This window comes from Trachurus japonicus, chromosome 10, assembly GCF_045865225.1.
Source record: "Trachurus japonicus isolate A0001 chromosome 10, Traja_1.0".
NCBI lineage: Eukaryota > Metazoa > Chordata > Actinopteri > Carangiformes > Carangidae > Trachurus > Trachurus japonicus.
Genome location: NC_140916.1, coordinates 1,801,515 through 1,873,603, shown reverse-complemented (window position 1 = coordinate 1,873,603; position 72,089 = coordinate 1,801,515). Strand labels below are relative to the sequence as shown.

Sequence of the window (72,089 nt, the reverse complement as noted above, 5' to 3'; positions counted from 1 at the left end):
TCTAATTTTGTGACTCCGCATTTCTTTTGTACATTTTTTATTTGTCATGATAGGTCTTAAATTTCATCCATAATGGTCTTAAAAAGTCTTAAATTTGAGCTGGTGAAACCTGCTGTGAATCGATTTTTTCTCCCACCCCTATTGTTTCTGCTGCTGAAGACGGAGCCTGTGATGTGTCTGTGTCTGCAGGTTCCTGTCTGGTAAATGCACGGTCTACAAGCTGTTCGGCCTCTGCATGGTGCTGGTGCTGGTCTCTCTGCTCTGGCTGCAGCTCAGCTGTTCAGGCGAGATGTCCTCCATGCACGAGGACAGACGCGTGCCCCAGCAGCAGCAGCAGCAGCAGCATCTTGTCCAGCCGCCCTGCCCCCCCCACGACGGCCAGGCGTCTGCGGCCGACGACCCGTCCTGGGGTCCTCACAAGCTGGCCCTCATCATCCCCTTCAGAGAGCGCTTCGAGGAGCTGCTGGTGTTCGTCCCCTTCATGCACACGTTCCTCAACAAGAAGAAGATCCGACACAAGATCATCGTCATCAACCAGGTGGATCACTACAGGTGAGAGCCGCTCCAGCAACCACAGAAGAAGAAGTCACCCTCAGACTTCGGTTGTGTCCGAAATCACTCACTCATTCCCTCCTCCCTACTCCCTATATAGTGAATTCAATATAGTGGACTATATAGTGGACTCACTGGTCAAATAAAAAATCACTTTCGGACACTACTCCGCCGCACGGTTAATGACGTATTACGTCTCGTAATTAAAACGTCCCGACCGCGATTGTAATGGCCGGTGCAGGTACCATGGATACAACCATGGTAACGGCCGGTGTAGAGGAGTAAAGCAATATATTAAGCGGTAATATATATATTTAAGCATCAAAGATGTTCAATCAAACCCACATAGTTTGAAACAACATTCAAAACACCAGTGTCACAACTAAGCATAACGTCCGCTAGCTTAATGCTAACGTTAATGTAAAACACCATAGACGGGCTAACAGAAATTAGCCTCGCTATCCAGAGTCTGTGGTCAGTTTATAACACTTGTTAGGAAATTTGCTCTGACGTTTGTTGTGGGAGTCTGTGGAAGCCGCGACCGGACAACTCTGGCAGCTGGACACATTTATTGAGGCTGCTGCACTACTGCATTTATTTGGTAGCTACACTGGTCGTTCTGGGCCGGTCACCGGTGTGTTAACGGCGTCGATCCGTGACCGCAATGCATGATGGGATATCTTGCTCCGGTTAGTGACCATCGGATGTTCACTACATTTCGCGGTGAATTGTGGGATAGATTCAGTGCACTATATAGTGAACATTAATAATCACTAAACATTCGGACACCACTACAAAATGGCGTGGTCACTATATAGTGCATTATATAGTGAGTAGGGGGTGATTTCGGACACAGCCTTCAGTTCATTTAAAGGACAATTCCGGGCAAATTCAACTCAGGGCTGTATTTTCTTAACATTTTAGGTCTAAAAGAAGGAATCTGAAGATTTTCAGTTTAATTGCTCCTGTTTTGCGGTAGTTGTGTCTGTCCCCGCATCGCCACGGCAGCAATGAATGGGAGCGGATGCAAGTTCCGCTGCTTAGGCTGTTTACATCCCTCAAAGTCGCATTTTTTTCCACAGACAGCATCAGATGGCGACTCAAACATGCACTGACAAGTTTATTTACTTCAAGCAAGTCAAGAGTTGATATTCCTGTGTTTATGACACAAACCGGAGTTTCCGACTGCACGTGAACACACCGAGCGCGTCAACTTGGGTCTCGCGGGATACTTTGAATTAGATCTAGTTTTACAAACATGTCGGCTTGCTTTAAGTAAATAAACTCCTCGGTGCATGTTTGAGTATTTGAGAAAATACAGTTGAATTTGCCTGGAATTGTCCTTTAATTGGGAAAGTCTGAATAACATTCTTCATCTGTTCTGTTTCAGATTTAACCGAGCGTCTCTCATCAACGTGGGCTACATGGAGAGCGGGAACGACACCGACTACCTGGCGATGCACGACGTGGACCTGCTGCCGCTCAACGACGCTCTGGACTACGGTTTCCCCGAGGACGGGCCGTTCCACGTGGCCTCGCCCGAGCTGCACCCGCTCTACCACTACAAGACCTACGTAGGAGGGATCCTGCTGCTCACCAAGAGGCATTATTACATGGTACTACATTCTGCAGCGGGTAGCAGTCTGCAGTACATTAAGGTTGTAGGGACTCACCTTTTAGCACTAATTAGTTACAGTTGCACAAAAATCTTGATCATCCTGTAGAAGTATCTGCTGTTTATTACAGTAAGTTTAATTTTGGATCTGGTTGGCCACTTTTAAACTTGAAGGAGAAATATTATGCCCCTTTTCCAGAAATTAAAATAGTTCTCAGGTGTCTGTGAAAACCAATGACATCATAGTCGGACAACTGAGGGAACAGCTTGTAAAACCACATGGATTTCAACCTCGGGATCCTGAAAATTACAGATTTATTTGTCAGTTCTCGCGTTTTAGGGGCCAGAAGGCAAAACAAATACCCAAATATGTTAAAGAGCCTTCAAAAAGTGATATTTCCATAATTTGTCTTCTTTAAGAAAACCACATAGAACTTCACCTACGGTGGAGAAGAAGTCCAGTTCCCCCTTCTGTTCCCTTTTCTCAATTTACAGTAATGTAATGACCTGATTCGTCCACTAGATGGAGCTCTGTGACCTGCTGTGATCTGTAGCTGTGGAGGTGGCAGTGTGAATCCTTAGGAGACTGTCAGTAGAAACTGTGTAGCTGCTCTGTAGTCAGAAGATTTAACTTAACTCCCTGTTTTGTTTTTGTTAATTTTCAGTGTAACGGGATGTCAAACCGGTTCTGGGGTTGGGGCCGAGAAGACGACGAATTCTACAGACGACTGAGAAAAGCTGAGCTCCAGGTAAAAAGTCTGAGGTCACAGCAGAGAGACACTGGATCTACTGACCTCACTGTCTAAACAACAGCTTTAAGTTTCCTCCTGAAGTTTTCTTAAAAGATTCAATTTTAAGATTTTCTCATACACACACACAACCACCTGAAGTTAAGAGAGTTTAAACATCCGACTCCCTCCGTGTTTAACGTGATCGACGTCTTTCTCTCTGCAGCTGTTCAGGCCGAGTGGAATCACTACAGGATATAAAACCTTCCTCCACATCCACGACCCGGCCTGGAGGAAGAGAGACCAGAAGAGGGTGGCGTCTCAGAAACAGGTACAGACACTCACTCACCTGAGACCTGAGCTAACAGGCTGCTGCTACAGTTTCTAGTTTATATTTTCAAGAATATAGAAAACTGACAAATAAAAAAACACTACTCCACAAGGGTCTTAATCAAACCTGCAGCTTTAACAGGTGACGCATCAACTCAACTCAACTTTATTTATAAAGCACTTTAAAAACAGCCACAACTGGAACAAAGTGCTGTACATACATAAGAATAATAATAAGAATAGAACCAAACAACACACTGACTTGGCTGCAACACAACAACAATTACCTCGTCAGCATTAAATGTCAGAGAATCTCAGACCTTTGTGTGTGTGTGTGTTTACACCTCAGAGGTTGTGAACTATAAAAGCAGCCACTGATGAATGAATCAGAAAATAACAATAAAATGTTGGTCATTGTGAAGAAACATGAGCCGAGCTGCTGTTCATCTACAAACTCCAAAAACTTAAGAAGCAAAAGAGAAGAGAGTTACGTCTCAATCTTCTCATTTCATATTAAAAACACTGTCAAGACTTTTATCTTCATCCCTAAAGACTCCACAGCAGTCGCTCAGATTTCTATTAAAAACATTTTAAACACATTTAAAACCAAGATATTCCCCCATCCCCTCCCCTCACTCCCATGCCCCTTCACCCCACCCCATCCCATCATCCTCATCATCCTCCCTGTAGGAGCAGTTTAAGGTGGATCCGGAGGGGGGGCTGACTAACCTGCGCTACCAGGTGGAGTCCAGACAGGAGCTGAGCATCAGCGGCGCTCCCTGCACCGTCATCAACACCAAACTGGAGTGTGACCAGAACGAGACGCCCTGGTGTCTGCTGGCCTAGACCCAGCCGGGTTCCTACAGCCGGACCCGGGTCGGGGTTCGACCTCGCCTCTCCGAGCTGGGACGCTGTTTTACTTCACGCTTCTTATTTTACCGGCTGGAAAACCCCCCCCCCCTCTCTCTGTGAAACTAAACGTAGCTGCAAAGAGCGACCGGTGTGAATGGACTCATCGATTATTAAACTTTAAAACTGGAGGGGAACAGAACCGGCCGGAGCTCAACACTCCTCCTCATCAGGTACATCTCAATACGACCGTGAACCGACAACAGGTTTAACAAACAGTGACCAGTAAAACGTGTCTACAACGTTACCGTTTCCTCCCTGTTTCACCTGAACTGACCTGGAGTCTGTTTGGTGGCGGACGCCAGGGAGGATGGAGACTGTTACACTGAGCCGAACCGAACCGAACCAGGCTGAGCTCAGTCATAAACAGACGAGCATGACCAAACCTGAGCTGTCGAAACTCTTTATTTTATTTTAAATTTTTTGTTCTCTTTGGTACCTGCTGGCATGGTGTGATGCAAACTTAGTGTTTTTTTCTTTTTGTTGTTTTATTTACTCTGGGCTTGTGCAAATGGAGCAGAGATGGTCGAGCGACGGCTGCCTACGCCTCATGTTTCACCAGATATGGGATACGTCTGCTGTCACACTGTGACATCAAAGGGTTTCTTTAAGGTTTTTATCCATGAATCAGCGCCTAAGGATTCCTCAGAAACACAGTTAATAGGCAGACGTCTGACTACTAACCTCAAGAGTATCATTGTTGTATTTTCCCGCTGACACTGTTAGAACAAAGAGAACAAGCTCTGAAATTACTCAGATAGGTACTTTTTTAATTTTTCAGTATTTTCCTTTTTTTTTTTTAAATAGAGACACATTGAATTAGCCAAAGAAAAAAAGCTGAGGAGTGTTTTTTTTCTCATAACTACGAGTAAACTGGTCATAATTATGAGAAAATGTTTCCTCGTTTCTTTCCTTTGATGATCGCAGTGAGTTTCTTCAAAGTAAACTGAGCCGAACTAAGTGAAACCAGCTTGAACTGAACTGTAGCAGATTATGACAGTGAGATGTTAACATGAACTCATCAGAGTTTTCAAATGAAAATGACAAGTAAAGTTTCCAGAAATACAGATCAAGAAGTTCATTTTAGAATAAAATGACCTGTTATTAACCTGCAAACTTTGAAAATGTTTAAAATGGCGTTGAGAATGACACAAGCGTGAAGGTTCATCACGACCAAAACCTTCTGAAAAAGTTTAAGATGACTTAATTTTAACTATCATTGTAGTGCTGCTGCAGCTTTTGGGAATGGAAATGCATGTGTTTATTGCTGGGAAGCCAGTGAGGGATCTTGTCGTTCAGTATATTACAGCTGACAGTCAACATGAGAAGGTTTTCCTGAACTTTCTACACAAACTCGTCCTTCACAGTCGAGGCTCAGATCTGATCCAGTCTGGCTCCGTAGTCTAGTTCTCTGCTGTTGAAATGTGCTGACCGGCCTCCAGGTGGCGCTCTGGGGTTTTAAAAGGCGATGGTTTTAGATGAATAGTCTGTACATATACAGACCATGATGTCATTCTGATTTTATTTTCCAGAGACAGCGGTGTCATGTATTTGTACAATATTAAGTATTTATATAAATCTGACAATACAAAAAAAAATGACTCGACATTCTTCCTTCTTTTTTGTTGATGTTGAAATTTTTGTGGAACAATGTTCAAACCAGTGATAAAACGGACTGTTGTGACCTTGTTGCCTTCATTTACCTCAGGTTCTTCACTGGAATTTGAATGAATCATCATTTTTTACCATGTTAAGGCTTTTCACACCCAGGACGTAACGAATAAACGACATGAAATTCAAAACCATTCACAACGGCGGCGACACAAATATGCAACAGATGCGACAATTGTATTCCAAAGTTTCGTTTTGCGGTTGGTGGTTCTTCACCTCCACGCCGTGTCTTAAATCCGTTTTAACACAATTATTTGTTAATTATCCCTCATGTATTCAACACCTGCTATGCCACTCTTGTCAAACTTTACTAGTCTGGGGCCGTTGACTCGTTGTTTTGGTAGGAAACGGATCCAGGGCGAGAGAGACAGACCTTTCCGTCAAAATAAAAGCACCGAGCTAATAAAATGAGGTAAAACTCTTTAATTTAAGGAATATAATTTACAAGAACGTCCCCGAGCCATTAAGTTAACATTTTGCTTTTATTGTATTACAAGTTAATGTTTATTTTATAAGTTTTATGTTGGTGAATACTTTTATTTTGGTGAATTTGGTGATTTCGGTATCCGCTACAGACAGGAACCAGAATGCAGACTAATTGGGAGGTAACAGACACCAGGCTCTTCGCTTGTCTGAAGAGCCTGGTGATGCGAGGCTAAACTTTACTATATCAACACAGCAGCTCACTGTCTGATCAATATCTGATCACTGTCCTTCATTTTGTTGTCTTTGTAAAGTTTGTGTCCCTTGTCAAACAAGACAAGGTGGTGAACATAGGCTGTATATAAAAAGAAATGGTAAGAAGGTGGTGAGAGTAAAGATACTCTATTACTGTTTCTAAACCATCTTTGGGTAGAGACACAGGTTGTTTACATTGTTGTCATGGTGTTGTGACATACCTCCTTTTACACCGCTCCATGGATTGATTTTTCACCAGATTTGTTGAACACAGAGGAAAGGAGACGATTTGTATAGTTCCCCTTTAAAGGGATTGTTCAACATTTTGGCAAATTGGCCCATTGCCATAATCGCTATAGTCATAGCAGTAGGTTCGTTACCTTTAATTGTAGGTGTAAGCTATTTTTAGTACAGCGGAGCGCAGCAGCAGGCTGCTCAGAGCTACGCTATGGAGGCTAAGGGAATTTCTTGGTTTTCCTCATCAGACTCATCAAATACACAATCCAACAACTCCAAAAGGCTGTCGTGGACAAGTTGTGAGCTGCACAATCACCACGCTATGAGATAATAACGGAACGTTACGAGACGGAGCTGTTTTAGAGGTAAATTCATGCAAAACTGCTGATGCGTGTTGCGTTCAGGGACAGTTTTTCAGCAAGCAGACTCTGTATTTACCCTGTATTTACCTCGAAAACGGCTCTGTTTCGTAACGTTCCATTATTATCTCATAGCGTGGTGATTGTGCAGGTCACAACTTGTCCATGAAAGCGTTTTGTCCATGGAGCGTTTTGGAGTTTTGGAGTTTTGGGCTCCTCCGTTCTAAAAATAGCTTGCACCGACAATTAAAGGTAACGAACCTACTGCTATGACTATAGCGATTATGGCAATGGGCCAATTTGCCAAAATGTTGAACTATCCCTTTAACTGGCTAGTATTGTGAACCTTAGCACCGTGACTAGTTTAGAACTGTAGTCCGTGGCTACTGTTCAATGTTTCTGACATTTTCATTTTGATAAAAAAAAAACTACTTTATCTACTTGACGACTACATGACGTCATGCTAACAGACCTTAGCTAAAGCTAACAGGTTCAAAGGAAAAAGTTAACATCTTTACAGCTTGATCAGCCATGTAGAAGATGTGAGGGAAAACGCAACAGCGACTGTCTGACGCTAGCTTGCACTAACTGAACAGGTATGATAAGAAAAAAATATTAAAGGACAATTCCGGGCAAATTCAACCTGGGACCATTAGTTTCCTAATAATAGTTCCTGTTAGCTTAGCTTACATGTTTATTCTAAGTAAGTTTCATTTCATTTATTTAGATCTCCATTAGCTTTGGCTAAGGCCATCGCTATTCTTCCTGGAGTCTACTTTCACAGATTAACTATCCATTGCAGTAGATAATTACAGAAACACACACAATAACATCCATAACCACAACAACTCAACGATCTACAAGACAAAACAAAACAACAAAACAAAAACAATGCAAACAACATATGCATATTACTGGACCTTATTCATTTCCACAGTGTAGCTATTACCATGAAAGAATCAGATGTTCAAAAACATACGTTCCTCATAATTACATTAACTCACAGAAACAGTACCCAATACACAAGCAGACTTAAGATATTTCAAGTAAATCAGACAAACACTAATTGATTGTGTTGATGTGCCAGTGGTAGCGCTACAAAGAAACAGACTTTTGGGATAAAGTCTTACTGAGGTGTTTGAAGCCTATAACACCTTCTGCTAACGTTCGCTGTAATTCAGACACAGCGCTAACATTAGCCTCCACTCTGACTGTGTACAGCTCCCACAGTACTACACAGTTTATGTTCCAGTTGTTTACAGGGATGATTAACACAACCTCTCACCCCACAAAATGATAGTAAGCAGTGCTACTTTACCAGGAAGTCAATTAGCTGGATATGCTAACACCAACAGCTCAGGTTAGATCAGAGATTACTCTGTGAAGTCAGCTTTAGGAAGAAAATATAATTCAAACTGACTGTTAAAGCTGAAGTTAGTGTATATGTAGTAATGTTGTAACACTCCTCCACTGTATTTCTTCATATGCTCTGAACTTGTATGAACACGTCAACAAAACCTTGGACTGGAGGTGTCGACAGCCGTTTCCTGCTCGTTCTCAGTCACTGTGAACAACAACCAAAGTAAATTTAAGACATAAATACTTCACAAACACACAGGAAATGTTCTCAGCTAAGGATGAGATCACAGCCTTACATTCGCTTCCCTGTTGTGTGTGTGTCTACCTATACATCTTATATAGTTTTTCCTCTCACCTCCTCTTGTCTCCTCATTTACGTACATGTGGAGTTGTCGGTGTGACTTTTAACACACAGACAGAGTTCTTCAGCAGGAGGAATGCAGGTAAATGCAGGTGAATGCAGATAAATGAAGGTGTGCCGTTAGCCTGAGCGATGGATCAGAGGTTAGCGGAGCTATTAGCGGGTTAAAACAGCAGGCGTTTACAGCCAGTTAGCCTGTCATCCTACTCCTGCTAATGAGCCACTGTGGATCTGCTAATGAAAGCTCTCGGCTAATGAAAGCTCTCAGCCTTCATTACCCACACTCACATACTGCACTCAGAAAGAAAAAAAAGGACTTGACCTAACTGTTTATTCACAGTCTGTACTTTATTGTTGTTCAGTGTCAACTTTAAAACGATTGTGCCGAATTTGAATCCTTTATGAAATGTTTTGAAGAGTTTATTGGAGTAAAACAACAACTTTTTTCTGATAAGACACTATATAAATAATAGACTTTAACCCAAATGCCCAGGATGTATCAAGACGATTAGGGGTCAAACAGTTTATTGCGGTCTCATGAATTAGTCTGAACCATGGAGGTTCTACTGTTTGTATTAAAGCTCCATACAGTATAAAGGTAGATGTTTGTGTTAAAGCTCCATACAGTATAAAGGTAGATGTTTATGTTAAAGCTCCATACAGTATAAAGGTAGATGTTTGTATTAAAGCTCCATACAGTATAAAGGTAGATGTTTATGTTAAAGCTCCATACAGTATAAAGGTAGATGTTTGTATTAAAGCTCCAGACAGTATAAAGGTAGATGTGTGTGTTAAAGCTCCATACAGTATAAAGGTAGATGTCCATGTGTAGTGTGATTATAAAGCAGCTCTAGGTTCTATATTAATACTGTGAAAGTATCAAAGTCTCAGTCCACAGAGAAATGCACACAGCCTGTATTCAGAAACTGAGCCTTAAAACCAGCCGTCAGGACTTCCTGTCACTTTGTGATGTCACAACAAAGCCCCGCCCCCCCAACCACCTGGACCCACCATCCAACAACTTGCAGGATTTGGTTTCTCTGAGTGTTTTATTCTGAAATCTGCTACATTTTAAACAGTCCGCCAGTCAGAGGAGAGACGCAAAGCCTCTCTCTTCTGATTGGCTGACACCGACCTGTTGTTACTAGAGCTCCAAAGAGGAGATGGAAACTACACTGAGATGGTTTTTGGTTCTTCTTCATACTGATTTTAGTGAAGCGTCTCCACACTTTGAATGTGTGAGTTCAGACAGTCGGCCATGTTCAGTCAGTCTTACGTGTCTCTGTTCGCTCGTTTTGTGTTTTCCTCCTCGTTAAGCTTTTGTTTTGACTTTGTCGACATCTGTGGAGTCAGACGGAGACACACGTCTCACAGCTCATGAGTCACTGATTTGATAAAGGTTTGTTGGCTGTAGATTCGATTCCTGAGGATCATGTGTAGCTCAGAGAATGTCTGCCCTCTGAATTTTGATGCACGCTTTTCGTATAAAGTACAAACATATGTTGTTGGACGAGAAGCAGAATGACATTGAATCACATCAGTCGCTAATTTTTCAGACTCGTTTGTTCTTTTCTCACCTTAAAGTCGCAGTTTGTTCCTTCTTCTTCCTGTTTACCGGTGTTTTTCTGCTTCTGTTTTAACACATGTTGATCGGGTTGGATTGGCTAAGCCTCGGAAGGCCCCTCGGGTCTCCAGCAGATATAAAAACCAGCTCTGATGGTGGTACAGTTGTGGATTTTCTTTTTTCTTTTGGGGGGGAGCCAAAGACGGCGACAGAGACAAAGAGAGGATGGAGAGAATCTACACCTTCTCCCCCCTCAAAGCTGTTCCCCCCTGGGTGCAATTTTCACCTTTTGTTGGAGGTGACTGCGACAGGAAAAAAAAAAAAAAAAAACACGTCCCTGTTAACCACAAATAGACGACAGCAGCTCTCTTGCACTGCTGCTTTGTGCTAATTTTCCAATTCCCCCCTCAGTAATTATAATTCTTTATCTCCGCAGTAATATAAGATAATGGAAATTGTATAGTAATAACTGAGAGCGGTGCTGCACGGTTCACACGTATTTATAGATGCCGAGGGCTCGGGAGCAGATGTGGTGCCAACACTTAATTTTCAGTCTTTGTTAATGAATGTGGGGGGATTATGTTTCTATTATGGAGCAATTAGCAAAAAATAAAAGATAAACTGGTAGGAATGAGAGCAAAGTAATCATATTCATACACGGCTAATAAAACACTGAGGGACCAGACGGAGTCAAAACACAAACAAGTGTCATCTGGTGCTTTTTCTAATGTTGGAGTAGAAACAGATTTGAGGCGCAATGATGAAGCTGCAGCAGGTTGTTTCATGTGAGGAGGATGGACGTGTCGAGTTTTTTTTATATATATATTATAATCTGAGACTGGACAGATGTTTACACCTCTGCATTGTCATGTGTCGATCCAGATCAGTAGTTTAAAACTGGCTCTAGATGTCTACGATTCAAAACAATAACAAGAGTCAGCGTTGGTGGCATCAGTGTTGCACCATGGGAGTTGTTGTCTTCATGGCTTCTCCAGATGTGTTGGTGCTTCAGGAGGTTTCCAGTTGTAAAAACTGTGTTACACTAAACTAGAAATATACATTCTCATCCTTTTTAGCATAATTATGCGTTTGCGCTTTGTTCCACTTTAAAAATCTCATTCCACTGGGAATAAACATGAGGCCAAAACATGCATCAGTTACTTCAGTATAATCACTGTAATGTAAAGGTTTATACCTTGAGCTTCATCGGGACTGGAGACGAGTTCATAAAGCTCCAAAGCTGTGGTTTAGGAAAATAGTTAGAATAGAATAACTCGCAGTAAATCATTTTATTTATCCAGGAAGGATCCACAATCTCTTTTCCAAGGATGCCCTGGCCAGGAAGAGCAGCATTACAAAACAATCAATCGAAACAAGTGAGACCATCCATAGCAAGAGCAAGGTAGCAAAAAGACAATGATAATTCATACTATAAAAGAGACCCCAAAAGTGCAATTAAAACATTAAATGACACTGAACATGAAAAAAAAAAACTATTTCTGTGTGTAAAGTGTTGAAAATCACCAGGAAAGGCAAAAGAATATTTGAGATATGATAACAAATTTAATTTTGTCGTGTGTGTGTGTGTGTGTGTGTGTTTGTGTGTGTGTGTGTGTGTGAGGCCGTGTCGGCATCAGTCCACCTACAGATGGTCGGACTCTCACTCGTCTGTCACACTCTGATTGGCTGCTTCGCTGCTGCTGCTGGAAGCTTCTGAACCAAACCTGACAGACACTTCACAGGACCACACACACACACACACACACACACACAAACACACACAAACACACAGAGAAAGAGACTATACTGTATGGCGTGTATAGGAGGAGCAGTATAGCAGTTATAACATAAAGTACCACAGACGAGGTCTGTTCGTGACAAACAGACTGTTACACAGTAAAACACAGAATAAGGGGCGGTGTGTGGCGCAGTGGTTAAGGCCACCGCCCCATGTAGAGGCTACAGTCCTCAACGCAGGCGTCCCCGGTTCGAATCCCGCGTCGGGCAGACCCTTCCGGCATGTCACTCCCCCTTTCCTGTCTATCTATACTGTGTGCTATCAAATAAAGGCAAAAATGCCAAAAATATACTTTAAAAAAAACACACACACAGAATAAACTCACTGTTTTTCACAGAGAAGCTTAAAACTGATCTAAAACCTTCTGACCTTTCATTTTATCAAATTTAAACTGGTTTGAAGTTAAAGTTTAGTAAAGATCAAGTTTACCTGAACAGAAAACATCTCGTCTGCAGCAGCTGTAATTAACACTCTAAAGCACTAAAGTCATTTAATTGATTAATTTTTAATATTTCTGCTCAGTAATCCATAGCAAAACGAAATGAAAACAAACAAACAAAATCCAACCTCTATATATGTCCTTTTATGGTTTATATATCACCTTGTATTTACCTGGAGATTTAAGGACACTTGGTGACTTCAAGCTTTGTTACAAAACCAGTAGTGAGGTACTAGAAACCAGTTCAGGTCAAGTCCTTAGAAATGGACATTAACTGTATTTCTTACTTGAGAACCTTCAACACTTCTAAAACCACTGCGGCTGCAGTTGAGTGCTGGGCCACTGGAGGGCGCTGTGCTGTTGTTATGAGCTCTGAGCCCCAGAACTCACTGATCCACAGGTTTCACCCCGGCTGCTCGGATCAAACACACGACTGACGTTAATGCACAGAGGTTGAAAAAAAAAACAGACTCCATCCTTTCTGAATGATTCAGTTTCCACGTGTCAAAGACAAAACTCCCAGCGAACAAACATTTATTTATTCAACGTTATAAAAACCTGAAAGTTTCATAATCAGCCGCAGCAGCAGCAGCAGCAGCAGCTCTGAGTCTTTACAACAAGAAAAACCAGAAACAATCAGATTAATTAATCATAAATTATTAATTGTCTGCTGTGGGAAATTTGCTTGTAATTTGCGGTCGGGGTTAATGAAGAGGAAGTGGAGCCGTGTGAACGCTGCCAAGTGGAAAACAGCCCAACACTTGAACTCAGGTGCTTTGATGTACAGTAATTAAACTTTCCCTGAGTGAGTTCATGTGACAAGACTTTAAAAACTCCACTGAACTTTTTCAATATAAATATTTTAAACAAAGAAATAATGTTGTGATTATAGATTTTTACCCATCAATCAAATGAGCTAAACCTTTATTACTAACTGCAATATGAACATGCTAATTCATCTATATTGATAAATAATATACTTTATATAATATATAAAATTAATAATGTATATGACTGGATAATCACTTGTAACATAAAAGAAGATAAATGAAAATGGACCAAAAATAAACACAATCTTAAAAAATGGAATTGAATTAAAATTAATAATATAAATAATGGCAATAATAAAAATAAGTTTAATTAATACTGGATAGGTAAAAATGATTATAACATTGAGATGGTGATGATACATCTCATCTTCATCAACACAACATCTCATCAACTCTTTGAAGAAATTCCCTCAAATGTACCACAGACGTTTCACTGACAAAACTAGGTTTTAGCGGCCAGAGGTCAAAGGTCAAGGTCAAGTGACCTCATAGAACATATTTTTCACCTTGTGAATGCGACATCTCTGTAAACGCCACCAAGCAACTTCTTCAAATTAAGCACAAACGTTCATTTGGACTCGAGGACAAACTGGTTTAGATTTTAGGGGCAAAAGGTCAAAGCACTTTAAAGCCACGAGTCACAACTTCACACAGCCTGTAGCAAGACTAACAGGGATGTGACCTGGGACTAGTGTGACCTGGTGAAAGGATACGACCACGAAGAGGTGGCTCTCTCACACACACACACACATACACACACACACACTTCTGATTTTACCACAACTTTGTGAAAACCAGTGATGTCACATTGACTCTGACTTGTCACACGACGGTTCAGGTGTGTGCAGGTGAGGACGAAGCCGAGTGTGTCCATCACATCCTTCTGTTCCTGTCTGTTACTACGACGACCAGCTTCTCACTCACTTCTCAACCCGTGAAGTGGAAACACACTTTTTTTTTTTTGAACACTTTATAAAGTTTTTAAGTTTAAACCACATATAGAATAACAGAGACAATATACAACGACACAGAAAGAGCAGGACAAAAGAAAACAAACTGCCAGCCCACAGAGATATAAACATGTAAAAGTTACAGTTATGCATGTCAGCTCACACACTGAACCAAAAGTATACAAGTAGATTATAAAGTGCAGGACAGAGTCCAGAGAGTCCAAAGAGCCAGGTCCAAATGAAGACAAGGAGACTGGTAGCTAGGCTGTGCAAAGAAACCATATCGTTCAACCATTTCTTACAACAGGGAGAAGAAACTGATTTCCAATCTCTAAGAACAACTCGTTTTGCTACGACCAAACCAAACATGAGGGCTGGTTGTAATGATGAGGGAAGAGAGAGAGAGATGAGTTGGAACAGCCCAATAATATCAGATGACTGTCAGGGATCAACTGTTTACTAATATATAACGCTGGACAAATGTCTTCCCAAAAGTTCTGAAGCTTAGGGCAGGACCAGAAAACCCAGAATCCCGTCATCTGATTTGCATTTATCACAGGTAGCAACACTTTAGATTTTTGAACAGAACAGAACAGTCTGACCTGGTTCTGACAGAACCGGTGCAGCGTTTACTCACACCGGTCCAATCAGGAAGGACGCTCATCATGTTTACCTCCGTTAATGACTGTGTGTGAGAACTTGTAGAGTCTATATATTATCTCTGACACACACACACACACACGGTCTCAAGCACACACACCCCACCTCCCTATAAAATCCTGTGTCTCTGGCCGCCAGCGCTGAGTTATGACATTTTTGGCATAGCTGCGCTGCAGGTGAAAACACGTCGCTGTGAAATGCAGTTTTAACTAATGGTGCAGCTCCTGCAGCAATTTGTCCTCCACAACAACACATAAATTACCGTTTAGGGGGGGGTGACTGTTGGCTCGCGGCGCTGCGCCACGCTGACTGACAGTTTGGGCCGAGCAACGGCAGCGACTGACTGTCAAACCCCCGTCCCTCCCCCCCGGGTCTCCAGACTCTCCAACTCCCCCGGAGCTCCTGGGAGTTGAGGTGGAGGGGTGGGGGGTTTCCAGGGAGTCCCCTTTTAAAATTCATGTTTGATTTACAAGATTTTTCCCCCCAATTACAGAGTGAACAGAGTCTTTAGATTTCAGCCGGTGATGTGTCAGGCAGCTGTCTGATCACGTCTGCTGCTGCAAATCACAACCATCTGACCCACAGGAAATCACACACACACACACACACTGTAATTACACTATTTAAAAAACCTGCTTTTAATACGTTTTATTGATAAGAAGCAATGTTTAAAAGACTCTTAACATTTAAAGGGGAACTATGTAACTCTGGTGTCTCCTCCTCTGTGTCTCTAACCCTCCTCTCCTCCATGTGCATTAATTTGTTTCCAACGAAGCCGGTGAGAAATCAATCCATGGAGCGGTGGATAACGTTATTTATCATCTACCATGTTACCATGTGTATATCTGTGTAGTCTTATCTGTCATCAACAAGAGATTACAAGTTACGGGGCAAGTAGTAGTACAAGTTTTTTTGTGCTTGAATGAAAAACTTGCTCCACTATCAGATTATTCTACTTACTTCAAGTTAGAATATGCTTGAAAGAAGTAAAAAGTGTCTAAAAACAAGCTACTTTTTATGTGATGAGTCTTATTTTAAGTATAATGAGATAAGTTTTGACTAGAAATGATATTTTGACTAGAAATAGAGATACTAGAAATAAGACAAATATTCTTGGTAAGATATTTGAGTTTTTGCAGTGTAGGACTCTGGAAATGTTTAATCAAGGTAAACATGTAGCAGAGCTAAGCTAAAAAAATCCTGCATAATTCCTTTTTCAAGAGCATATTGAATATTTGATACAATAATAATATATTTATAGAAGTGCACTGATGCATGAGTATCCTGAGTAGTTCATAACATCAACAGCCAATCGTCTGCCTTGTAACAGCTGATATCGAGCCAATCATGCCGTTGCACAAAGTGAAACTTTTGCAGAACAGGTACGTTCAGAGGAGCAAGGTCTCCAAACTCTCTCATTTCTAATTGGTGATCGTGCACGTGCAGGTTTTAACGTCCTGGTGACTACTGAAAGTGAACCTGTGACTCTCTTCCAGTTCACCTAACTGGTCTCGTTTGTCCAGGCCATCACCAATATGGCTGCCAAGTGGTGAGTTGACACACCACCACCGCTGGCTGCAGAGCATGTTGCTTCTTCATTTTTGTTTGAGCCTGATTTAAATCTTAGTACAGAATATTAAAAAACTGACTGTTATGATTAAAGTTTTAAACTAATGACAGATACGGTCCAGACCAGTTTTTAGTGTTTTTATCTTTACCTCACTGGACGGTAAAACAATGAGCACGACTCAGTCAACCATCAAATAACCTGAAGCTCCTCAGTGTTTGTGTGTTTGTGTCATCGGCTCCGGTCGGTCGGTGTTTCCTCAGATCAGGAGGAGCTGACAGAAAAGGACGGCGAGGTGCGTTTAAAGACCCTGACAGCTCCCGACTGTCGGACGTCTCTAATGCGTCTGAGATGAAAGAAACTGACAGAAGTTGAACGTAACGTCTTCATGTGTGTGTGTGTGTGTGTGTGTGTGTGTCATCGTGTGTTTCCTTCAAAGGGAATGTCGTCCAACCAGGTTCATTCAAGACCTGGTGAGGCCAGAGCAGTAATTACAATAACAGATGTCAGTGATTTTTACACACAGACACACAAAGTTACACACAGTCTTTTTAAATTAATAATCACAGCTGATTTTAGTCTCTCACTACATTTCATTGTTTAAAAAAACCCGCTTTTAAAATTGTTGTCGGTCAGGTTCAGTTGTGTAACACACAACAACTGTATTATTGTTGAGGTTGAAGAGTCAAAACCAAAGACCCACAGTCAGTACGTTTACATGCACAGCTTCATCGAGCTATGCTCAAAATTCGATTTTGGCGTCTTATCAGACTTCTGTCCTTGTCCCAGTTTACAAGCAACAGAGAAAATCAAATAAGTAATGGTGTCCTCCTCCTCATGCAGCAATATGCATCATTTCAGCAGGTTAATACGGCCCCTGTCCTGTTGACTTTTCTGTCACTGAGTAATAAACTGAATATAAACAACTTAATAAGCTTAATAAATTCTCAACAGTCCCCGACCAGAGCCGCCGGTCTGGGCCGGACTCGGATACAAACAACGGTTCACAGGCTTCCTTTCTCTCTCTTTTTTTAAATAAAACGCAACCTCTCGCTGGCCACACTGTGTGAAATGCACTGATTTGGCGCTGACACCATTTTTTTTCTTTCCTTGGCCGGGTTCGGGCAGCTTCTCTGCTCCACTTTGTGCCATCTCTACTGTTGTGGAGCACACGCATTGTCCAGTTTCAGCCGGATTAAGGCGTATATACATGCTGATGCTGAAGAAAATCGTTTTCCAATTGAGTGTCTTAATCAGAGTTGGAGAACTCCGATATTAGTTGGACTAACGCGTTTACATGCACTTCAGTTGTCCAGTTGTAGTCGGATTAAGGCAATAAGTCGTTTTTTTTTTTCAAGTGTCATGTAAACTTAGTGAGTGACAGTCCTCTGTGTTTAAATCATGAAACTTTTATAAGTGCAGAGATGATAAATCCCTCCTCCTTTCTCTCCTTCTGTTCTTCTTTTTTTCATGTCCTCTCTTTCTTTTCCTTTCTCTTTATATATTCTTGTCCTCTGAACTCGACTCCATTTGACCCTGAACTCTTGTTTCCGTTTGTCTGAGCGCTGAATGAACTCTGACTCTTCCTGCAGCACAGACTGAAGTTTGTGCAGAGACGGTCAGGTCTCATCTCCAACGTGCAGCAGACCGTCGTCGGTGCAATCAAACATGCGACTCGATTACAAAGCGACACCTCGTATATTCATGCGAAACAATCAGCCGTCGGAGAGGCTGAGCCGCCGACTCAGCGGGACGTTTCCGTGGACGCTGATGGACGATGTGTCTCTACACGACCCCGGCCGCCACCCGGCCCCTCCGTGAAAATGGCCTCCACGTCTCGGTGCTAAAAAAGCACATTTCACTCTGAGGCTGGTGTCACTGGGGACATGTCCACGGACGTCTGAACGCACGCTGTTGTTTGGTGAAGTCAAAGTCCGACAGAAGAAGCAGTGAAATGATGTGAGAGGATGTTTCTGGGCTCTTGTTCTCAGATCATCTCCTCTTCCTCTTCCTCCTCATCTCCTCTTTCTCTTTCACTATAAACACTTTGTCTTTTTGTTAGTTTGGTTTGTCAGTTGTGACTTGTTCTTTGAAACACGACCAGGAGTTTCATGTTTTTTGTAGGACATTGAATTAGAATAAATCTTTCACTCTATTGACAGAAAAATAATCACCTGATAACTCTGAAATTTTTAATGATTTTCTGTCTCTTTCCAGCTTCTCAGATGTGAGTCTTTGATGCTTTTGTGTTGTGTGTGACCGTCAGTTGGATGTCTCTGGGTTTAAAGCTGTCTGCATTGGGGACATTTACATTTTTCGCTTTTTTACTGGTGTTTTATTGACGGAACAAATAATCAATGAATCAAGTTTTATCTTCATGTAGTCCAGGATTACTCTGACAGCCGTAGTTTTTGCCTGTACTGTGGTGTTAGCTGAAAGCTAGTGGCTATTTGACAGTTTTGCTATTGCTACATTGCGGTTACACTTGGCAGTTGTTTACTTACTGGTCTCACTAACAGCTCTTGTTATGTTCACAAGACAAGAGGTTAAAACATGTTCCTCTGAGCAGTCTGTTCTTCAGTGTAGAAGTTTCTGAGATGGGTTAACGACCACTGCATGCTAACGTTGGGTTTAAAGGGGAATAAATAGCAGAAAAACAAGAGTTAACATTGGTGTCATACCGTCACATGACTTTGTCTCACATAATTTTGGGCTCTAAACATTAACTTGAGACATAAAATGTAAAGAAAATAAAAACATCCTCTTCTTTTTCCTCACATAATATTAACACTAAATGGAAAACATTTCACAGTCACAGTTTAATTTAGTAAAATCAAGGCTCAGTTTTAGTTGTAAACACATATTAATTACATAATTACATGCTTTTTTACTTATTTTTAATAGGCTTTATTTGTAAATTCAGCCGTGTGCATTTGTAAAATAAAATAAAAATGTAGCATAGTTAAGATAGAAATCCTGCATAGTTCCTCTTTAAGATAATAATAATGACTAGAACAACTGACAGAATAGTTAGAGGAATAGTAAAGGAAAGTATAGGCAGTACAATTATATATACTGTACAGTCGTGTACATTCATACATTCTGTATTTTCGACAATGTGACTGTTGCAATCACAGACAAACGTCTCTTCAGCTTTGTCTTATCACGTCATCAAACCTGTTTTACTTTGTGCTTTTTTCTTTGAGTTCTTCTTCTCTGAGTCCTGATGTTCCCGTCAACTCACCGCTACATGGTTAAACACGTACGAGGACAAAAAGCAAACACGCCGTCAACATGGCGGGTGGGTAAACAAACAGCGGCGAGCAGGGAGGCGTTTAGCAGCTAATTGTCTTCACTTGGGAGATGATATGGCCTCAGTTAAAGCCTGTAAAGTCCCCAGGCCTGGGGGGGTGGAAACATACGCTGCTACAGGAAGAGCCCAGGGGCAGAGAGGAGGATTCATACCCCCGACACTCTAACACACACACACACACACACACACACACACCAATGTAGAAGTAGGAAGAAATGCATGAGTGTCCCTCAGCAGCACACACACCTGGAGACAAAGGGAGTGTCTATCACCAACACACACACCTGAGCAGCCCCCACCACCCCCCCTCATCACACCTGTCAACACTTTAGGTGTGGAATAAACATCCTCCGAGCTGGTCGAGCAGGTAAACCTGCAGATCAAAGAGAACGGAGGCCAAAGTCATGACGGACAAGATCAGAGCAGAGGAGGTCGAAACCAAACTAAACCAAACCAAACCTGCACTGATACAACAAATAACACGAATCCAAACCCACAAGACTGAGACTAAACAAACAGTTTAAAACTAGATCAGTGCTGAATAAACCAAATGATGGATGAGCTCAGACAAAACAAACACAACAGGTGGACAAGAGCCGAACTGAAAACCTAAAGTCAACAGACGAGATCTGACTGTAGATGATCCCAGGAGTCTGTCTTCATCTTTGGAAGGGATGAAAGTTATGAATTATTAATTTAGTGTTTGCATTTCACTTTCTGGATTTTCTAAAATTAACCTCAACCTTGAATATAATTTAAATAGCTATTAATCCTTCTATTGTCACATAGGATTTTCCATATACTAAGAGTTAGAGCTCAAATTCCCATCTGAAGTTATGAATAAAAGATCAAAGTGATAGTTAACATGGAGCCTCTTAAACTCTGTAAACACCAGAACAATAAGAGACTGAACCAAACAATGAGAAGAAAACTGATGCTGCTGCTGCTGCCAGTGATAAAACCACAACCACCGGATTAAACACATCGGTTTGGCTCAGGGTAAAGCCCATTCAGGTGTACCTGAATGCATCACGACACATTAAGTCTGTTAAGTAAACTACTAAACATTATGCTAATGTCAAAGTTTAACTACAAATCCGACCTGAAGCTTGACCAAACTAAAGTCGGAGAAACCAGAACTGATTCTGGATCTGGACCTTTAGGGTAAAATGAGTGATGAGAATCAGGAGGAGTTGTATAATTGGTCCAAACTTAATTAAGTTAGGTCGATGTGGGCGGTTGTTGTTACTTCCTGTCGTCTTTTCTTTCTCTCTGTTGTTGTTCCTGGTTTTGAACCTGATCACCTTCGCTGTCTGCCGCTCCCGCTTGTTAAATCTCTTCGTTTCAGCGCTCCATAAATAAAAGGCGTTCCCTCCTGTCGTCTTCACTTCCTCCCTGCAGCTGTCTGACAGCTCTGCCCACCTCCAACATTAAACCTGAGCGTGTGGTGGAGGGACGAGGGGGTGGGGGGGTGTTACGGCTACTTAGGTGGTAATATATCGTCCTGGATACCACAGGTGTCTTCCTAAAGTGGTCTGGATGAGATAAGGATCAACCCTCCTCCCCTTTCCCACCTCCCACACTCCAGACTCCCCTCCATACACACCCCCTCACCCCCTCCCCATGCTGAAATGAGTCGGTTACAAAACGACGCTGAGTCCTAGAAGAAGCCCAACAACCAGAGGTCAGAGGTCAGCCAGGAGAAACACTGAGACACGGTAACTGTTGTTGTATAAACTACAGCCGCAGAGGATCTAAACAGGTTCCCTGAGGAACTCCACACCCACCAGATCTGTAAAACAGCAAAGCAAGTAAATGATACAACATAACAAACACAAACTCTTATCATTTTTTAATGATAATGGTTTTTTCATTTTATTTTAACGTTAATTTGGTTTTAATGATGATGTGTGATCACCAACATTTTACCTTTAAAGGACAATTCCCGGCAAATTCAACTCGGGACTGTATTTTCCTACATTTTAGGCCTAAAAGAAGGAATCTGAAGATTTTCAGTTTAATTGCTCCTGTTTTGTGGTAGTTGTGTCTGTCCCCACATCGCCACGGCAGCAATGAATGGGAGCGGATGGAAGTTCCGCTGTTTAGGCTGTTTACATCCCTCAATGACGCAATTTTTTTCCACATAGCGTCAGATGGCTACTCAAACATGCACCGAGAAGTTTATTTACTTCAAGCAAGCCGACATGTTTGTAAAACTAGATCTAATTCAAAGTCTTTCGCAAGACCCAAGTTGACGCGCCCAGTGTGTTTACGTGCAGTCGGAAGCTCCCGTTTGTGTCATAAACACAGGAATATCAACTCTTGACTTGCTTGAACTAAACATGTTTTTCCACAGACAGTGTCAGATGGCTACTCAAACATGCACCGAGAAGTTTGTTTACTTTAAGTAAGTAAGGAAATACAGCCCAGAGTTGAATTTGCCCGGAATTGTCCTTTAACAGAAAAAGATGAAGCTTTTGCGATTCAGAAATTGCACTTTTAATTGTATTTTTTTTTATCAATTGTGCAGCCCTAGCCGTGAATTTATTGTAAACCATGTGTGTTTCAACAGTTCAGACCCTCGCGGCAGCTGCACCTTTGTTCTTCAGAGTGTGGAGCAGACCCCTCCAGGAAGGAAACGTGAAAATAATGATATATTTAAGCAGACAGTCGAAGTCTGGCAGTAAACTTACAGACAGACAGACAGTACAGCACGGTGGTATGTTTGCTTTTTTCTCTTCTCTGGAAATTACCTAACATGCGCGAGCGGCGGGAATCTGAAGCTGAAGGCCTTCATACCTGGAGAGGATAATAACAGGTGCTTCAGCCGCGAGATGAGTGGATGATTGTAGCAGAAGGCATTTTCTTTCACAGAGAAGTGGGCTGGGAGCGTTGGCGCTTGGATGTGTAAACTGGTCGTGACAAGTGGCCGTAAATTACTCTGTAAAACATTCATTAAAGCTCATCTGACACAAATAGTCACTGATGCCATCTATCAACATACCTGAGTGACAGTGATGGCGCTGAGTCGTTCTCCGTGATGGATGTGAAGGTTTCTGAACGACACACACAATGTTGAGAAGCCAGAGGAACATGTGAGTCCGCGATAATGTCAGAGATAAATGTTTTAAATGACTGTGTCATCACAAAACTTTTGCTTTTGAACCGCTGCGGTGCCGCGATGATTTAATGCAGGAGAGGCCGATATGGATTACTGAACAAGCGCTCAGGGGCGACAGCTTGTGTAGTGACATTTCCTCCAGGAAAGTCAGTCAGTCAGTCAAAAGACACAAACAGAGAGATGCAAAGCGACCACAGAGAGACCCAGATGTTCACAGAGAGATGCAAAACAACCACATAAAGGAACCACAGGCAATCGACCACATTTAAATTAGTGACGGTAAATAATAGAATACAATGGAATCATATAATTACATACAGCCGAACAGCAACTAACTACATTCTCCAGAAATGAGCACAGTGTTGAACAGACACTTCCTTGGCACAGCTCCAACATGAACCAAGCTGAACTAAACAGAACCAAACCAAACCAGATTGAACCGAACCGAACTGAACCAAACTGGACTGAACTGAACTGAACCTAACTGAGTTATAACGTCCATTAATGAGTAGTCATTGCAGCAGTTTGAGGTGATAAACCTTGTTTCCTTTTTATACCAAAATTAGTGCATATGAAGTTGTGAAAATAAGATAATCAACTCTAAACATGTTCATATCGACTTGCAGAGCGCACACACGAAAAAGAGTGAGCTGTGCTGTGTGTTTTTGAAACTTATTTCAAGGCTGTCGTTCATTCTTCCACCTCAGAACTTGGTTTTCTGTTGGACAGGTGTGTTTACTGTGTGTGTGTGAGTCAGAGTGAACTCACCGGTGTGTATCTGGCAGCTGTGGAACATCCTGGTTTTCCTTTTGGTTGTTGTCATTGTTGTTGATTGTCATTTTGTTTCATTTGACCTCATATCCCAGCAAAAATATACAGTATATAGAGAAAAAGACCTGTTGATACATAAACTAAGGCTAAATCTGAATATATTCATATAGATACAAAATAATATTACTATAGCGACCCAAATAAAAAAAGACAGCGCTCTTTCCCCCAGTGAATATATCTGGAAAAGTGAGGTCGTCCTATGTTCAGGGTCTGGACTACTGAAGATGAACCCACAGCGTTGAACAAATATGTTGATGAGCCCAAAACGAGGGTTATTTGCTTCTATAAGACAAACGTAGGTCGTAGGTCTTAATTCTAAATCCGCACCTTACTTCTTAAAACAAGTTTGTTTCTCAAACCGAGTTGGTGGTTTTATGTTTTTATGGTTTTCCAGTTTTCGTGTTATCTTCCTGTATTGTTGTTACTGTCCTTGTGATTTCTGCTACTTCTGCAAAACAAGTTTCCCTCTGTGGAATTATAAAGTTGAACTGAACTGAAGATGACTGCAAGAAATAAGTCGTAAATTTACAACGTTATTCTCGTAAATTTATGAATTTATTCTCATAAATTTATGAATTTATTCTCATACGTTTTACGACTTTATTCTCGGTATGTTACGACTTTGTTCTCTTAGGAAATGTACGACTCTAGTCTCGTAAATTTATGACTTCATTCTCGTAATGTTATGACTTTTTTCTCATAGGAAATGTACAACTTTATTCTCGTAAATGTACGACTTTATTCTCGTAAATGTACAACTTTATTCTCGTAAATGTACGACTTTATTCTCGTAAATTTTCAACTTTTTTTCTCAATGTGGCCCTAATACTCTGTCGTAGGAAGCAGTTGTCGGCCATTGCTCAGAAAAATAATCAAAATGTGAATCCCTGGTCCCTGTTGTTACAATTTGGAAAAGTAGCAAAAAAAATTGTGTTTAACACATCACTGGCAATCAAGCTGATTGATATTGATATTGATATTGATATTCATATTGATATTGATATTGATCCTGGTGCGAATCTGATTGTTTCACAGACAAAAAAAACACCTGAAGTGTGAAGAACGGTTCAGAGGAACACAATGTTCATGAGGCAGCAAGTTCCCTCTTTGTGTCACCTGAAGTTGTGTGTGTGTGTGTGTGTGTGTGTGATCCTTTTAGCAGAGGAAGCTTTATGCCAAATGCCAATCATGTATCTGTGTGGTATGTAAACACGACAGCACACACCTCATTTGTCCTGGACTGAGCCCAGCTGTGTGTGTGTGTGTGTGTGTGTGGGTGTGACTCGTCTCTAAAGGCCTGTCCGTCAGAAGACAGAGGAATTTTAATTACACAGCGAGTGAAGCTCCTGGTTTCATCAACAAACGAGTCCTGAATGAGTCAAACGGATCTGAATGTAAAACACACAAAACAATTGATCATTGGAAATAAATTGGAAACATAAATCACTCCTGTTCACCTGAGCTGCTCCCCGACCGAGCCACGGACCGATCTGATTGGCTGCCGCTTGAGACGAGGAACCAATCAGACGCTGCCGCTGCTGTGGGCGGGACAGAAATCAAATAATAACAACACAACAATCTGTCAGGCTGATTATCTATTAATTAATCAATCAATCAAAAAAAGACAAACTCCTTCTTCCTTATGAAGTTTAGACTGTTTTCTTTTTCTGTTTCAAACACAAAAACTCAACACACAGACACAGACACACACAGTCATTCATTTCCTAGCTGCAGGCTCTTCAGTTTAGTTAAGTCAACATGAGTTTGACTTAAAACTGGCCGATCAAACAGGCGATAGAGTTTCACTGCTGTCAGTGTAAAGAGTGCGCACAAACACACACACACACACAGACACACACACACACACTGTGGCTGTCTGAGTGCTTCAGGACGTCTTCTTCAGTAGTTTCAATACGAAGGGTTTTTTTAGAGGATTTACAGCTCAACAGAAGAAGAAAGTTGCCAAGTCACATGTTCTTCCATCAGATTGACCTTTAATATATAATCACTTAATTACATAACTATATTAACTGAAGGAGCGTTTCAGGTCCCGATGTCTTTGTCTTATCAAGTCCCACGCTTCACGTACGTATATCATTATTTATTGACATTTACAGTCAGGTCTTCTCTTCACAGGAAGCAGGAAGCGTCATTATAGAGTTATCGCTTCATTATCTTCATAATATAGAATAAATAATGTTTAATTTAAAGGGACATTGTGTAACTTCTCCTGTTATCTATTCACGAAAATCGATTATTTGGTTCAAAAGTCTGTTTTTCATTAATCAGTAATCCCCCCCATCAACAAACTGAAGTGTTCCTTTCAGCTCTGAATTTGCCGTTCATATCATTCATATCTACATGGAGCGGGTAAGCTCGGTGCTGGCTGCCATGGAATGGAGCGTTACACTGATGCTGCATTCACCTGCAGTCGGGCAGACGGCCGTCTGTAACAAACCAGATGTCATTTTAGTCACAGAAGTCCAGAGAAAGCCGGTAAAACGTGGGTCAGGTAAACAATACGACATCGCCATGACAACATATTGTCACGTGTATTATTTTGCCTCGTGCTGACGGACCACTTGTTTACATAGAGGCTTGTTGATGCCGTTACGTGCAGCGGCTGTCGTCCGTCTGCCGTCTGCCCAATTTCACGTGAATGCAGCATGAAAAATACAATTGAGTTGCTTGTGATATACTGTACAACTGCAACGCTAAAAATCATAAAATAGAGCAAAGTCAGAGTGGAAATTCTGTTAAAAAACACCAATAAAACAGTATAACACACAAAAAACAGTATAAAACACAAAAATTATATATTAAAAGCTAATTTAAAAAGGTGTGTTTTGAGCATGGTCTTGAATGTTGGGAGGTGTATTGACATTTACAGTAAGGTCGTCTCTTCACAGGAAGCAGGAAGCGTCATTATAAAGTTATTTCTTCATTATCTTCATAATATTGAATAAATAACGTTTCATTTAAGGCTCAAATTAACAATATTCTGATTGGAAATATAAAAATGTTGAGTTCACTGTCGCAGGAAACTGAGAAACTGAGAATCTGCAGAGACTTAAAGAGTTAAATCGTTGTCACAGTTGTGGCCAATTAATTAGATGTTGATCATGTGATTGATTAATTAGCGTTGGCTTGTCAGAGTCTTGTACTGAGGGTCAACAGGAACAAGTACGAGCCCCCCAGGCTGATTAGTGTTAGTTACCTCCACCATGTTCACTGCATTGTGTGTGTCTGTGTGTGTGTCTCTGTGTGTGTGTGTGTGTGTGTGCGCGCTTCACGCAGTCTGCATCACAGATGGACGAGCGACTTGATACCCTCCTTAACTCAAGACGTGTCAGGGAGAACAAAAAGAACGACAGAGCAGGAGAGAAAGTGTGTGTGAGTTTGTGTGTGTGTGTGTGTGTGTGTGTGTGTGTGTGTGTGTGTGTGTGTGTGTGTGTGTGTGTGTGTGTGAGTTTGTGTGTAAGTGTGCATGTGTGTGCGTCTAAGAGGGAGGTTTAACTCCTTTACGTCCTTATGAATATTGCAGCAGCAGCACCTTCGGGTGTCGCTGGGGACAGACATGACAACGTGTATGTGTTTTTGTGTGTCTGTGTGTGTGTGTGTGTGTGTGTAGTTGTGTCAGGGTTGTGTGTGTGTGAGGGTAGGGGGGGCAGAGCACCGCCCTCGGCCGTTGGAGGTGAGAAGAAGCTAATCCTGAATTAAATGATCTGGCACTTTACAAAATACACGACAATTACACAGATAATTATACCAAGCCTTCACACAGAGCCCACGGGTCACAATTAACACACACACACACACACACACACACACACACACACAGACACACACAGATACCAGGTGTGGCACAGACTACTGTTGAGGTGAAGTGTGTATGTGTGTGTGTACATTACACACTGTAAATGTGCAGGAGGTGAGAGGAAAGATGGCCGACAGTAGAAACTCTTCTGTTCTCTTGTTAATAAATTCATATTTTCATCGTGTTAATGAGAGGAAGTGTAAAGAACTGATAAAAAACAAGATGATGAAACATGTTTGTGAGTTGTGTGTTGTTGTGTGAGTGTTGTGTGTGTGTGTGTGTGTTGCTCTTTCAGCTCAGTGTTTGTTCTCCACCTGCTCCTGAGGGACAAAACACTTAAGTTACGATTTGAGTTAAATAGGAACTCTGCTACATTTGTACCTTCATGAAGCAGCTTCAGAGTAATAGTGCTGCTTAAAGTGATACTTCACCCTAAATCGAAAATTCACCTACATCATCTACTCACCGTCATACCAACAAATGGAACTTTCAGAGTTATATCTAAACACTTTAGGAGTTCCAGGGGGGGTCCGGCTGGCAACGGATTTTTATATAATGGCGGCGGATAGAGTTCACTTTTGAATCGTCCTAAACACACACTATGAAACATCCAGTTACCTCCGGGTCTGTACTGACCCAAGTGTCCTGAAGCCGCCACATGGAAAAGTTGTCAGGAAAAAAATAATTTAATCTCTGTTTTTAGCCTTGTAGCCATGTAGTAGTAGCTCCCATCGCAAGCAACTCAATCGTATTTTTCATGCTGCATTCACATGAAATTGGGCAGACAGCAGACGGACGACAGCCGCTGCATGTAACGGCATAAACAAGCCTCTATGTAAACAAGTGGTCCGTCAGCACGAGGCAAAACAATACACGTGACAATATGTTGTCATGGCGTATTGTTTACCTGACCCATGTTTTACCGGCTTTCTCTCGACTTCTGCGAGTAAAATGACATCTGGTTTGTTACAGACGGCCGTCTGCCCGACTGCAGGTGAATGCAGCATCAGTGTAACGCTCCATTCCATGGCAGCCAGCACCGAGCTTACCCGCTCCATGTAGATATGAATGATATGAACGGCTAATTCAGAGCTGAAAGAAACACTTCAGTTTGTTGATGGGGGGGATTACTGATTCATGAAAAACAGACTTTTGAACCAAATAATCAATTTTCGTGACTAGATAACAGGAGAAGTTACACAATGTCCCTTTAAGAAGAAACAAGTTGCTCTAAAACACCCTTAACTTTCATCCCTTTCAGTTCCTTAAATTATGAAGAATCACTTTGGGTCAGTTACAGTGAAGAAACAAAATAACTTAAAGGTCCGTCTGACTCTGTTTAATAGAGATACATTTTGTATCCCTCCGCCTCCTAAACTAGTCCCCAGTCACATCCCTGTTTGTCTTCATTTGCTAATCAGTTGAATTTGGAGGGATTTCCCTTGAGGAGTCGTGGAGGTTTTGTTTTATGACGTCACTGTGACCTTTAACTACCAAAATCTAATCATTCTTGAGTGAATGTTTTGCCGAATGAAGTGTTTCTGTTGAGGTTTAACTTGTTTTGTGCCGAGGAGCTGATCTATTGATGATGAATATAAACTGATCAGATGGATCGATCAGCAGCAGCTCCTGATCTTTGTTTGTTTGTTTGTGTTTTAGAGACTTTCAGAGCAGAGTTTTTAGTCACTAATGACGCCTCGGCTGATTCCCCCGAGCCGAAGGTTAACTAGCTCCCTGCAGCCCTTAAACACACCTAATGCACACCTACAGGGACTCAATAATGTGTGTGTGTGTGTGTGTGTGTGTCATCTGACGTCCATATAATGTGTGTGTGTATCTATACGGTCTGTATGGTGTTGTGTAACTGTAACTGTAACTCTCCACCATCTGTACCTGCAGCAGCTTGGCTTCCATCATTAACCCAAACCACCGTGATGTCATCAGGGGCCGACACACAACAGCTGCTCACACACACACACACACACACACACACACACACACACAGACACACACACACAGTCTGAAGTTGTAATTAAGTCATGTGATACTCGACTCAAACACCAACGGACAAGCAGCAGATTCACGTCTTTATGTTTTTGTTTTTACACCTGAATGTGACTCAGGTTTAATTCAGGAAACTAAACTAGATGAAACTTTATTGTTCTATAAATAAAGAAATACAAATTTAATGTAGATGCTTAAAGGGAAAAGGTGAAAAGTTATAATAAAAACAATAATGATGATAATAATAATTGTAATGTACGACGGAGTATTAGGGCCACATTGAGAAAAACAAAACAAAACACAGACTTCGAGAAAAACGTCATAACATTACGAGAATAAAGTCGTAAATTTACAAGAATATAATCGTAAATTTACAAGAATGAAGTCGTAAATTTATGACTTTATTCTCGAAGTTTGTGATTTTTTTATTTGTCAATGTGGCCCTAATACTCTGTCGTAGTAATGAGATTAATTTGAATATATATTTGTTTGAACATTGTTATTGTTTTATTGTTTTTAATTGTTTTATGTCTTATGTCCTATTCTTACTTATGTACAGCACTTTGTTTCAGCTGTGGCTGTTTTTAACGTGCTCTATATAAAAAAAGTTGAATTTGAGTTGATAGACAATAACAATGTTCAGTGTAATGTAGGTTGATCTGTACAGGTGCGATATCCGGGGGTTGAAGGGGGCGGAGCCAATCACCTGTCCACCTGACAGACAAACAAACTCACAGCGACCGGTAGTTTACAGTCGCCGATCACCGGATGTGAAGGTGTGAAGGTGTTTGGACTGTGGGAGGAAGCTGGAGAACCTGTGGAGAACTCACACAGACCCGGGGGTTCGAACCCAGAACCTGTGAGGCAACAGTGCAAACCCACTGTGACACCACGCCGCCCACATGTGCAGGGTAGAAATAGAAAATGAAAGTGATCATCCAGATGTTGAGGAGAAGAGGAAGTTTCTGGTGGTTGGACAACAGCAGAACCAGGACCAGCTGCAGAACCAGGACCAGCTGCAGATCCAGGACCAGCAGCAGAACCAGGACCAGCTGCAGAACCAGGACCAGCTGCAGATCCAGGACCAGCAGCAGATCCAGGACCAGCTGCAGAACCAGGACCAGGTTTTACAGACCGAACCAGGTTTCGGCCTCTGGCTTCATTCAACTCTGATCAAATTAAATATGAATCAACGTGGACGCGTGACGTCCGTCCGTCATAAAAGACGAAGTCGCAGCAGATCAAACCTGTTTCTGCTCGTTCTGAAAACAGACCATAATTAATCTATCGGATTATTGATCGTTTCCTGCGTGTGATTAAACTTCACCCGTGTCAGTGAAGAGACGACAGGAGTTTGAGTTTGACAGACGTTGGTTGATTAAAGCGCAGCTGCGGATTAAAGCGTCAGGATGATTGACAGGTCAGAAACCAGATAATGGAGGTGAATTCCCTCAACGGGCCGAACGCTGAACGCCGTCGCCGACCTGACGACTCGTCTCCAGGCAACGAGCGGGCCGGCTGACTGCTGTTTATTTAAGCTGTTAACACCCACTCTAAGAGTAAACCACAGACTGAACCCAGGTCTGTGTAAATCACACACACACACTGTTGGAGAGAGTGTAGTTTTATATTATTAGATTATTAGCCCCGCCTCCTAAAGATGACATCACTCAACTGAGACAAGGGGGTTTTGATGTTTTCAAACTTTATTTTTCAAGCATGAAAACTAAAATAAATTCTCTTTATTGTTTGATATTCAAATATATATCTAAATATATAATATATCTATCTATATAATATAAACTGTCATGTTGTTATGTACTTACGTATATTTCTAATTGCCATGTTTGTCGCAATCGTTTGTCTGTCAAAATCCAGAGGACTACAGATGGAAATTAGTGGCTCTGCTAAATCTGGTGCAGCCATCTTTTTATTTTTCTCAATAATTAATGTCACTGCACACTGTCCTTTTTAAATAAATAAATAAAATAAAATTCACTAATTCACGTCAGTGGAAGTCGAAGGTTTGAAACTTCTTCAAAACAGTTAAGAATGAACTGATTTTAATGTTAGTGGTCAAAGGTCAAAAGGTCAAGGTCACGGTGACCTCACAAAACTACCAATTTCTCAGTATGACACAGTCTAATCATCAATCAATCAATCAATCAATCAATCAATCAATCAATCAATCAGACTTCATCTGTAAAGCAACAGAAGCTTTTCAAAAGTGCTTTTCAAAATAAAAGCATAAAATTACTAAATCAACCCCAAACTCTGCCCCCTCACACACACACAACAAATAATGACCAAGTATGTAAAATAGACTGTATGATAAAATAAAAACAACAGAAATAAGAAAATAACAACAGGAACCACATAGCAAAGACAAAGAAAGAGTGATGAATATTAATAAAATACTGATATAAATGAGTTGTGGAGCCAGAAATTAAAAGTAGGATATTAAAAATGTACTCACCAAGACGACATAAAATAATGAAATGCTAAAAGAAAGAGAGCGTTTTGAAATAAAAACAGCAAAAGAATACAAGTGAGAAGATTTTCCAGAAATACAGATCACAGAATACAAAAAGCAAGAGGGTAAATATATAAATAAATAACATTCATAAAATAGTTTAGGTAGGTGCTGAGTTTGCAAAAATGTCTGTGATGACGTTTTATGTTCACCAGGTCAAAGGTCAACTTCACTGTGACATCGTGTGTGTGTGTGTGTGTGTGTGTGTGTGTGTGTGTGTGTGTGTCATTCAGGAGCAGAGTCGATACGAGAAGCTGCAGCAGAAACATGAAAACAAGTTGCTGATTGTTATTGGGATTAAACATGAGCACAAGACAAGTGTGACGCTGTGTGTGCATGTTCACTTGTGTGTGTGTGTGTGTGTGTGTGTGTGTGTGTTAACTGTGGTTGTGAGTTGTAGGCAGTTTTTTTTACATTTTTTGTGAGTGTGTATCACTTGTGATTCATTTGCAGTTTACTGGCTCTGTGAGAAGTGGAGGCGTCGCCTTCACTTCCACTCCGGGGCCGAACATGTTGCCGTGACATATTTCAGCGCCGAGCCGTGCCAAACACACGCCGACACACAAGGCGGCCATTGTTTGCTGCTCGGCGTCGTGTTTTCACAGCAGCGGCGTTGTTATTGTCGTCGTCCTTGTTGTTGTTGTTGTTGTTGTTGTTGTTGTTTGGTGAAGTTATTTGCGGGACGACGGTTCTTCACACACTCGTGTGTAACGAGACATATGCTGCTAAAAAAAACACTCAGACTGTGAACGAACGGACACCTGAAGGACACTTCAACCTGAAATTAAAGGATGAATCCGCTTTATTTTTGTCTCGGTATCTTTAATAAGACAGAAGATTGTTACATTAACAGACAGTTAAAAGCTGAAGAATCGTTTAGTTTATTGACTCTGAGGCTGATGTGCAGTCTGCTCCTCATCTGTCCAGATGTTTCTGTGGCTGCAGATAAAGTTCAGTGTGTGTTCAGCTCTGCAGCTTCTTCTTACGTCCACACCAAGGGGGCAGTTGTCAGTCTGAGAAGTGAAGCTCACTTCCGCGTTCAAAAAACTACAATCCCCCTCTTCTTCCTCTGGGGGCTGGTGTCAGAAAGCAGCATTCTCCATAGACCCCCATGTTAAAATCGCCGACTTTACATCCTCAATAAACATGATCAAAGCCTGGTGTCAGCACGTTTTTTGGTCTCAATCGATAGTTTCTACCCCCGCACACACTCTGAGGGGGGTGAATTTTTTTGAACTCTACTGTTTTACTGTTATTAGGTTAAAATTCTGGCCAATTAGGGCGCGGAAACGTTGAGTGACAGGTCCGAGCAGCTCCGTGGACTGCTGCTTCGAGGCCATATTTGAGTCACAAAAACGACTCCCCAAAACCAATGGGTGACGTCACGGATGCTACGTGCATTCTTTTTACAGTCTATGGTCCACACAGAAAAAAAAAAATTAAAACTCTTCTCTTTTGTTTCTTTCTTCCTCTCATTCACACGACTCTTTGGAAAAGATGACGCCCACAGCCACACTGATTTTCACCACTGTAGAAAACAATACGATAGTAAAATTGAAGTGTTACTAACCTTGTCATCGTTGCTGCAGCGTGAGTTTAATTCTGTATTTTAATTGTTTCTTGTTTAGAGGATTTATTATTTTTGCAACAGAGGAGACATGTTAACAATCAGACACAGAGACATTTGTTTCTATCTATAAAGTCCTAAAGGGAAATTCACCGTCATGATACATCACTTCCTTCTTCCACTGGTTCATCGTGATCCACTGGATATGTTCAGGTGCTCAGAATAATAATCAAACTTCTCTGTGCACATTCGTTAGCTTTACTGCTCTACAACACACTTTAAAGTTCAACACACTCGTTCCCATACGTCAGTTTAAAACCATGATGATACATTTTTCTGCTCCTGGATGTGATGCGTTGTTGTTAAAGGGATAGTTCAACATTTTGGCAAATTAATTGCCATAATCCCTATAGTTTTAGCAGTAGGTTCGTTACCTTTAATTGTCAGTGCAAGCTGTCTTTAGATTGGCGGGGCAGAGATACGACCTGCTCAGAGCTACGCTATGACATAATAACAGAACGTTACCAGACAGAGTTGTTTTATAAATGCAGCCGGAACTACATTCCAGACACGGCTCCTGGGCGGAGTGATTTCAAAAGTGCAAGTAGTTCTGAGTATTTGCTTCATGTGTCGTAATGTGACATAATTATTTCATATGTGCAGGTCACAACTTGTCCACTAGAGCGTTTTAGAGTTGTTGGATTGTGTATTTAGTTTGATGAGGGAAACGTGAAAATACCGTGCAGCTCGCGTCTCTGCTCCACCGATCTAAAAACAGCATGCACCGACAATTAAAGGGATAGTTCACCCAAAATTGAAATTTCACTCATTATCTACTCACCCTCATGTCGACTAAGGGCTGGGAGAAGTTTCAGAGTCCTCCGTGGCTTCTCTGAGTTACAGGGGGTCTCGGCGTAGCAGTGCATGTCCATATAACGGTTGAAAATGGATACCAACAGTCTTCATAACAAAAAGACACACCAAAAAACATCCAAATACCTCCATGTTGCGTCCAAATTTGACGAACCGGGAAGAGGAGCTTCGAGAAGCTTCCGCTACAAAACAAGCTTGAAATATAGACTTATTTAATTTTTTTCAGGACAATTTCGCGGCTTCAATACAAGACGGACATTACATACGAGCAGCATGGAGGTATTTGGATGTTTTTTTGGTGTGTCTTTTTGTTACGAAGACAGTTGGTATCCATTTGCAACCATTATATGGACATGCACTGCTACGCCGAGACCCCCTGTAACTCAGAGAAGCCACGGAGGACTCTGAAACTTCTCCCAGCCCTTAGTCCACATGAGGGTGAGTAGATAATGAGTGAAATTTCAATTTTGGGTGAACTATCCCTTTAAAGTTAATTTATAGTTCAATTAAATTTTTTTTATTTTTTATTTAAAAAGTTTAAGGATCAGGGACATTGCACATTAATAAAAACATTTAAACAAATGTAAACATGCCAGAATTAGCCAAAGGCTATTTTGCATCTGTTGTCCCTGGACTGGTGTTGAAAGTCACCCTAAAAGAAAATAATACAAAATTTTGGGTTATCAACATACAAATAATACATTCGATAATTAAAAAAGCTGAATAGTGGACAAAAGACAGAGAGCTCAGTGGAGGTCCATGCATACACACACAAACTGACATAAAACTGAACTCAAACAGCAGCCGCTACAGACAAAACAGAAGCAACATTAAGCAGCAACACCAACAGAAAAAAAAAAAAAAGTACACAAGACACAATCACATTATACACATTGGACACAATAGAAGCCATGCACAAAAAGCAACAATACTAGACAATTAATACACTGACAGACAGACAATTATACACATTTGACACATTAGAAGCCATGCACAAAAAGCAACAATACTAGACAATTAATACACTGACAGACAGCTTGACAAGAAATTTAATGTTCACAGCCTTGACCACTAATTAGCCACTTTTTTAAAAAGTGTTTAAAGGAGGCGTAATTTGAAATATTTCTAATATGAGTTGGAATAGAATTCCATTCGCGAGCAGCTCTAATAGAAAATGCAGACTGGCTGAAAGAACTTTTTCTAAATGCGATAACACAGTCTCCTCTAGTTGCACTCCGAGTAGATGTTGATACCATTTTTATAAACTGATTCAATGCTGGAGGCGCACGTCCATGTATGATTTTGTACATAAGACAAGAGTGTGAATATTTAATCAGGTTTTCCCAATTTAACAGCTTGTATTTCAGTAAAATGTTGAACTATCTCTTTAAATTCTTGTTTCTCTGTGTTTTTCTGGACATATCTGTGCAGACAAGTTCACTCTTCTCTTGTCATCGCTGAGTTTCATTCTGTTTCTTGCTCTGAGATCTCGGCTCGGTGCTGCGTTCACTGACCCGGCCAGAGCTCTATGCTCAGCGCCACCAATTTACCCCTTTTTTTTACCTTTACATCACCAAACTCAACTCTGGTTACAGTCGCCTAGCAACCTTGACAACACATAGGCCTACACTAACTTTGATCAAGGTTGTAGCCTACCGTTACCTCTTGAACTGAATTGAAAACAAAAACACCAATCGGCTCTGTCAGTGTTTGCTGATCAGGAATCTTGGGACGGGATCGGACATTTCTTTAATGGTGTCGGTCATATTTGTTAAAGAGTATTTATTTATTGTCCAAAAGGAAGGGTGCTCTTGCGCTTCAGCCGGTAAATCGGTGCTCTCAGACAGGACCAGTAGGTAGGAAGGTGCAATTGGGTCACTTCACGAGGACTAAACCCAAAAGAAACAACTGGAGCACTCGATATAATGCAGATGTTTAATACAGGTGCACAACACCTAACGTTTCGACGCAATGCGTCTTCATCAGAGGTAAGCCGAACATAGGGTGACACAGCTGCTTATATAGTCACTACCTGGAGTCCATTCATTTCATTGGCTTACGCCGTAACCCAATGATGTTCTTGCACTCACCAGATGGGCGATACTTGATCAAAGGGCAACTTAGGCCCACCCACCAAGAATAGGCTACACAAACAATATACAAAATAGCCTATAATACAAACAATTAATTAGAGCGAAAAAGAGAGAGAAAGAAAAACATATAAAGATGGGAGAAATAGTTAGTCATCACAGTCAGCAATATAATTCTAAAGGAAACATGATAAATTGAGCTCTTCGTTAAGTCCGTGCGGTTCAACGGTGTTGAGTGTGTAGATCCAGTGGGCTTCTCTTCTGAGGAGTTTCTTGATGATCATATTTATTGATCATATATATTTATTTATTCTTTTACCATCGTGGTGGAAAGTTGAACTGCAGCTTGAATTACAGATACTAAGCCCCGCCCCCTCTTTTTACATTTTGCACTTACATACAGATTTTGTTCATTTGCTACATAGAAAAACAAACGTCTGCAGGTATCTTGAGGTCACATGGACCAGTTTTCCTACTGTTCTCCAGACTCCAGTTCTGACTGACAATTTTCTACCTCGTTAGATTTTAGATTTCGGCGTGAATTTAAATTATTGACAGAATAAAATCAGATGAAAATAAAATAAAAAAATAAAAGCGAGTCGTCGTTCAGCGGTGACTTGGATCTGTGCGGCTGCTGCAGCGTCGCCGTCGTCTCGGTGCCAGAGTCAGACGTGTAGTTGGCCGTCACGTTCCACGCTAATGAGTCTCCATATCACCTAATTGTCTGACAAACTGTTCCTTTAATATCCGCCAGTGTGTTTGTACAAGTGTGTGTGTGTGTGTGTTTCCTTAATTTATGCAGGAGAATACAGGACGCCTTCTGCCGAGCTGCTCCTTCCTTCCACAATAACACACATCCTCCTCCTCCTTTTTCTTTCCCTTCAACCTTCTGTTCTCCTCCTCTCACTTTTCCTCCCCCTTCCCTCTCTCTTTTCTCCCCCTCTTTCTCCCACTTTCTCCCTCGTCTCTCCCGGACAACTGTGACTGTTTTAATTCTGACCGCTGATTAGCCCGAATCAATTAAGTCCTCCGTGCTGAGTCCAACAGCAGAGCAGCATGGGGTATTTAGAGTATTTAGGCTCCTATTCATCGAGCTCCAGCCTCTTAATCACCCTTTAATTACAGCCTACGACTACGGGGGCTGAAGTGGGACAATTAGGCAAAGCTGATCTCTCTCTGTGTGCAGAGAGCCCGGGGTCCAAACGAATCAGGCGGTCGCTGCTGCGTCGCCGCGTCCTGACGGCTGATTGCTCTCAGCAGCAGGGGTCAGAGGTCAGTTAATTATTGTGATTTAGCTTATTTACTGTGTAATATTTTATGTCCATGTAGATGAATGTGGATTACATGAATAAGAAGAGTGAAATAAAAGTTAAATATGGGGTCAAAAATCAAATATTTTTTAGAATTCCTGCACTGAATTTTCACAATAAAAGCCTTTTCCTACTTGAAACAACTACAGGAAATGTAAAGTTTTACTGACAGAGGTTTAGTGAATGAACAAATATCTTAAGACATATTTTAAGAACACAAAATAACTCTGTCCTCCTCCTGTCAATCATCCACGTGGTACGTTGCTCCATTTTAAAGTATAACATAATGTAAACAGTAATCTATGAATAAAAAAACAATTCTGATTAATTTTTACGAGTCATTTACAATAAAGTTTGTACAGATTGAATTACAAACAGTTTTATAATCACATGAATGGAACTGGATCAATCAACTGACCGATTGAAAATGTTGCAGCCACTGTCCTCAGATCAGCTGGAGGAAGAACTGTGGTTGGTGAACGAATCAAGCGCTCCTCACTCTCTCCCCTCGATAAGAATAAGAAAAACAAGATTTTAAATAGTAGTTTTAATATTATGTTGAATATGGGATGAAAAGTTAAATATATTCTCAGAATTCCTGCACTGATTTTTCACAATAAAAGCCTTTACAGCGCTACATTTCTTACCTGGCTCACAGACTTTTATTGTGAAACAACTGCAGGAAATGTAAAGTTTTACTGACAGGAGGTTTAGTGAATGAACAAATATCTAAAGACATATTTTAAGCACACAAAATAACTCTGTCCTCCTCCTGTCAATCATCCGTCTACCTGACAGGTGTGATGTCACCAAGATGCCGATGACGCAACTTTTGACAAATGTGAAATGCTTTGTCAAACTTTTACTTCATTATTGTTCTGGTACATTGCTCCATTTTTAAAATATAACATAATGTAAACAATAACCTACAAATAACAATTCTGATTAATGTTTACAAGTCATTTACAATAAAATTTGTACAGATTGAATTACGAACTGTTTTACTTGTCGAGGGATCAATCAAAAAATGTTGCAGCCACTGTCCTCAGATCAGCTGGAGGAAGAACTACCTGTACGAATCAAGCGCTCCTCACTCTTTCCCCTCAGTAAGAATAAGAAAAACAAGATTTTAAATAGTAGTTTTAATATTCAGTTTCAGTTCAGTTTATTTGAAAAGGGACAATGCACATTAAAGCAGAAGTAAGCGATCCGGTCATTTTGGCTAACTTCTTGTCAGCAGATGGAGTTAGCAGTCCCCGCCCTCGTCCCTACGTCACCACATTCACGCGCATCCCTTGGCTGCACACACAGAGAGGACCGCCCCTTTATGCCGTTCTCTCTCCTCATTGGATAAAGGTTGTAGGATACAAGGAAAGTTTTCTCCTCGGCTCAGAGCAGAGCAGAGTGACTGACAGACCCGTGTTTCAGACCAAACACTCTATTTAAGTGATTGCTGTCAGAAGATTTAACTATTTAAGACTTATATTAACACAAATATTCTGCTTACTTCTGCTTTAAGTTTATTTGAAAAGGGACAATGCACATTAATAAACATTGTATAAAAAACACGTGAAAGCACCGGAATTAGCTCAAAAAGCTAGATTTCATTGACTGTCCCTCTGCCAGATTGTACAAGGCAACCTTTAAAAAGAACAACAATGGAATAAAATATTCTACCACATAGGGTAGAACACATACACATACTAACTGTCCATAAATACATCCATAATAAATACACATTTGGACGACAACAAGGTGATGCGTGTCCACGTTATGTTAAATATCAGGAAACTCCAGAGCAGGAAGTGAAACTCTCTCTCTCTCTCCCTCTGCCTCTCTCTCTCGCAGCTATCAGCGTTACTAATCCTTTTTGTGCGTCTGTTGTTCGGCGGCTCAAAGCGACAGCAGGGATAACACATCACTTCATTGACGAGGCCCGAGTCCCCGGTTCGTCAATTAGACCTGGTGCTGGTTTTAATCTCCTGTTGGAGAGAAAGGCCGAGCGCTTTAAAGCCGTCTAATGACGTTATGGGAGGAATAGCCCCATGCCGCTGGGAACCTGCTAATCCCACTTTGTTCCTTTTTTTTGGGATTTGTTCAGAGACCCCTCCTCCTCACCCCGTCTCCCCCCTCTCCCTCCCGGTTGCTGATCCCCTTCGTGTTGCACCGACACAATGGGCCCCCCCGCCGCCGGGCCCCATCCACCTCTTATTCTCTAAACGCCTCTCTCATTTGTCGGGCCGCGCTCCCGTTATTATCTCCTCCTCAATTAGCAGAAAGGAGCTTGTGTTGATCACTTCCTCTCGCCGAGGTGAGCGAACATTCCTCCGGGCTGCGTTCACGCGCGTCATTAAGGAAAGGGAGGTTATCGGTGCTGCCCTGCAGAGGCAAAGTGCAGTATCTGTAGAAAAAAAAAGCCAAACTGAGAAAAACAGCTTTTTGTGTTTTTCATTGTCAGGTTTAAGCATTAAATTATGAATAACTACCAAGTCTGTAATTGATTAGATAAAGGTGGACTGAATTAAATGTATTTTTTAGTTTGTCTTTCTGACCAATTTTGACCGTTTTATGGTAGATACTGCACTTTTGCCTTGGTTTTGGTGCAGATACTGCACTTTGCCTTGGTTTTACTCCAGTGGAATTATAGAGTAAATGTAGGGAGTACAGTACTCTTTGCAGATACTGCACCTTGCCTTGGTTTCACAGTGCTTTTTTGGATGGACAGCAAAATAAAAAGCCCAATAACTCTGGAAATTTTGGCAGCACCAATATCAAATTCTACCAGATTGAAGAGAATATGAGACACTTTTGATTGGACACTGCACTTTGCCTTTGTAGGGCAGAATGGTTCTCCGCCACCGCCGCCCCTTCGCTCTTTTCAGAGACGACCGTCATTAACCTGGAGGTGGAAATCAGATTCCAGACGTTGGTGGATTCGTTCCAGGTCGACTCCTCCTCCTCCTCCTCCTCCTGCTCAGGAAAAAATAAAAACTAAAGCCTCGATGAGTGTTTCATGTCACGTCCGTTGTTCGGGTTCGGGTTTAGGGCGGTGGCGGTGGCAGGACGCGAAGGCCGACAGTTGCGGACCCTCCAGAGCTCCGCCCACCTCCTCCAGCCTCATTATGGCTGAGGGGAGGAGGAGAGGAGGAGGTGAGATGAGGAAGGGGGGGGGTGAGGCTTTGATGAACCTGTCCTCCCATTTCCTCCAGACTAAACTCTGCCAAATCCTTCAATCCAGAAACGCTCAACCCCCATCCCCTCACTGCAAAAACTCAAATATCTTACCAAGAATATCTGTCTGTCTTATTTCTAGTCAAAATGTCGTTTCTAGTCTAAACAAATCTCATTATACTTAAAATAAAAAACATTGTATTAAAAAGTTGCTTGTTTTTAGACAGTTTTTACTTCTTTCAAGCATCAGTTTTCTCTTGAAATAAGTAGAAAAATCTGATAGTGGAGCAAGTTTTTCTTCCTTATTACAAGCACAAAAAACTGTGAAAATGAAGTGAAAATGATCTAAAAACAAGTTCATTTTTAGGTGATGAGTCTTAGTTTTGACTAGAAATTAGACATTTTGACAAGAAAAAGGACAAATATTCTTGGAAAGAGTTTTTGCAGTGCTCCAACTGTGGTGTCAGAGAGCAGGGGCTGATGGGAGGAGGGGGGACCAGGATCAAGGACCGACGGCCACAGTCGACATCGAACTCACCGACAAAGGGAAAAAGAAACACGACTAAACTCAACCATGTTCCAAGTTTCCTCCACTTCCTCCTCCTCAGATCAGAAGAATGACATCACTCGGACGAGGCAGGAGGAGGTTTCGGTCCTAACTCAGGTCCGAACACACGTTGTTGAAGTGAAGCGATCATTGATCGATCAACTGGATCCACAGAAACGTCTCCATGAACCTGAAGAACTGAACAAACCACAGCAACATTTTATACAACTGAGTGTTTGAGGTTTTTCTCATGGACAAGAAGGAAAATCAACCTCCTGGTTAAATCCAAACATCCTCAACCTTGGGAAATCTACATAAAAGTAAAATTATTTGTGTTTCATTATGAGTTCTTTTCTCACACAAAAGCTCTGGACGTCACAACGGAGAAGAAGAAGGAAGTTTTGTCACTTTCTTTTATAAAAGAACATTATAAAAGGTCTCTTCAACATCCATAGTTGACTGTAGGTTTTTCATTTGCCCATAAGTTGTTGGATGATAAAAAACAAATATATTTTGTTATAGGATAACCAAACACAATGATACTGAATACTGTCCAGAAACCTTCAAAGGCCTCACTGCTCCAATAAAGACACTACAGCTGATTCATTTCCACCAAAGGTCAAAGGTCAAAGAACATGTAGTAATGACTCCTCAAATTGAAAAAGAATTTGCATTAAAAACAACTCTGTCTTGTAACGTTCTGTTATTATCTCATAGCGTGGTGAATGTGCAGGTCACAACTTGTCCACCAGAGCGTTGTGGAGTTGTTGGATTGTGTATTTGATGAGTTTGATGAGGGAAACCAAGAAATCCCATGAGCCTCCGTAGCGTAGCTCTGAGCAGCTCACGGCTCTGCTCCACTGTTCTAAAAATAGCTTGCACCGACAATTAAAGGTAACGAACCTACTGCTATAACTATAGGGATTATGGCAATGGGCCAATTTGACAAATTGTTGAACTATCCCTTTAACTTTGATGTATATTATATAATACATGTATATTAATATCATATGCATCTGTTTCCTGTAGAATAAAACCTAAGTTCCTGCAGCCATTAGACAAACTATGTCACATTTCACTGCGCCACATCTTATTTTGACGTCTTTAAACTTGTGTCTTATTTCCTGAGCTGTGACCACGTGTCTCTCTATCTCTCTCTCTGTCTCTCTGTTTCTCTCTGTTTCTCTCTGGGGTCTGGGTTGGACGAGTCATTTCTCATTTCTTCTCTTTAGAGACTCTTTTGTCTTTGTTGTGTTTTGAGGAGGGGGTGGTGGGTGAGGGAGGGAGGGAGAGAAGGGGAGGTGACTCCCACCCTCACCCTCCCACCGGCTGCACCCTCTGGCGCCAAGAAAAACTCAAGAGGAGAAAAGACAGATGGCCGCTCGGTTTAAAATCAGCGCTCGGTCGCCTGAGACGCCGGCGTGGAGCGTCCGCGGCTCCGACCCCGGTCACAGGAAGCAGATGATCCTGCATATGTTTCTGCTTCAAATGGTCCCGTGTGTTGGTGGGGACGACCGGGGACGCGGAGCGGGACACCGGAGCGGGGTCGCCGTCGGTTCTGAAGGCCGAGGTCTGATCTGGTGTGTTTGTTTAGATGACAGAGGACGGCAGAGGAGGGAGGAGACTGTGTTTACTGTGTTTTCAGTTCAGTTCAGTTCAGTTCAGTGACGTCGTGAGGCCTGAAAGAGACGGAGAGACCAAACCAACGAGTCTGGTTCTGTCTGACGTGTCTCTGGTACAACTCAGCCTTTACTGTAAATGAAGGTCCATAAAGGGATAGTTCAACATTTTTGGCAAATTGGCCCATTGCCATAATCCCTATAGTCATAGCAGTAGGTTTGTTACCTTTAATTGTCGGTGCAAGATATTTTTAGAACGGTGGAGCAGAGCCGTGAGCTGCTCAGAGCTACGCTACGGAGGCTAATGGGATTTCTTGGTTTCCCTCATCAAACTCATCAAATACACAATCCAACAACTCCACAACGCTCTGGTGGACAAGTTGTGACCTGCACATTCACCACACTATGAGATAATAACAGAACGTTACCAGACAGAGTTGTTTTACGGTGCGTTCACACCGGACGCGAAGCGAATTTTCACCTCGCGTCACTCGCGCGAATTTGGCCGCGTATGTTGTTGAATTTACTCGCGAATATTCGCCCAAAATAGAAGAGGAGAGGCTACCGCAATATATACGTTCTTTCCGTCATCAACCATGACTGATATTACTACAATTGCGTCGCTGTACTTGCTGTGGAAGTCCGAGATACGTCGGAAATCTAAACGCCGTCGTGTCTGGGTCAGTCACATCATCCGGAGGCGTACGTTGCATCTTTGCAATTGACTTTGTATGTATCTCGTCGCGCGAAAAATTTGCTTTGCGTCCGGTGTGAACGCACTGTTAGAGGTAAATACAGAGACTGCTAGATGAAAAACTGCCCCAGACGGGAACACACATCAGCGGTGTTGCATGAATTTACCACAAAAACAAGTTAGAGTTGTTGGATTGCTGCAAGACGTTGCTTCTCGCTGCAAGACGTCGTCATCGCATTAAAACATCCATTTGTTATTTTCTCCCAATCTTCAGCGAACTGGAAGTCTTCCTCTAGGGCTTCTTCTCCAGATGGATCTGCAAAGAGAAATGATCAAAGAAATATTGCAGTCTGGATTTTTTTTTTTTTTTTACTGCTGATTGGTGGTGGTTGAACCTGCAGACATTAAATTCCTCTGCATATCTTTCCAGTGTCACCTCCATCTAATCCTTTAGAAGAAACAACATTTACATTAATTTGCAAAGTCTTGTTAGAAATGTCATATTAACATCCAAGTCAATATGAAGTTTATCATCATATCCACTGTGGCTGTTCTGGGACCAGTGGATGGACGGCAGCTCAGACTCCGTCCACAGAGTCTGGACACAAACAGCCAGTTTGAAGTCGGAGCCAGAGAATCAGAACATTAGGAGACAAACTGTGAAATCTTTGCACGAGTCGACTTTCCAAAATTAAATCGGCCCGGTTCCACGTCGCTGCCAGTGTGCTGCTGGTGTCTGATAGGTGTGGGAGAGACGACCGTCTGTTCCCGCGGTAATTAGCGGCAGATGATGGCAACGCGTCTCGTGATGAGACGTGGTGGCGTCCTGTAAGTGGAAGGTCACAGGTTTGAGCGCCGTGACGACGCCAGAAAGAGAGAGAGAGAGAGAAACAGGAAGTGTGAGCCACACTCAGCCTCAGGTCGTCCCTGATCTCCAGGTTTTCCTGTGCATCTTCTCCGTCACTCACAATCACACCACAAGTCAAACAAGGGAACAACAGGAAGTTTGTGCTGCAGACTTTTTACCCAAGAGCCATTGCTGCCTTGAATGCTACTTAAACCAATGTGCAATACTGTATGTAAAGCTACTGAATGCTGCAAACGGAGCTGTGAAATGGTTTCAAGGTGGGTTTATATGAGTTTTTAATATATTATATTTATTCTTTGTTGTATTTGTTCTTTATTCTACACCGATGGGATTGCAACCAATTTCACTTTCGTTTTCTGCAGGAACCAGGATCTAAATTTAAATCCAGGTCCACTGATCTTCCCCCCCAAAAAGTTGGGGTTAGCACTTTCCAAAAGTTCAAGAAGTTTGAGGGGGGGTGGCTTTCAGTGCTGAGTATTTCTGATTGGTCGAGTACTCGCTGCATTTTGTTTCATCCTCCATGTTTTGTTTTGGTTTTTTTTTGTTTTATTTGGAGATTTTTTGTTTCTTTATTGCAGTTCAAGATGAAGTTGCAGAAGAATGAAAACGTACGAAGTCTGGGCCAAGGAAGAGCTGCTGGCATCTGAAGAGCTCCAGCGTGAAGAGAAATCTTCAATCTCGTCGGTGCAGGTTGACGATTGCCAAAACATCGACGAGGTTTAGCCTTCGTCGTCTTCTTACCACCTCCTACTGGTCGTCTACCTCAGACAAAAAGTTCTGGAAGTTGAAATGAAGCTTAAGACGCTCGTAGCTTGTTCCTGTTGATGTGAAGACGCTGTTAAATATTTTTAAAACGTTACTTCTGGAGCAGGTACATTCACATCTTCTGCAGCTCCGTCTCTACATGAAGTCTGCATGTTACTCTGATGTTAGATTCCTTCTCATTATTGATGAACTTCTGATTTGTTTTAAAGTGCCACTGTCTCGCTCCTGGCTGGGAGAGGTCTATTCCCTGGGCACCAACGGAGCAACAGGATACTTCCTGCAGCATTTGAAAGAAGTTCATCCTGCACCAGTGATGGTTAACGTCTACACCTCCTCCTCCATCCCTCAGTCCATCCTCTCCTCCTCCATCAGCACCTCCTTCACTGCCGTCGTTCCTCCAGGATCCTGAGGTGAGCAGGTCGGATATTAAGCCCCGCCCCGCTGGCAGGAGGCTTATTGCACATATTATTTTTTAATCAGTTTATTCTTTCGGTAACACTTTACAATAAGGGTCCCTTAATTAACATTAGTTAGTACATTATTAAGCATTAATATATAAACTAATGTGTTAATTAATGCTGAGTAATGCATACATAATGATTACTAATTACATTATTCAACTTTTATTATTACTTACCGTAACTAACTTTGATTAGTAAACATTAATTAACTGCTTACTAACATTAATTAATGTGTTTCCTAATCTTAAGTAATACATAATAATGATTGTTAATATGTCTGTAAACAATTAATTAATGCTTAATAATGTACTAACTAAGGTTAATTAAGGGACCCTCATTGTAAAGTGTTATTCTTTCTTTCTGTGCACATCTTTATTCAGGATAATTCTATTGTATCTACAAGTTCAACCTGCTGGGTTTTCTTTATCTCTGTTTATATTTTGTTCTTCCTACTGTGTTCACGGTTTGATTATTTATCGGTTTCACTCCAAACATCAAAACAAATCTCCTAATCAATAAACCAGATTCTGATTGTTGAGGTCACACGATGACGACACACATGCGTCAAACATTTAGTGTGCAGTGTGTGAGAGTTGTGAGTTTCTACACTGTAAAAAAAAAAGAAAAGAAAAAGAAATGTCACCTCTGTTTTTCTACCTGTCCGGCGTCTTTCTTCTCCTCTCGTCGTCTCTTCCTCTCCCTCTCCGTCTTTTCTTTTCTTGGACTCCCTCCTCCTGTTTCTCATCTCAAACACCTGCAGCGCCTCGGGGCAGATCTGTCGTCCACCGCTAACTCCAAAACACAGAGGGCTGTCTCTCTCACACACACACACACACACACACACACACACACACTCAGCGGGAGGAAGTGAAGAAGCGTAACAGCTGAAGTGTTTTTCCAAAGGTCAAAACATCTCAGATGATCCTTCTCCGTCCCTCCAGGAATCCACTTCAACAGTTAAAGTCCCTCTCTGTTGTTTTTTTTTACCCATCAGCCCCTCCTCTGGGGTAAATCCCACTAATTTGCTCACATTACACTCACTGATGGGTTTTTTTTTTGTTTTTTTTTTACCTGCTGGATGTTGTCACAGTCCAGAGTCCAGCACACGTATGAAGCAGTGAACATGTATGAACTCCTCTGTGACTCTGGGCTCAGCTGTGATTCACGGTTCATCACGTCCTCGTTAAAAGCTCATTAAAGAAACCATCGTATCCTGGTAACTACGGAGCAAAGACACTGAACTGTGACGTTAATCATGAACTGAGCTAAATAAACATGATGGTGTTGACGCGGAGGATGGGTTATTATAACACAGGTGAACACACCAGCTGTGCATTGCGGTTCACGTTGTTTAGAAACAATTGATTTGATCTCTGTTTTTAGCCTTGTTGTAGCAGTGACTGCGCGAGATGTTCGTTAGTCGTTGTAAACCATTGAACGTATGATGTAAACACAGAAGAGCCACTGGGAGCTACCGCTACAACAAGGCTAAAAACAGAAATCACATTATTTTTTTCCGAACAACTTTTCCATGTGGCGGCTTCAGGACACTTGGGTCAGTACAGACGAGCAGTATGGAGGTATCTGGATGTTTCATAGTGTGTGTTTTGGACGATTCAAAAGTGAACTCTATCCGCCGCCATTATATGTAAATCCGTTGCCAGCCGGACCCTCCCCCCTGGAACTCCTAAAGTGTTTTGATGACTCTGAAAGTTCTCCAAACCCTTCCTTGGCATGACTTATGAATTATCGATTTTGGGTGAAGTATCCCTTTAATTAAACAGCTTCAGAGTAATTGTGATGGTTAAATGACTTGGAGGCTCTCTGCCTTCCACCTATAGCCTCCGACCCGGTGTCCCAGCTCTCGTCTCTCCAGAAACATGGACTGCATAGTTACATAGTTCCTCTGTAGACACAAATATTTAAAGGGATAGTTCAGCATTTTGGCAAATTGGCCCATTGCCATAATCGCTATAGTCATAGCAGTATAGGTTCGTTACCTTTAATTGTCAGTGCAAGCTATTTTTAGAACGGCAGAGCAGAGCGGCGAGCTGCTCAGAGCTACGCTACGGAGGCTAATGGGATTTCTTGGTTTCCCTCATCAAACTCATCAAATACACAATCCAACAACTCCAAAACGCTCTGGTGGACAAGTTGTGACCTGCACATTCACCACGCTATGAGATAATAACACAACGTTACCAGACAGAGTTGTTTTAGAGGGAAATGCAGAGACTGCTTGATGAAAATTAAAGACAATTAATTAAAGGTAACGTATCTACTGCTATGACTACTGTATAGGGATTATGGCAATGGGCCAATTTGCCAAAATGTTGAACTATCCCTTTGAGTGTCTCCAAATGATCAAAGTCTGATTCAGTCTGTTATAGGAACTATAGAGTAAGGGGTTCAGACTGATGTTATGGTGGGTTTTTGTTTTGTTTGGAGATGTGACACACTACTGTAGATGAGTGAAGAGTAGGCGACGTGTTGAATCTCTACATCATGTGACACAAATGCACACGTCACACAGACTCTGATCGGTTCACATGTGAAACTAATGAAAAAACGGACGTTATATTGATCTTTTATTATACTTTGTTGTTTATGACTGTGTTAGTCTGTCTGTTGGTTGATCATTGCTTTTTATAAGAATAACAGTTACTTAAAGCAGAAGTAAGTGATATTTTTGTGTTAATATAAGTCTTAAATAGTTATATCTTCCAACAGCAATCACTTACATAGGGTGTTTGGTCTGAAACACGGGTCTGTCAGTCACTCTGCTCTGCTCTGAGCCCAGGAGAAAACATTTATCGTATCCTACAGTTTTTATCCAATGAGGAGAGAGAACGGCATGCAGGGCTGTGTGTGCAGCCAAGGGACGCCGTGAATGTGGTGACGTAGGGACGAGGACTGTTATGGTGCGTTCAAGGAAACTCGTAACTCCTGTTTTTCCGACCTGTGAAGTCGTACCAGTTCGATCTGGTACGAGTTCACGGGTCAGAAGTTACGAGTGGCTGTTATAGTGACTTTCACAGGTAAAACAGGTCGGAAAAACACGAGTGGGTTGCCTGGAACGCTACAAAGTCGTAAGTTGTGACTTGAAGCTGTAATTTACGGTTACAAAAGCCTGCCTGGAACGCAGCATTAGCCAAAACAACCGGATCGCTTACTTCTGCTTTAACTGACAAGAAGTGTGAGGTTTATCTAATCAGATAAAACTAAGTCATAAATCAAAATGAGTCATACAGTTATTTTTTCCAATATTCAGGATGTTGCACAAGGTTTAAAATGGAAATAATAAAGTCTCATAGAGCCTCAGGTGATTCACACCTCTACTTGACATGCTGGTGTGTGTGTGCGTGTGTGTGTGTGTGTGTGTGTGTGTGTGTGTGTGTGTGTTTGTGAATGAGAGAGAGACAGTGAGCAAATATTTATTTTTGGTTTGTCCAATGCCTGGTTTGTCATTTGATTATGTTGTTGTACGTGTGTGTGTATTTAAATCTGCGTGTGTGTACTAATAATTTGTATTATCTGCCGCTGTCATCTTCACATTAGTAAACATAAACACATGTAAATGTGTAAATGTTTCCATATAAAACGTGTGTTCGTTCTAATTAAAAAGGATCGAGTGTAAATCGTGGTGATAATTAATGAATAATCAGCGGGAGTGACACGTCTAATGATATAAAACTAAATTGTCTTCTGAAGCTGGTTGTCAATGGAAACAACAGGAAAGCTGGATATTGATTGATTAATTGATTTATTTATTTTTTTTTACTTATGATCTTTGATATTTGAACTGTTCATCTCTCTGAGAATCAATCAATGAACTGATCAATCACTCTGCAGTTTCTGGTCATGATGAGTAATCAATTTGATTTCAGTGTTAAATATTGATTGTTTATCACTATTGATAGTATTCAATATATATAAAATATAGTTATTTTATTCTTTTTTATATTTGTATACTTTAATGAATCAATTAACGATGTTAATTATTGATTGATTCTTATTGTGTCACTTTAACACAAACGTCCCATGGTGTTGTCGATTATAAACAGTGTCTGAGTGAAAATCAATAATAATTTGAGGTAACATTTTCCCTTAATTAACGTTAGTTAGTACATTATTAAGCATCAATGAACTGTTTACAGATATATTAACAGTCATTATTATGTATTACTTAGGATTAAGAAACACATTAATTAATGTAGCCTATTAGTAAGCAGTTAATTAAAGCAGAAGTCAGCGATCCAGTCGTTTTGGCTAATGCTGCGTTCCAGGCAGGCTTTTGAAATCGTAAATTACAGCTTCAAGTCACAACTTACGACTTTGTAGCGTTCCAGGCAACCCACTCGTGTTTTTCCGACCTGTTTTACCGGTGAAAGTCACTATAACGGCCACTCGTAACTTCCGACCCGTGAACTCGTACCAGATCAAACTGGTACAACTTCACAGGTCGGAAAAACAGGAGTTACGAGTTTCCTTGAACGCACCATAACAGTCCTCGTCCCTACGTCACCACATTCACGGCGTCCCTTGGCTGCACACACAGCCCTGCATGCCGTTCTCTCTCCTCATTGGATAAAAACTGTAGGATACGATAAATGTTTTCTCCTCGACTCAGAGCAGAGCAGAGTGACTGACAGACCCGTGTTTCAGTCCAAACACTCTATGTAATAGTAAGGGCATTTTAGCAGATATTTGACCAATCTGGGAACTAAATCCTTACCAAGAAATTTCTTCACAGTTGTCTTTAGGAACATGCGTAGTATGACGTCTTAAAATGTTGAAATTCAACTCCCGTGGGAAACCCCCTAAAAAACGACTCAAAGTTGGGGTACCCGGTAACTGGATTTTTGAACATTCCGAAATGTTAAATTTGGCCTTGAGTAACTTGTGAGGGGCCAAACTAGGGGTTTTTCATGATTCTGAGTTGATTGCAAACATTAGTTTTACACCCAAAACACTCCTTGGTGGAGAAAAAAACAACCACACCCACTTTTCTTGTTCATCGGAACCCCCATCACCACCACCAATAGAATGTATTGCAGAGAAGCCATTCCTTATCATTGCATAGGTTGTGTTACATAATACTACTAAATACTCAATATAACTTTCTACCCTTTGTTCTATTTTTTTTTCTATTATATTTCTACAGACCCTCCAGGATTTTGTGGTGTCGCTAAATTTATTAAAAAAGTTATTATAGATGTAATTTATTATGCAGATCGGTAGCAAGCAGCGAGAGAGAAAAGACAGTGGACATGCACCAGATTTCACATACCAGCAACAACTGAAACAAGTTTGTTCGAAATGAAGATGGGAAAAGTACAAAAAATACACAGTGGTGCTACATTGATTGCAAACATGGTAATGTTAATCTGCACACACACTGAGAATCAATCTCCATCGAGCATCCAGGCTCTAAGAGGTCATTTTTGAAGAATGGAAAAAGATGTTGCAGTGTGTCACAAACTTGTTCATTCCAGCTTGGGCCTATTGCTTGGTCATGGCCGTGGTAGCTGTTGTAGTGTATTATGGGATTTGTAATGTGAGTAATGTGAATGCTATATTGGTGGGCCATTATTAACATAATAGGGCCATATAAAAGTGTATTGCAGGACAGATCTGGCCCCCAGGTTTTTGACATGACATTGACGTGTGTGCTAGATTAATGTCCAACAATGTAAAAAGGTAGAATATAAGTTATATTAAATATTCAGTAGTAATAGTAGAAGTTTTTTTGTGACATTAAAGAAAACCTCTGTCATACACAGGAATAGCTGATCTCTAATGTATTCTATTGAGTATAGTAGATCACCTTTATTATAATAGCCTAAACCGTTCTGCAAAAAATCCTTGCGATGACAATAGGCCTACGCCATGTTTTCGTAGCTTGATAGCTAATGGGGCAGTCAGCCAGCATTTAGGAAAATAAAATGGTCAGAGATGGTCATCAGATTCAGTCGCACATAGGAGTTGGCTAACTAACCATATTATTTACTGTTAGCCAACTAACAGCCATTTTGGTAAGACTTTGACGCCTATCTCTATAATGCATTATAACCATACTTATAATGAGTTATAATGTGGTTATAGCATTGTATAACTATAATTATAAACATTCATAAATTATCATAAGGCTTTATAACAATAATCATAACACACTATAAAACATTTTATGATGACTTATAAGGTCAGGTATAATAATACGTTATAATTGTTAGTAACTGGCTGACAATGCCCACGTCGATAATACATCGTAAATATAGTTATAATGTGTTATAATTGGCTTATAAAAGTGTATAACCATCATTATAAATACTCATAAATGATCATAAGGCTTTATAACAATAAGCATAACACATCATAGAGCATTTTATAATGGCTTAAGGTCAAGTATTACAATAGAGTTATAATGGTCTATAATATGTTATGCTTATTGTTATAAAGCCTTATGGTAATTTATGAGTGTTTATTATGATAGTTATACACGTCTATAAGCCAATTGTAACACATTATAACTATATTTTAATGCATTATCAATGTGGGCATTGTCAGTGAGTTCCTAATAGTTATAATATATTAATACCTGACCTTATAAGACAAGATAAAATGCTTTATAGTGTGTTATGATTATTGTTATAAAGCATTATAATCATTTATGAGTGTTTATAACCATAGTTATACAGTGCTATAACTGCATTATAACTTTTATTATTATAACCCATTATAAGTATGACAATAATGCATTATAGAGATAGGCATCAAATAAAGTGTTACCACAATTTTTAAGTTTCTTATGCATGTTATCAACGCAATGACATGACATATTTCAAGTTCTTATGCTCTCACATAAGGTGTAAAAAGTGTCTGTCAATGATCTAAGGTTGTATATGGCTTCAACATGTCTAGCACTAGCTAACTCCAAAATTCCTCACTTTTAATGCTAACCAACTACAACTACCACTAAACAATACTTAGGCCGATTTACCATGGCAATAAATAAAAAGTAGAAGAAAGCAACATGTACCCAATAGTGAGGTTGTGTGTGTGTGTGTGTAGGCTATGTGTATGTTTCCGTTTTTACTGGTATGTGAAATCTGGTGTGCACCTCATGTCTTTCCTTCTCTCTCGCTCCCGATCCGCATACAACTTAATGTTATATGAAAACAATAACTAGTAATAAAAACACAGACATGCAAAAAAACGTAATGGAAACACTGTGGCCACAGCTGACCACAGCTAGCCACAGCGGTCTATGATAGCAAATTTGCAGAAAAGTTGCAGTGGTAAGGCCAAAGAATTCATGATTGAATTTGCATTAAAGTAACATTGCAGAGTTTTTCGGCCTTAAAATAATGTTTCCAGACTTATTGCAATGGTAGAAAAATGGTTAATAGGATGAATGGTGCTGCCGCTGCAGCCTGAGCCGGGTCGCGTCGGCTGAAACTGCACTATGGAACTTCCCTGCACCAACATTCTATTGGTGGTGGTGATGGGGGTTCCGATGAACAAGAAAAGTGGGTGTGGCTGTTTTTTTCTCCACCAAGGAGTGTTTTGGGTGTAAAACTAATGTTTGCAATCAACTCAGAATCATGAAAAACCCCTAGTTTGGCCCCTCACAAGTTACTTAAGGCCAAATTTAACATTTCGGAATGTTCAAAAATCCAGTTACCGGGTACCCCAACTTTGAGTCGTTTTTTAGGGGGTTTCCCACGGGAGTTGAATTTCAACATTTTAAGACGTCATACTACGCATGTTCCTAAAGACAACTGTGAAGAAATTTCTTGGTAAGGATTTAGTTCCCAGATTTTCATATGTTGCCCTTACTATAAGTGATTGCTGTCGGAAGATATAACTATTTAAGACTTATATTAACACAAAAATATCACTTACTTCTGCTTTAATGTTTACTACTCAGAGTTAGTTTAGTAATAATAAAAGTTGAATGATGTAATTAGTTATCATTTTTATTCATTTTCAATGTACGCTGGCGATGAGGAGCGACCGGCGGCGTGAGTGACGCGATGCGAGCGACTTGAGCGACGAAAGTTGAGAGAGGCTCAACTTTATGTAAATGAGCAGCGGCGCGACGGCGGCAACAGCCAATTGCAGACTGGGATTCATCTGCAGCACAGCTTTAAAGTCCCGCCCCTTTGGTCGCTTGGTGCACGGGCTGCTAGAGCTGGCAAGAGACACGACAGGAGCGACCAGAGCGACTACAGGCGATTTTATCGCTTTTGGTGTGAACGCACAGTTACTCAGCATTAAAGCAGAAGTAAGCGATCCGGTGGTTTTGGCTAACTTCTTGTCAGCGGATGGAGTTAGCAGTCCCCGCCCTCGTCATGGATCTATTGGTCCTCGTCCCTACGTCACCACATTCAGGCGCATCCCTTGGCTGCACACACAGAGAGGACTGCCCCTTTATGCCGTTCTCTCTCCTCATTGGATAAAGGTTGTAGGATACAAGGAAAGTTTTCTCCTCAGCTATGTATAATTATGTAACATTACGACACATGAAGCAAATACTCGGAACTACTTGCGCTTTTGAAATCACTCCACCCAGCAGCCGTGTGAGGAATGTAGTTCCGGCAGCATTTGCCTCTAAAACAACTTCAAAGTCTTCAAGTCCATAATAAATTCCATTACATCCAGGCTTCAGGAGTGCAAATGTTTTATTTTTTGACTAAACTTGTAAATTCAATTGTTATTTGTATTCTATTTGTTTTTTGCTTTTATATCTATGATTAGCTTTTACAGCAGAGCAGAGTGACTGACAGACCCGTGTTTCAGACCAAACACTCTATGTAAGTGATTGCTGTCGGAAGATATAACTATTTAAGACTTATATTAACACAAATATTCCGCTTACTTAACACATTAGTTTATATATTAATGCTTAATACCGTATGTACTAACTAACGTTAATTAAAGGACCCTTATTGTAAAGTGTTACCTTATTTGATATTATTGATTGTATTGAAGCTTTTATTTTATTTTATTGATGACGTTTGATCAAAATCAATCATCTGATGATAATGAAACACAAGCCAGTGTGTGTGTTTCCCAACTGGTCTGGTTTTGTTGGTGAGAACCAAACTCTGCCCATTTACCCACAATTCCCAGCAGCACCACCACCACCACCTCCTCCTCCTCCTCCTCTTCGTCCTGTTTAGCTTTGACACCTCAGCTGTTCAGCAGGCTGCGGAGAGGAAGGTGTGGGGGGAGGGAGGGGGGAGGAGGGGGAGAGAGAGTTGATAATGAAGGTAGCATGTTGTTGTCACCACAGATTGTTGCTCAGGGCTTTCCGTGCTGCCACGTTAATGTGTGTGCGTGTGCGTGTGCGTGTGTGTGTGTGTGCATGTATGTGTGCGTGTATGCGTGCGTATATATGTGTGTGCATGTGTGAACTCCACCCACCTACACACTTTCACCCCCCCCCCCCCCCACGCCCCCCAACATGGACTCCATTAACCACCCAAACATACACAAATATTCCTATACTCATCGTTAATTATGACACAACCACACCAGACACACACACACACACACTCAGCTCCATCCTCGCTGTGTGTGTGTGTGTGTGTGTGTGTGTCGGCTCAGCGCCATCGTTAACATCAGTTTGATGATTGATCACTTCCATTGTCTGACTGACTCAGAGATGATGATGTCACCGTGTCCTGTCACGTCCAATCATCTGAGCTTTAATTGTTTCCCAGAAGTCGTACTTTTGTTATCCAGTAAATGTGTGTGTGTGTGTGTGTCTGTGTGTGAGTGTGCGCGTGTGTGTGTGTGTGTGTGTTGAATAAAGAGTTTCGATCATGCTGAGAAATGTAGCTCACCTGAGGATTGATGCTTCCTCCTCCAGCAGCTGTGGATGTGGATGTGTTTCTGTACATGTCAGGGAATGTGTGTCTGTGTGTGTGTGCATGTGCATGTGGATGAAAGAGGTAAAAAGAAATTCCCCTGGAGCATCAAAGCTTCTGGTATTTGTAAAATGAAGCTGTGTGTGTGCGTGCGGATGTACAGGTTGTGTGTTTGTGCTGCAGGTGTAAGGATGTAGCCACACTGGAGGTGTTGTTGGGCACATCGATAGGTGTGTGTGTGTGTGTCTGTGTGTGTGAGGCTGAATATTTGCTACTTTGTGGTTGTGTGTTTTTGCACATTTCATCTATGTGTGTGTGTGAGATGTGTGACTGATGCGGTGGCGGTTTCCCTCCAGAGAGCAGAGCCTTAGCAGAGCCAGTGCTTTCACACCTGAGCTCCGGTTGCTGGTTCTGATCCCGCAGCCTCACCGGTCTGACAGGTGTTTGACGCTGTGGACGATCTCAGCCAGGACTCAGTTATTGGAGGTGACGTCACGTCTCGCTGGTCTCAGATCTGTTTGAGCCTCAGTTTGTTCTAGAGCTGAGACATAAAACTGATCAATATCTCCCACATGTTCCTTCTCTCTCTTCTCACCGTCGTCTTCCATGAACCTCACTGGACTTGAACGTCACCAGCTGCGTTTACATGCAGCGTTTCATCAATCTGATTGGAAACAATGGAATTAAATGAATCTCAGAGCTATACGCTGTACGGAGGCTCATGGGATTTCTTGGTTTCCCTCATCAAACTCATCAAATACACAATCCAACAACTCCACAACGCTCTGGTGGACAAGTTGTGACCTGCACATTCACCACGCTATGAGATAATAACACAACGTTACCAGTCAGAGTTGTTTTAGAGGGAAATTCATGCAAAACCACTGATGCACGTTACCGTTGGGGGCAGTTTTTCATCAAGCAGTCTCTGCATTTCCCTCTAAAACAACTTTGTCTGGTAACGTTGTGTTATTATCTCGTAGCGTGGTGAATGTGCAGGTCACAACTTGTCCACCAGAGTGTTGTGGAGTTGTTGGATTGTGTATTTGATGAGTTTGATGAGGGAAACCAAGAAATCCCATCAGTCTCCGTAGCGTAGCTCTGAGCAGCTCACGGCTCTGCTCCACCGTTCTAAAAATAGCTTGCACGGACAATTAAAGGTAACAAACCTACTGCTAAAACTATAGGGAATATGGTAATGGGCCAATTTACCAAAATGTTGAACTATCCCTTTAATAAAATATCAATATCACATATCACACTTATTTGTTAAACTTTGTGCTGACTTTTTGTGTCTCCGGAAACATTTGTTTTTCTAAACTTGTAGCACGTTTCTTTTGATGTGTTTTCTCTTCTGCTGAGTGTTGACCCCTCAGGGCCACCGTAGAAACCAGACTTTCTGTATTTTTACATTGTTTTATATCAAATTTTTTACTTTTAATCGCGTATTTGAATGTTTCTTATAAGCTTTACGTTTGCAGATAATCATATCTTTATCTTTATATCCTGATTTGACCAGTTTCACTCTCGGCTCTGTGTTATTTCTCACATCACATAGAGCTGGATGTTTTTTTCTCTCCTCAGTTAAAATGCTGAGGCGACGACAACGATGATGATTATGATGATGATGATGTGTTTGAACCTCACTCATCACGTTCCTCCAGCTGACTGTTAGAAACCCCCCACCTCCTCCTCCTCCTCCTCCTCCCCGATCCAACATGAAGTCTTTCAGCTGAAGCGTTTCCTGCACATTCGTTAGTAAACACTGATTCATATGTTCATAAGTTGAGATGACAAATCATATTAATATCCCTCCTTCCAAAAAAAAAAGAAAAAAAAAACTTGCTAATGATACCAAACAGGCCCGGCTTGGCTGCAGATCTGCAGCCGTTTGCCACCAGTGTTTCTCCTCATACTATTTGCACCACTCTCTCTCTCTCTCTCTCTCTCTCTCTCTCTGAAAGTGAGAAGTTGATTGGCTGTCAACAACTTTCCACATTTCCCTCTCTCTCTCTCTCTCTCTCTCTTTTTTTTCCTCTCTCCCTCCATCCACACTGTTCTCCTGCAGCCTAATTAACACTAAATGTGCCACCGGGCAAATGCTTGAAACGCATGGCAATATTTGATTACATGAACAATAAATTACCATCAACAACGCGCTCGAGAAACACATTGGAGAATAGTGACAATGATAATTATGTACAGTCAAAACCACAGTGTCAGAGTTGGGCGGCGGCGGCGAGGACAGGTAGAGCTGTAACACCGGTGCCACCGCACGCTGTGATCATAATCACCGTTAACGAAGGAATCGGGTGCCGCTCTGCTCCGGGTCGTCTGCCGGTCAATTATACATTATACACGTCGTCAACAACACCTAAAGGAGACGGCACGGATGAGATAACGAGGCGGAGGAGGACGAGATCACACTTCACACCGTAGATTAACCTGGGCTTTTTATATTTATCATAAGGATGGAAAACGTGGACGAGATAAATGTGTCCTTTAAATACAGCTCTTTTCCTGTGGTTGGTTATTGACCGTAGAAGACTGAGGCGGCTGCAGATCATCAGTCAGCAGAGGACACAAGTCAGATATGATCAGATATGATTGCTTCATCTTCATCTAAAGGAACAGTTCGACACTTGAGCTCGTCTCTTAAGGTGTCAACAAACACCAATCAGGCCTAACACTCGGAGCACTTACAGGTGAAGTGAACAACACTTCATTGTGGCACCTGTTAATTGGCGGGATGTACAGTATTTGACAGCAGGTTGATGTTAGAAGAAGCAGGAAAAATGGGCATCGTAAGGATTTGAGTCAGTTTGACAAAGAACCAAACGGTGATGTGTGGACGACCGGGTCAGAACGTCCTAACAGCTGCAGCTTCTTGTGGGGTCGTTCCTGGTCTGCAGTGGTCGGGATCTATCAGAAGTTGGTCCAAGGAAGGAGCAGTGGAGAACCACAGGGCCACAGGGTCAAGGCACACAAATCAATCCATGGAGCGATCTTACAAGGTTGGTTTTCAGCCAAGAGACGCTAGGTGGAAGTCAGAGAGCCTCCATTCTCCCTGGAACTAGTTACAAGTCATTGATTTAACCAGAACTAGGACTCTGGAGCTGGTTAATTTAGGTAAACATGTAGAATAGTTCAGGTGAAAATCCTGCAGAGTTCCTCTTTAAGACTGGAAACACAAGGGAACAGCTAATACACCAGCTAGTGTCTCTAAGGAAGCTGTCCGTCCTCCTGTAGTTTGGTTTATTTGGTCCAGACAGAATGATCCGCTGTTGTCTTTCAGTTCTGGGCCTTTCACATGATGTCACAGATCATGAATAATGAGGCTGGAAAGATAAAACATATGACATACTCAGTCATACAGTTTGAGGGTATATAAATACATACACTGCATTTACACAGCAGCCTTTGCAGAACACCTTAAAAGGTTGTGGAGAGCTCCTCTTCCCAGTTCGTCAAATTTGGACCAACCAGGGTCCGTCCTCTTCCCAGTTCGTCCAAATTTGACGAACCGGGAAGAGGAGCTTCGAGAAGCTTCCGCTACCAAACAAGCTTGAAAAATAGACTTATTTAATTTTTTTCGGGACAATTTCGCATTTCGGGGCTTCAATACAAGACGGACATTACATACGAGCAGCATGGAGGTATTTGGATGGTTTTTGGTGTGTCTTTTTGTTACGAAGACAGTTGGTATCCATTTGCAACCGTTATATGGACGTGCACTGCTACGCCGAGACCCCCTGTAACTCAGAGAAGCCACGGAGGACTCTGAAACTTCTCCCAGCCCTTAGTCGACATGAGGGTGAGTAGATAATGTAAAATAAATTTCAATTTTGGGTGAACTATCCCTTTAAAAGGTTGTGGAGAGTTAAATTCTTGGTTTGTTATTGTAGTTTGTTTGAATGTGAAACCAGTGTTTGAGTTGAACTGAGGTCAGAGGAAGAGGATTATTTGTCTGTAGCTATAATCAATATTCATTTGACAACATTCATCAGGAGTTTCCAGTGGTGATGAACCTTCTCATTTATCATCTGGATCTGCAGCTCCTCTCTCAGCTTTACGGAGGTTGCAGGTTGGATGAGGCTGAATGAAGAAGATATATTTTTTTTAAAGTTACTGTTGTGAAGTGAAAATTTATGTTTTTATGTTCAAATTAGGAAATAAGGCAGTAACTTTCTGGCAGAGACTGGTTTTGGCAGCATCAGATAGAAAAGAGTGTCGTCTGCATATAAACTGATTTTTGCAAATCTGTGGTGTGATCACTGCTGATAACAAAAACAGATGGTTTGTCAGAGACCTTTTCAGCTTCCAGCGACGGTCTAATATCTCACCTAATTTTACTTAATGAGGCCTCAGTCTTTCTGTCTTGATGTTTTCACGTTTCGTTTTGTCGTAGCTCAGTCAAATCTCTGTGCTGACAGACAGGTGTGGAGCTGCTAAGCGACAATAAATCTTCTTCGTGTCTGATCTCACAACGCAGACAGGACGAGTGACATGTTGTGTCTCTTTGTTTCCCATTAGTCCGTTTTCTCTCCAAACCTGTCACCATTTCATTTTCTCTCTCTTTTGCTTTTACATATTCTGTCCTCTTCTTCTCCTTTGTCTATTTCTGTTTCCCTCTGTCCTCCGTCTTTGTTCTTCCTCCTGAGCTTTCCTCCTCTTTCAGCAGGCTCTCTCCTCTTTCTCTCCTTCCTCACCTCCCAGTCTATTTTAGTCGTTCTTCCTCCACACTCTCACCCTTCATCTCTCTCCAACGCTCCCTCTTTTTCATTCCCGACACATTTTGTCTTCTCTCCTTTTCGTTCTTTTCTTCCCTTTTCCCTTGTCCTCCGATGTATACCACCCTTCTTTTCCTTTTTCATTTACATCTTTCCTTCTCACCCAAATCTCTTCATTCTCATTTCCTGCATGTTTTTACCTGTTTCTCTTCCTCTTGTTCCCTCTTCCTTGTTTCTTCATCTGTTTCCCTCTCTCCTCTCACCATCCTTAGTGAATGAGGTAACACAGTGTTGACTGAGCTCTGCAACATATTTGCAGTTTTATAAACTGGGTATTTGTTCATGAAGTTACTGCTAATGCAATCCGAACATTTCCTGCTGCTGCAATTTCACATTAAAAGCATTGAACTAGTGAAACACTACTTGATTTTTCCCATCAAGTTCTCACAGGAAATGCATTTACACTGACACTGGATCAGTTTGAAATGTTGTAGTATCAAGCATAAAAAGAAGAAATACTGTATGTCTTCTGGCCCAATGTGTATTTCTGGTGTCTTGAGCCCGAGTTCTCCCACATCTGTGCAGATTCCAGTTGTTATTCTCTGTTTCTAGTTTCTGCATCCACATGTGGAAGTAGCAACAAGAAATCACACTGTGTATCGGCCAAATTCAGGCCTTGAAACTAGACGTATACTGCGGCCCGGAGTAAAGACACCTCTTACATCTTTTCTTCTTGCTCCTTTTCACTGAGGCCTCCTGCTCACAGACTCTGGTTTTTACGTGCATCAGATCAGATCACAGTTGTTGACAGATGATGGAGAAAAGGCTGATTACAACCCGAGTCTTTGTTTAAACAACAGCAGTTTATTTTTGCAGCCTGGAGAACCAGTTGTAGCTCATTAGCTCCATCTCAAACACCTACACAGTCGAAATGATTCATGACAGAAACCATTCACCACAATAAGCATCACCTTCACTTACAGAGCGTCTCTTTCCTCTTGTTATTATGGAGGTAAATGGTTTATATACTGTCAATCATCGCACATCAATATGTCCGATGTTCACAAACTCTCAGCGAGTCACGTTTTCCTCTCCTCTAAATTCAAAACCGTCTCTTTTCTCCTTGCCGGCGGGATCTCTGTTTCGTTTCCCTCTCTTTTCTCTGACACATTTCTAAGTCTCCTCCGTCTTTCTTTTTTTCTCTCTTCTGACACATTTCGCCTTCTCTCTCTTTTCTGTCAGGACACACACACACGCACACACGCACACACACAGCGGAGGTGAAGTCGAGAGGCTTGTCTTAGCGTGCCATCTGTCCTCGACGCTGACGTTGGCTCTAATTACTGCGTCTCCCCTGGCTAATGCTGCCTCATTAGGCCGCCGGAGCATGTGCAGCCGACACAAGCGCAGCAGAGAATTTGCACCAGGAAACGCGAGCTCGAGCCATTATGGGATCAGGAAATCTGTCTGGTGCGAAAGGCAATTCACACCAGCGACTAAACGCTCATTTTGCTTCTCTCTCTCCCTCTCTCTTCAAGTCTTCCTCTCTCTGCCGTGCTCTCTCGCTCCTCTCGCCTGGCTTTGGAAAGCGTCTCGAAGGCCCGAGTCCAAGCACCAAAACAAAGGAGTCAGGATGGAGTCCTGCTCCAAGAGAGACGCCTGTGAATCCACCCAGCACTTGTTTCTGAAGCTTGGTGCGTCTCGAAAATGAAATTCAACAGCTGATGCATCAAATATCTGACAAAGGAGGGATCGTTCCTCTTTATTTCTTTTCTCCCATATTTCTATTCCACAAACCAGGACTGACTTTAGTTCCACCTCTATGTAAATACTGGATTAAAAACGTAGACTAGTGGCCATCTTGTCTTCATAAACAGGGCAACCTACAGGCATTGGCCCCAGAATTTACATATGGAAAACTGTGGTCACATTAAAGAGCGCCGATGTCACAAATGAGCTCATACAGCATCTTTAACATGAAGTCGAACTTCCTGTTTCTGTGTTTGCACCTGTTTACAAACCATTTGAATTTCAAGCCACGAGTGACCTCGGCCTGACTTCTATCATCTCACGAGTAGAGCAGTGACATCCATTAATCACTGGTGGTGGTGAACAAGATGGCTATACCAAAATACACTACAGGCCTAGATAGAGATAGATCTGCTAGTGGACAGTGGAAGAATTGGAGTTTCTGGTACTTAAAGGGATAGTTCAACATTTTGAAAAATTGGCCCATTGCCATAATCCCTATAGTCTAATGTAAAGTTATGAGACGGAGTTGTTTTCGAGGTAAATTCATGCAAAACCGCTGATGCGGTCACTAGCGTGTTCCTGTCAGGGGCAGTTTTTCATCAATCAGTCTCTGTATTTCCCTCTAAAACATCTCTGTCTGGTAACGTTGTGTTATTATCTCATAGCGTGGTGAATGTGCAGGTCACAACTTGTCCACCAGAGCGTTTTGGTGTTGTTGGATTGTGTATTTGATGAGTTTGATGAGGGAAACCAAGAAATCCCATGAGCCTCCGTAGCGTATCTCTGAGCAGCTCGCGGCTCTGCTCCGCCGTTCTAAAAATAGCTTGCACTGACAAATAAAGGTAACGAACCTACTCCGAAAACTATAGGGATTATGGCAATGGGCCAATCTGCCAAAATGTTTAACTATCCCTTTAAAGTAGCCTAAAATTCCGGGCAAATTCAACCCGGAGCTCTAGTTTCCTTATGTTCTAAACAAAGGAAAAAGGACATGTTTGTAAACGAAAAAAAGAAAATCTTCAGATTCATTCTTTTAGACCTAAAATATTAGGAAACTAGAGCCCCAGGTTGAATTAACCTGGAATTGTCCTTTAAACTTGTCGCCCACATTAGGCTACAGTTACAGAGTTAAACAGTTTGAAAAGGGAAAAAATGTTTCCCGTTGTAATTTGTAACTGTTTGTAACCGTCTTTTATTATCAGTCCTTGAACTCCTCACTGCTCTGTACTGAACATCAACAGTTTAACACTTCCTGTGTGCGTCGCTGCTCTTAAAGTTTCGCTAATATTTTTAGCATCTTGACATCTTTTTTGCTAATTGGGATGATTTAAACAGATTTAAAGTGCCACGGGCCTCGAGGGTATTTCCATTCATCATGCTTAATGGTTTTGACTTAAAACCTCCATTGTGTCTTAAAGTGTTGCCATGGCGATGTTGCACCTGAGCACTTCCTGTACATTATTAAAGCGCTGCGTGGAGGCTGTACGTCTGCTGAGAGTTTGACGATGTCGTACCTGAGCCTGTTTTTGGCAACAATTAAATCACTGCATACTTCATTTTATCATAACACTTCAGAAAAAGTAGATAATTATAATCTATAATTAGGAATTTGACAAAAAATGTGAAAATTTGTTTTCATCTAGTTTGATGTTGTCGTGCCTGCAGGTTTCCCCTCATGGGTGAAAAATTAACACCTGCCAAAAACCAAATGCTGTTTACAGCAGCCGGCGCTCCGACTGTAAATGAAGCCGCATTTGGAGCTTTGACTAAATCTGCCTCTCGAGCAGAGAGAGTGTTTCCTGCTGTCTGACATGTGGCTCATGGCCTGTCTCTACCTCCTCAAGTCCCTGCAGCTTCCCGCCATGAATCATCTGACAAACTGCGAGATAAGGATCTAAAAGTCTTTATTTCATCTCTGTTGCGGTCTGCGTGTTCTGACAGCAGTAAATCTGTGCAGATTGATAATTGCAGTTTATCCGTGACAGGTCGTCTGATGGCATTAACTGTAAATGGTTCCTCACGTCGTCTGAAGTCTTTGTTTACCGAGGATGTTCATGACAAGCGCTGTGGCAACTGGTTAACCAGAAACACAACAGAGGAGCAGCACAGGCCTCGGAGCTGAGTGGTTGTTTTATGCTGTAATGAGAGTTGACGGCGCAGATTTACTCAAGTTGAACAGACAAATGAGGCAGAAACATGATGAAATATAACAAAAGACCCACTCAACAGTCAGTGGTGCATCCAACAGGTGGAAGCAACTACTTTGGAGAGAAGCACCTGAAAATGACCATGAAGAAATGGTCTACTGACATTGAATTCAATGGACAATATTTCCAGTGCACTGATGTTGATCTGTTGATGTTAGGTGAATTTGTTAAAAATTGTGTTAGTATTCTTCAGTTTGTTGTTGCTGATCCTACATAGTCGCACTGATGGTTACTACTTTTATTTTTCTGTCACTGTGCTGCCCACTTACACTGTATGGGGCCAGGATTTTAGGAATAAAATGTTGTATAAATCAGGCTGTGAATGATTTATCAACAATCCCTTCTGTAAAAACCTTCAGAATATAGACAGGAATAAAACTGGAGGGTTTGGTGTCTGTAAGTGCTGCTGAAGTGGTGATTTCTAGCTCAGAGTCTGAGGAAAAACTTGTTTTGAGAAAACAGCCTTTAAAGAGATAGTTCAATATTTTGGCAAATTGGCCCGAGAGCGTTTTGGAGTTGTTGGATTGTGTATTTCATGAGTTTGATGAGGGAAACCAAGAAATACCATTAGCCTCGCCACTCGGCTCGGCGGTTCTAAAAATAGCTTGCACCGACAATTAAAGGTAACAAACCTACTGCTATGACTATAGGGATTATGGCAATGGGCCAATTTGCCAAAATGTTGAACTATCCCTTTAAAGACTTGTACTGTAAAATTCCATAGGTTGTTGATGTGAATCGTACTTTTACGATTGGTTGCGGATACAGAGGAAATTGCCATTTTTGCAGCCTACATACAGTAACTGTTTGGGAGAGAGAGAGCTTTACAATGATACAGTACCTACTGTACCATGACACCTGTTCTCAGGTCAGTTTGCTGTGTTTACTCTCCAGACTCCTTCATGTTTGGTAAAACTCTTAGAAATACACCTGAGGTCCTGAAGGTCAAGTAGCAGGTAGCAGGTAGAAACACACAGGAGGCCACGAAGCTCCTCAACCGTCATTGGTTGAACACAGAATTTTCTCTTTTACACCTTTAGATTTTCCACAACAACATAAATAAATCTCTCTCCAGATCTCCGTACCACACACTTTCAGACATGATCTACTGGTGTGTGTGTGTGTGTGTGTGTGTGAAGTATTCCCTCAGGTGTCATTTATCCGGACTCATCCATATGTTCGTTAACATGACGAGCTAATGGAGCTGGTACGAAGACGACGGCCAAATAGGCTCCTGACCAACTTCCTTCACTTGCCAACACTTCACTGAACTGCACGTGTGTTTGAGTGTTACTTTATTTCACAGGATGAATATCACCGTTTTCTACTTCTCTTGGAAGAGTCACATTTTAAACCACATGTCCATCCATCAGTTGTAATTCTTTATTCTGCTCGTCTCCGTCTTTTCACCCCTTGGTCATTATTTGTTGTTTTTTTTATCTTTGTCCTTCTGTTTTTGTTGTCGTTCCAGATAAGTCGTCCACTTATCAGAAGGCTGTTGGTCCGATTCCCAGCTCCTCCAGTCAAAGTTCAAAGAAATGTTGGAGATCCTGAACCTCAACTTGGCCTCGATGATCATTAGTGTGTAAGTATATTTGTGTGTTTGTGTGTAAGAGAAGTGGGCGTGTAACATTTCCATCTGTGACGGTCTGAAAACATGAACCTGGAGTTAAAGAGAGAACCCGGACGACGGACCTTTACTCTCCTGAAAGATCTGTGCTGCTGACAACATGACAAGAGACTCATCAGTTATCACATGGTTCCTTCTTTCCAACCTCCCTAATGATTCACCATTTACCCCTGAAGTTATTAATTCTTACAATGATTATACTATTGATGCCCGGCCAATAAGAGTTTTTCCACTACACAGTCACGGCACAGCACATCCTCGGTGCTTTTCCATTACAGCTCTCCTCTCGTCAGCTCCAAACTCACTCGTCTGCACCTCCATCACGGACCACAGCATGGTTTTCCACACAGCCGACATTTAACTCTTTGACTGCCAAAGACGAGTTATCTCGTCTTAGCGAATCCAAGCGTAGTCTGCCAAAGACGAGATAACTCGTCTTAGCGTTTTTTTAATGGCAACGCCATGTTGAATGTCTTGCCCTACTCCTCTGTGAAGATCAGACTTGTATCATCAAAATAAAGTGCAGAAAAACACATTTGGATTGAGAGATATAAAAACTATAGCGTGTTTTTCCCCCCTCACGGAGCGGTGCGGGTGTCTGACTGCAGCGGCGCCGCTCCGTGACACTCTGGCCGCCGGTGAGAGCTGCGGGGGGCGGCGGCGGGGCTCATGGCGGCTCGGCAGCTCGTCGAAGCTCCGTGCAGCTCCGTGATACAAAGCACAAACGTTAGTAACAACAACCCCGTTGATCGCTCGTCGTTAGTCATCAAGAGCGTTTGGAAAGTCGCCAGATTTTGCGAGAAATCACTCGGATAGCAGCTTGAAAATCCCCGATCTAGTGTGGATGAGGAACGGACGGCGCCGGCGAACATGACGAGGAGAGCTATGGTGTCTGTCTGTTGTGAGCGCACATGTCTGTGGCTGTGAGTTCAGGGGGCACGTGACGTCAGCCAGAGCTGTAGGCTGTGTGTGTGTAGATGTGTGTGAGAGACAGAGAGAGTGAGTGAGACCGCTGCCTGCTGACCAGAGGAAGCTGGATCTGATCTAAAGTGCCGTGTTTCGGCTACAAAAACCTGTCGAACTGATCCGCGCGCGCGCGCACACACACACACACACACACACACACACACACACACACACACACACACGTATGCACACGCACACGTCACGTACGCACACACACTAAAAAAAAGAAAATAAAAAGTTGTAACTCAAAGAAAAGAAGGAAAAAAGGCTGCAGTAGTGTGTGTCAGTAGCTAAATATTTTGTCTATTGTCATCAAAAGTCATTTGTCAGTGTTGATTTAGTTGTTGTTTACAAGAGAACAACTGTACAGATGTTGAGGCGTCACTAAAGCAAAATATAAAGGAGCCAATTGTACTGGTTCACCTGAAAATGACAGCCGACACAAAAACCTCTTTTTCTCAAGATTTTGGTGCCAAAATGGCATTTTGGGCTAAACTAACCTATATTCAACCGCCAATTTCACAAGACTGGAACAAGATAGAAACAAACAGTTTTTTTTTCTGGAAACTAGAGACCCTCATCTTTCCTTTGATGGGTTTAATGTGTATGTAGTAACAGTACATAATATATGGTGGGTCTACGGAAATCAGTCAAAAAGCTGGAAAATGCCTGGCAAGCTGGAGGAAGCTGCTGTGAGAATGGCTGGCAGTCAAAGAGTTAACTCACATGAAAAAACAACAACAGTCTAAGTGAAGGTCGGTGGGCGCTGTTGTTGGTGTGTTTTTAAATTTAGTGGGTTTGATTCTCGTGTCTTCCAGCAGTGATGACGCTCTGGCCAATCAGTGGAAGGCAGTCGGCTGACGTCACGTTTAGTATCTCTCTGGCTCGCTTGGAACCAGGGCTGAGGCATCACCAATAACGTTACCAATAAAGTACCAGGTACTAGTCGAAAAGTGCCATAAGAACTTGGTTTGGTACATTTTTTAAAAATCATTTTTGCACTAATTATTTGCACAAAAGTTGAATCTTGTGCAAAAACAAGTTTTTTTCGCAGGGTTTCAGTTGTGTTTTACCATTTTTCAGAGAGAACAAAGTGACATAGGAGGTTCAAGGGGGGGTGACAAGAATCAAGAGGGCTGCCAATTGGACTCAAACCAATAGCCACTGAAATTAGGACTAAACCTACAAGGAATGCCTTCTACCAGTTGAGCTGTTGGATCTTCACCATTCAAGGTTTTCGCTGTTTGATTTTGCAGTGATACCAAGAGGACGAACTTCTGAAACCCAACTGTAAGTCCAGTTCCTCCCAACCCAACAGAACTGATCGTAAAAACTCCCTGCACAGTGAAAACCACGTACCTCAACGTCATTTTCAAGTAAACTCCAGACCAGAACCCTGAGACCAGTTCTACCAGACTGAACCAACCCAAGGTCTAAACACCACATCACCCTCCACTCGGTCCATACGTCCAAACCGGAAGAACCAAACACGGACCGACTCCCTCTCTCGGTGATGACGTCAGCCAGGCCGAACTGCGGGCCAAACTCCCACCGCCACTGGCGTCTTCGGGCCCCTTCCCACGTACGACCACATCATCTGGGAGGAAGCTGGGCTCTCGCCGCCGTCGTCTGTTCGGGTCAGGCCTCAGACACCCACCATGAGGGAGGGGACGCACAAATTATCCCTCCAAACGCAGAGGAACAATGGAAATGTGTTGATCCAAAAAATTAAAAAATCACTGGAATACAAAAAAGACACCTACACTCATGACTTGATTAATGGCTGGAAATGATCACAGATTAAACATGACAATTGTGCTTTTTTATCAGAAATCTGGAGGAGAAAGTTTGACACAAAGTGGTGAAGGGAAAGGAGGAGAAACGCGTGTGGACGGAAGCAAAACTTCTGCTTCACGATGCCTTGATGTTGTTGCTAAATTTCACTGACATCTAAATGCAGATATGACGACAACAAACACAGCCAGTCTTCATTCACTGATTCATTACTTCAGTCTTTTTTGAAAGCCCACACAGACTGTGGTTTCCGAGTCGTCCTGTTGCTCGTCGTGCGTCTATTTTTAGTGGAGATTCAGTGGCAGATGAATAAAAGTCTCTGTCAGCGCGGCTCAGGCTTCTGCAGCAGGTGGAGGGTGAAGTGTCAGCTCCGGGCCCGTGTGTGCACTCACATCGGGCTTTGTGCTCCCATTTCTTTTCCTGAAAAAGTGACTGGACGTTCGTCATTGTGTTTTGCAGCAGTGCCGTTGGCGAGCGGGAGCCGGTCCAGCCATCTTGTGTGGAAAATTTCGGACTGGGCACGAGCCGGCCATCTGCAGCTCCAGGCCTTCAGCAGCCAAGCAGCCAAACGCAAGAAACACTCACAGCAACGACTTGAGGGAGGAGGACGATGGAAACCGATCGACAGCTTCAAAAAACGTCTCTGTTGCATTTTGGAAGGAAAAGCTTTGACTAGTCATGATTGCAGAGTAATTACATTCATTTACATTTGTAATAAGGAGGATTTAGAAGCTGCATTCTTCTGCACTCAGAGAAAAAAAATAAAAATAAAAAAGATCCAAACTCACAAATTAAATTTTGGAACAAGTAAAACATTTCAACATATTAAAGTAAAACAAGTTATTTTCTCTGGAGTAAAAATCTGTTCATGTTCTCATCTCATATAACCATCAGAACAAAGGTGAATGACAAACTAAAAGCATGCTGACTTAAAAACTGAAGAAAAAGAAGTCAGCTACAATTCCCAAGGTGCAGTTCACAGACAAACATCCAATCACAGAGCTCAGAGCCATCACACACACATTTAAAAAAAAAAAAAACTCAAAAAAGTAAAGTACAGGTAAAGTAAAACTATCACAGATTTATGGCATCTTATTGATCCACATCTTCACTCTCCCACCACAACAGTTCCACCTACTTTTCCGACCCAGCGTTGTTGCTTCCACTTTGTTAGCTATTGTTGTTGTTAGCGTTGTTAGCTAGCACCACGATAACAACACACTACGTGATAGTTTACGCATGATAAAGGCCACCACATAGTCGGGCGTACTTGACTTTGCAGACGTCCGTGCGTACTCGAGGCGAACTCAAAGCTCAATTTTTACGACCACGCAGACTCAGCGTAGGCTACGTGTACTCGGTGTCGCACAATAGACTGCTCGGCGGGAACTCTTCACATCGACCTGTTTTAAATGTGACACCGTACGCTCGACTATGAAACCTCAAACGTCTGCGGACAGAGGCGCAGAGTCTGCAAACAACATAGGGCTACAGGTCAAAGTCACACAACTCTCACAGTACAGTTAATTTAACAAGACTGAGTTCCTGATGAACGATGTAATGTTAAACTTCTCTCGACGAGTGGCCATCTTGGATTGTGCGCTTAGGGTTAATGAAGTTCCTGCTTGAACTGTGGGATTGTGACTTTAAAATCGTTTGGATTAAACTTTAAAGCACCAAACATGAACTATTAATGTGGATTATTCCGCTACTGAAAATAGATCCCAAACAAATGCACTGCTTTTTTTTTTTTTTGGTAAAAAAAAAAATACTAGGAGCAGCTTTAATGAGGTGTTTTTAAAGATTTACATCTTAAATAGGAACCAATGGGCTGCAGACAGAGGGGAGGGAAGTCAAAAAAGTGACGGATCAGCGCACTGTTGGTTTGTGTTTGCTCATCAGATTTGCAAACTATAATAAAAAAATACATCTACAATGTCTTGTTAAAACATATCTAGTCAGAAGCCATCATCAGACTCTTAGGCCTACTTCATGTCGTCAGAGAACAATCCACATTTTCTGACAAATTCTCCAATTATGCCTCTAAAACCAAACAAAGGGTGAAAAAAACACCTTTTCTGCGTCTGAGAGTGAGAGTGTGAAGTTCCTGTCTCTGTTTTTTTCTTTTCAGTCTTCAGGTAGAGCGGTGTGCGTGTGAATCACAGAGTGCGGTGGCGGCGGTGGCGGCAGAGACGTTTGTGCTGTTGTTTAGGAAATGGTCGGGGAAAGGAAGGTGACATCATCTCTACACCTGAGGCGACGGAGCTGACACCTCCAACTCTTAGACAGGTGAGAAGACAGCTGCTGGTCTCCAACAGACACAGACACACACCGATCCATGTTTGTTGTGTTTTTGTGTAAAGGGTTTGGGCCTTCGAAGGAAACGTGCATGTTTTATCACCTGTATCATTAAGTGGCTGGCAGGTAGTAGGCTAAATTATTTTAGCCGTCAGCCATTTTACGAAAGTTTAGTTTTACTTTTTGTTTGCTCAGATCAGAACGAGATAGTATCAAACTTCTGTGTCTTTCTGATTTTCCAGACAACAGATAATCATTCAAGTTCTCCAACAATAGAGATAAAAACATCCTCCTGTGGGTGAAGCAGGCTGGAGGAAGCGTCAGCTCTGCTGCCTCCCGACTCCACATCATCAAGAGTTAAGTGATGCTATTTAACATTTAAACCACCACAGACACACAAAAGACTATTAATAGGCTATAATGATGTCAAAACATCACATCTGAACAACAACTATTCCCTCATTGTGTTTTTGCTCATGCTCTTGGTGAGAAAAACCAGTGGAAATGAACTAAACTATAATTTAAAAATGGTAAAAACTCTTAACTGTAACAGTAACGTCAGTAAACTAAACTGTAGTTAGAAACAGCCTGACATTCGTAAGCTAAACTGTAACTGTTACATTTTGCTAGTTAACATTAGTTAGCT

The 72,089-nt window shown here is 41.7% G+C and overlaps 1 protein-coding gene and 1 long non-coding RNA gene across 2 annotated transcripts in view; both read left to right on the top strand.

The window, feature by feature from the left end:
- b4galt7 (xylosylprotein beta 1,4-galactosyltransferase, polypeptide 7 (galactosyltransferase I)) overlaps positions 1-4,142 on the top strand; it is an 8,145-nt gene extending 4,003 nt beyond the window's left edge. Inside the window, exons 2-6 of the mRNA XM_085788970.1 lie at positions 190-552; positions 1,943-2,168; positions 2,833-2,916; positions 3,122-3,226; positions 3,916-4,142. Coding sequence (XP_085645096.1) covers positions 190-552; positions 1,943-2,168; positions 2,833-2,916; positions 3,122-3,226; positions 3,916-4,071 — 934 coding nt within the window. The 3' untranslated portion in view covers positions 4,072-4,142. The remainder of the gene's footprint in view (positions 1-189; positions 553-1,942; positions 2,169-2,832; positions 2,917-3,121; positions 3,227-3,915) is intronic.
- A 41,945-nt stretch (positions 4,143-46,087) lies between these two features.
- LOC146979251 (uncharacterized) lies at positions 46,088-71,389 on the top strand. The gene is made up of 3 exons (XR_015036792.1): positions 46,088-46,140; positions 66,227-66,340; positions 71,277-71,389. It is a non-coding gene; the product is annotated as an uncharacterized LOC146979251 (long non-coding RNA).
- The last annotated feature ends 700 nt before the right edge of the window (positions 71,390-72,089 follow it).